This window comes from Podarcis tiliguerta (genome assembly GCF_965153285.1).
Source record: "Podarcis tiliguerta genome assembly, chromosome: 13".
NCBI lineage: Eukaryota > Metazoa > Chordata > Lepidosauria > Squamata > Lacertidae > Podarcis > Podarcis tiliguerta.
Genome location: NC_139546.1, coordinates 10,531,158 through 10,593,287, shown reverse-complemented (window position 1 = coordinate 10,593,287; position 62,130 = coordinate 10,531,158). Strand labels below are relative to the sequence as shown.

General features: G+C 46.6%; 1 protein-coding gene, 2 long non-coding RNA genes and 1 pseudogene across 5 annotated transcripts; all 4 read right to left on the bottom strand.

The window, feature by feature from the left end:
• Positions 1–10,136: 10,136 nt before the first annotated feature.
• LOC310661545 lies at positions 10,137–35,850 on the bottom strand (annotated as a pseudogene). The gene is made up of 4 exons (XR_014515501.1): positions 35,794–35,850; positions 35,525–35,622; positions 11,417–11,887; positions 10,137–11,332 (listed from the first exon to the last, which is right to left on the bottom strand). The product of XR_014515501.1 is annotated as an uncharacterized misc_RNA (transcript).
• Positions 25,109–26,474, bottom strand: LOC310661609 (C-C chemokine receptor type 10-like). Its single transcript, XM_083408008.1, has one exon. It carries the CDS (start codon positions 26,307–26,309, stop codon positions 25,575–25,577), a length of 735 nt encoding a protein of 244 aa, XP_083264134.1. The 5' UTR covers positions 26,310–26,474; the 3' UTR covers positions 25,109–25,574.
• LOC310661667 lies at positions 26,559–34,395 on the bottom strand. Of its 2 annotated transcripts, none has more exons than XR_014504024.1 (5): positions 33,444–34,395; positions 29,154–29,376; positions 28,568–28,623; positions 27,899–28,372; positions 26,559–26,590 (listed from the first exon to the last, which is right to left on the bottom strand). It is a non-coding gene; the product is annotated as an uncharacterized lncRNA (long non-coding RNA). The 2 variants fall into 2 exon arrangements; XR_014504025.1 differs by lacking the exon at positions 26,559–26,590 and adding an exon at positions 27,509–27,543.
• Positions 35,851–58,055: 22,205 nt separating the features above from the next.
• Positions 58,056–60,108, bottom strand: LOC310661736. The gene is made up of 2 exons (XR_014504115.1): positions 59,121–60,108; positions 58,056–58,839 (listed from the first exon to the last, which is right to left on the bottom strand). It is a non-coding gene; the product is annotated as an uncharacterized lncRNA (long non-coding RNA).
• Between the last annotated feature and the right edge of the window lie 2,022 nt (positions 60,109–62,130).

Below are 62,130 nucleotides of genomic sequence, written 5' to 3'. Positions count from 1 at the left end.
TGCCGGGAATTGCCTGAGCGGGGCTGCCTTGACATGACTTTTCCTTTGCCGCAACTTTATCGACGGGATGAGGCTCTGAACAAGTTCCTGTTCCCCGTTCCCCTTTCCCCCTTCACATCCTGCTGGCCTTTAAACGCTGGCAGGCGCCCCACCCCTCACTCTGCAGGCTTAGATCAGGGATTCTGCTAGATTCTCTGCTCCCATAGCTGCCATGCTGGTAGGTAGGCGACAAATCCAAACCCTGCAGGCGAAGGCAGGGCATCTTCAGGCCTGCTCCGTCTTCTCTCGCTTAGGAGCAGCCAAACCGGCTTGGCTGCTTTGCTGTCAACGCGAGGTCGCCTGGAGCGTTCAGATGGGTTGAAAGAGGCAGAAACGCAGCATGGGGACGGCCGTGTACAGTGGTTTACTGGCCCATCGCCCCACCCTGGGGTGGCTGGGGCCCCGTGCTTTTGGGCAGCTGTACAGCAAGCCGAAGTTCAACAGGTGCAGTTTTGCTTGCCTACATAATATACAGTGGTGACCCGCAAGACGAATGCCTCGCAAGACGGAAAACCCGCTAGACGAAAGGGTTTTCCGTTTTGGAGGTGCTTTGCAAAACGAATTTGCTATGGGCTTGCTTCGCAAGATGAAAATGTCTTGCGAGTTCCTGCGATTTTTTTCTGCTCCCCACCCCCTTTTTCTAAGGCGCTAAGCTGCTAATAGCCTTTTAGCAGCTAATCCGCTAATCCCTTAAGCCTTTAATAGCCGCTAATAGCCGCTAAACCGCTAATAGCGCTAATCCGCTAATCCGCTAATAGGGTTGCTTCGCAAGACGGAAAAACCGCTAGACGGAACGGAAACTCACGGAACGGATTCTTTTCGTCTTGCGAGGCACCACTGTAACAACAACAACAACAACAACAACAACAACAACAACAACAATTTATTATTTATACCCTGCCCATCTGGCTGGGCTTCCCCAGCCACTCTGGGCAGCTTCCAAAAAAATATTAAAATACTGTAATACATCAAACATTAAAAGCTTCCCTAAACAGGGCTGCCTTCAGATGTCTTCTAAAAGTCTGGTAGTTGTTGTTCTCTTTGACATCTGGTGGGAGGGCGTTCCACAGGGAGGGCGCCACTACCGAGAAGGCCCTCTGCCTGGTTCCCTGTAACTTGACTTCTCACAGTGAGGGAACTGCCAGAAGGCCCTCGGTGCTGGACCTCAGTGTCCGGGCAGAACGATGGGGGTGGAGACGCTCCTTCAGGTATACTGGATCGAGGCCGTTTAGGGCTTTAAAGGTCAGCACCAACACTTTGAACTGTGCTCAGAAACGTACTGGGAGCCAATGTAGGTCTTTCAAGACCGGTGTTATATGGTCTCGGCGGCCACTCCCAGTCACCAGTCTGGCTGCCGCGTTCTGGATTAGTTGTAGTTTCCGGGTCACCTTCAAAGGTAGCCCCACGTAGAGCGCATTGCAGTAGTCCAAGCGGGAGATAACCAGAGTATGCTCCACTCTGGCAAGGCAGTCTGTAGGCAGGTAGGGTCTCAGCCTGCATACCAGATGGAGTTGGTAGACAGCTGCCCTGGACACAGTATTGACCTGCGCCTCCATGGACAGCTGTGAGTCCAAAATGACTCCCAAGCTGCGCACCTGGTCCTCCAGGGGCACAGTTACCCCATTCAGGACCAGGGAATACTCCACACCTGCCCGCCTCCTGTCCCCCCAAAACAGTACTTCTGTCTTGTCAGGATTCAATCTCAATCTGTTAGCCACTTTGGCTTGCCTCATGCGCCTGCAACATCAGGCAGAAGTGCCGGTTGAAATTTTGCCTGCCATGCAGCTGTTGCAAAAGATAAAAGAGCCCTGCCTGGAACTAATCTCTATCCTGACTTCCATATGAAGAAAACAATGGAAGAGCAGAAACCGACACTTACACACAAATGCAAGCAAACAGAAAATAACATTGCAAGGAATTGGAACAGTATAAAGGCAGCAGGATTCCATGGAAAATACTATACAGTGGTACCTTGGTTCTTAAACTTAATCCGTTCCGGAAGTCCGTTCCAAAACCAAAGTGTTCCAAAACCAAGGCGCGCTTTCCCATAGAAAGTAATGCAAAATGGATTAATCCGTTTCAGACTTTTAAAAGCAACCCCTAAAACAGTAATTTAACATGAATTTTACTCTCTAACGAGACAATTGATCCATCAGATGAAAGCAAGAATAAGACAGTGTTGTAGATGATAAAAATTAAAAATAACGTTTTTTCTTACCTGGACTGATAATAGCCATTGTTTGTTTTTATCCATTTCCGCAGTCACACAGTCATTCATTTAATCAGTAGTTGAACTGGGTTCCACTCAGTCACAAAAACAAATTAACCGAAAAAGCCTCAAAAACAAAAGCGCAAATAGCAAAAACAAAAGCGCCAAACAATCTGTTCCAGAAGTCTGTTTGACTTCTGAAATGTTCGAAAACTGAGGCGCAGCTTCCGATTGGTGCAGGCGTCCCAGAAACAATAGCTGACAGCCGCATCAGACGTTCAGCTTCCAAAAAACATTCGAAAACCAGAACACTTATTTCTGGTTTTTTTGGCGTTTGGGAACCAAGGCGTTTGAGTACCAAGGCGTTTCAGAACCAAGGTACCACTGTATTAACTGAATGCCTTAGAGCAGGCACCCCCAAACTCAGCCCTCCAGATGTTTTGGGACTACAATTCCCATCATCCCTGACCACTGGTCCTGTTAGCTAGGGATGATGGGAGTTGTAGTCCCAAAACATCTGGAGGGCCAAGTTTGGGGATGCCTGCCTTAGAGCAAGGATGGGTGTTTATTGTGGGGGTGGTGCCCCTCATCTATGCATATATATTTTTTGCAGCACCCGCATGATGTGGTTGGCATCAGAGTGCCCATGCCTCCACTGACATTTAATCTGGAGTTACCCTTTCCAGAGGAAATGTGAAACAAACCACCCGGTTACCAATGTCCCGGTTGCAACATCTCGACAATGCGCTTGCAAATTAATCCCTCACTGGGAATTCACCCCTAAGTAACTTTACTCCTCCAGCTCAGTTGCCCTATCAGCGCAATGGGACTAACTGTGACTCGGGTGTTGATGGGGGTATGAGAAGTTGGGTTTTGCAGAGAGGAAGGATGGACTCACCAAGCGGGGAGAAGGAGAAGGGTTCGAGGAGCACTAGAAGGAAGGTACAGACTCTTTCAAGACTTGATAAATGTGGTGAAGGTAAAGGTAAATGGACCCCTGACCATTAGGTCCAGTTGCGGACGACTCTGGGGTTGCGGCGCTCATCTCACTTTATTGGCCAAGTGAGCCGGCGTACATGTGGCCAGCATGACTAAGCCGCTTCTGGCGAGCCAGAGCAGCGCACGGAAATGCTGTTTACCTTCCCGCCAGAGCGGTACCTATTTATCTACTTGCATAAACCTTTCGTCTAGCGGGTTTTTCGTCTTCCGAGGCATTCGTCTTGCCGGGTACCACTGTACCACTGTAGTCCAATCCCCTGCAATGCAGCAATCTTTTCACCTACGTAGGTCTTTGAACCCACAAACCCGATATTAAGAACCTCATGCTCTGTGCTGAAAACAAACCAGTCCAGAGCCCTTCTCAAAGTTGGAAAGGCTGGCAAGGACCTCTCACCAGCGGGCAGTTTTGCATGTCGCAGAAAAGAGCCAATAGTTTGAACCTGTGGCTTTTGCACGGCATGACCCAGGCTTCACCATGCTCCAACGCTTTGCCCCCTTGCTCCCCTACTTTTCTCCGCAGTATAAAAGTTTGGACCTTTTGTAAAACTGCCGGATGTGACTCACTTTTTATATTCTCACAATAACATCTATCTACGGCCAGATGTTCCTACGCTCTCTGCTTCTAATTTAGCCCTTGACTAAATTTTTACAGGCAGCCTTGTGGTTTTCTGCTTGTCATTTTTATTAGGGAAAGGTTTCTGGAATTTTGCTGGGGTGGAGGGTGGGGTGCGGAGGCGGATACCATCTCTTCCCTCTGGCATCACCCTTATTCTCCGGCTCCTTGTTTATTTGAAATGGCCGGCTGCCTTTGGGGGCAAAACCCTCTCATGGCGGCTCACATAAAAACAAGACAGCACTACGTAAATCCTCATGCGTCAATAAAAGCGAACTCCAACACCCAAAACGCGAAAACAGCAGCAGTTAAAAAGATGTAGAGTACCACATTTATCAGGGACATGGGTGGCACTGTGAGTTAAACCACAGAACCTAGGACTTGCTGATCAGAAGGTCGGCGGTTTGAATCCCCGTGACGGGGTGAGCTCCCGTTGCTCGGTCCCTGCTCCTGCCAACCGCCGCAGCACATTTTCTGTTTTCATCCTGAAGCAAAGTTCTTAACCTGAAGCACTATTTCTGGGTTAGCAGAGTCTGGAACCTGAAGCGTATGTAACCTGAAGTGTATGTAACCTGAGGTACCACTGTATTAATGCCACCACCTGCCAATCAGCCAAATTCTGGTTGGTCATCTTTCTACAACTTTGGGCCCATGTTCCCAAGAGGTCCCTTACGCTTAAACCCGGAACCAGCTGCCCCTGTGGCTTCACCAAATTTCGATGACACGGGGGAAAGTTTGCCAGCAGTTTCACTCGCAAGAGGGGGGGAAATACAGGTTGTAAGACATATTCCACTTTTTCATGTTTGCCCTAATCACGGGCTTGGCAACATGGATGTAATCAGCATTTACATGTAGCTCTGCGCCAGTCATGGTGAATTCTTTGCAGGGGTTCAGCCCCAAACATTTTGCTGTATTAGTTGAAGGATCCCCACCCCATTCCACATGCAGAACGCAAGTGGACTGGCATTTGAACTCATGGCTGTGGGCTCACAATACCTCTAAAGCACATTTGAAGAACATTTCCCCCTTCAGATAATTCTGGGCGCTGTAGTTTACCCCATGGAGTTACAATTCCAAGCAAACCTAAGCAAACTGATGGTGCCCAGAATTCTTGGAAGGGGGAGATGTGCTACATAGCTTCTTTCTACAGATGGTATTTGACTCCTGTAAATTTAGCAAAGATATATAATAACTGTGACAATCTATGTTGGAAATGTAAAGAAAAGGAAGGAACTTTTTATCACATGTGGTGGAGCTGTCCCAAGATGAAAGACTTCTGGGAAAGGATTCATAATTAATTGAAAAAAATGTTGACATATACATTTATAAAGAAACCAGAGGCCTTTCTTTTTGGAATAACAGGTTTGGAATTGCCCAAGAAAGATGTTAAATTATTTTTGTATGCCACAACTGCTGCTCGTATTTTGTTAGCTAAAAAGTGGAAAACCCAAGAATTACCAACAATAGAAGAATGGCAGATGAAGATGATGGATTTTTCGGAGCTAGCCGACCTAACCGGAAGAGTCTGCGACCAGAAGGAGGAGGAGTATCCGGAAGAGTGGATCAAATTTAATGATTATTTAGTTAAATATGTTAAGTTAAATTAACTGAAAACAGTTTGCAGATACTTAATTGGTTGAGGATTTTATTTATGTTACGTGATGAATTAATATGTTTAATTCCATAATGTGAAGATTTAAGGATGTTAATGTTTAAGTTAAATTTCATAAGAATTGGGATTTGGAAAACCGTTAAAAGGACATGCAATGAAATTCAACCAAGGGGAAGCGAGGAAGTCACTTAACAAAGTTAATAAGTGTAATTTTCAATAAGGCTATGATTTATGTTTGTTTGTCTTGTGTGTTTGTTTGTTTATAATATTGTGAAAACCAATAAAAAAAAATTGGGGACAAAACAAAAAACAAATGTGCTATATAGTGTGCACGCAGCCTTAATTCAGTGTTGGTGACAGAGCAATGTTCTCCGCTGTGCTGGAAGGTAGTAGGCTGGCTAGCTTAGAGGGCACAGGACAGGCCTCCAATATCTGGCCACTCCCTCCCTTCCAGGGAGGGCAGCTGCCTTACTCTGCCTAATAGCAGGGCCGGCCCTGCTTATTTGTACGATGTTGCCAGTGTCACGATGGGACCTGGTTGTGGGGAACAGAGCGGCCCCTGAGAATGCAGAAGTTGGTCACCCATTCTTTACAAAGCTTCCTCTGCCCAGTCACAAGTTCCTCTCTTGTCCACGCTGTGTTTCACATCCTTTTTATTTTTGCAGGTGCCTTGCATATGATAATTCAGGAACAGGTATTTAAGTCAGTGTGAATCATAACCCGGTCAGCTTAAATTTTCAGACCGAGCCAGGAATGATATTTTGAAATTGGAATAAAATACTACTAAAAAAAGAGAGGAAGAAATAATAAGAAAAACGAAAGACGTGCTCTCTCTCCCCTTCTCTCTCTGTTATCCAAACCTGTCAAAAGTACAGTGGTACCTCGGGTTAAGTACTTAATTCGTTCCGGAGATCCGTTCTTAACCTGAAACTGTTCTTAACCTGAGGTACCACTTTAGCTAATGGGGCCTCCCACTGCCGCTGTGCGATTTCTGTTCTCATCCTGAGGTAAAGTTTTTACCCAAGGTACTATTTCTGGGTTAGCGCAGTCTGTAACCTGAAGCGTCTGTAACCTGAAGCGTATGTAACCCAAGGTACCACTGTAATACTATGGGGCACAAGTATATGAGTTCTTATTAGCACTTTCAAATTAAATTTAATGAGTATGATCCTATACCTCAGATCCATGGGCTGAAAGGCTTTAGAACAGTGTTTCCCAAACTTGGGCGTCCAGCAGTTTTTGGACTACAAGTCCCATCATCCCTAGTGTTGTAAACAAAAACTGCTCCCTTTCCCTTATGGGGTACACAAGAGCCCTTATAGAGTCCTTTCTAGGTTCTCCATCGGTAAGAGAAAATAACAGAGGCCAACCAGAGAATATTGAGAAGCAAAGCAGTTAGTAAGCCTGATCTTTATTAAAGCTGTTGCAACAGGGTGCTCCCCCCACATGCAGGAGAGAGGAGGAGGAGGACCCCGAACCGTACGCACAAGCCCTTATATAGACTTTTGAACTGCCCACACTGGAGCCCAAGACCACCCCTCCATACATCATACATACATCACAGAAGGGGTGTAGCCCAAGACCACCTCCCAGTACATCATATATACATCAGAAAAGGGGCGGACTACAACAGAAATCTGAGTGCCTTGTCTTTATCCTGTCTGCCAGGTTACCTGATTGGATTACCTGGGCATCCTGGCCACTCTTTTGTTATGATAACTACTGTGGGGTTTCAGACATGTGGTTTATACATTTATGTATGTGCTTGCTTGGTACATTTATGAACATTTATTTTATATATATAAGACCTTAAAATTCACTAGCTAGTAGGTCAGGGATGATGGGATTTGTAGTCCCAAAAGTGCTGGACACCCAAGTTTGAGAAACCCTGATTTAGAAGATGGAGTGAGCTCAGCAGAACCAGAGCTATGTTGCCCCATGGACATGGCATGCACACCAGTGGAACACCCATGATGCACTGATATTAAACTCCACTGATGAAGATAATCCAGTAAACCAATCAAAAACAGGGTGGAGGTATGGGCAGGATGTAGGCGGAGCACACTTATGCCAAATCCTATAGCACTTCATTCCCCAGGCACACCCCTGTTGACAAGACTTTGGACAAGGTCCAGGCCTGGCATGAGAAATTTCCCTCTCATTGACCTCGATGGGAGGGAGAAATGAAAAACAGCTTTTCCCACCCGCTGTGGCAGAGAAATGGAGATGCGTGTGGCGCTGTGGTCTAAACCACAGAACCTCTTGGGCTTGCCAATCAGAAGGTTGGCGGTTCAAATCTCCGTGACGGGGTGAGCTCCCGTTGCTCTGTCCCTACTCCTGCCAACCTAGCAGTTCGAAAGCACACCAGTGCAAGTAGATAAATAGGTACGGCTGTGGTGAGAAAGGTATACGGCGTTTCTGTGCGCTCTGGTTTCTGTCACGGTGTTCCGTTGCGCCAGAAGCGGTTTAGTCATGCTGGCCACATGACCCAGAAAGCTGTCTGTGGACAAACGCCGGCTCCCTTCTGTATTATTATTATTTTTATCTTATGTTGTATTGTTGTATTAATTTTATCTTTACTTGTACCAATGTACCTGCATCTTTTCTGCTACTGCAATAAGAATCACGAGTTGAGGGCTATGAATGAGAAATGACATAGTTGTCCGTGGCTACACATCGCCATCTACTGAGTCTACAGTATACACACACCAATTCATAAGTTCAAATGACTTCATTCAAAAGCAAGGCTACACCGACAATCACACTTATATATGCAAAGCAGAGGAAAAACACCCCAAATCCTGTCTTCATTTCCTCTCTTATCGATCTGCCCCCAGGCATCACTCAAAGCCTTTCTGAAAATCAGAAAACAAACACTACATTTTGCTGTTTAGTCGTTTAGTCGTGTCCGACTCTTCGTGACCCCATGGACCAGAGCACGCCAGGCTCTCCTGTCTTCCACTGCCTCCCGCAGTTTGGTCAAACTCATGTTTGTAGCTTTGAGAACACTGTCCAACCATCTCGTCCTCTGTCGTCCCCTTCTCCTTTTGCCCTCCATCTTTCCCAACATCAGGGTCTTTTCCAGGGAGTCTTCTCTTCTCATGAGGTGGCCAAAGTATTGGGGCCTCAGCTTCAGGATCTGTCCTTCCAGTGAGCACTCAGGGCTGATTTCTTTCAGAATGGATAGGTTTGATCTTCTTGCAGTCCATGGGACTCTCAAGAGTCTCCTCCAGCAGCGTAATTCAAAAGCATCATAATTCAAAAGCATCAATTCTTTGGCAGTCAGCCTTCTTTATGGTCCAGCTCTCACTTCCATAGCCATCAGTAAAACAAAGAGAAAACAAAAACAAAAAACAACATACAAAACAAAACAGAAAAACACATAGACCAATTTAAATATATCTATACAGTGTTACCTCGAGTTAAGAACTTAATTCGTTCTGGAGGTCTGTTATTAACCTGAAACTGTTCTTAACCTGAAGCACCATTTTAGCTAATAGGGCCTCCCGCTGCCACTGCACCACTGCTGCACAATTTGTGTTCTCATCCTGAAGCAAAGTTCTTAACCCGAGGTAATATTTCTGGGTTACCGGAGTTTGTAACCTGAAGTGTATGTAACCTGAAGCGTATGTCAGTCTGCGGAGGCAGCACTGAGCATCATATAAATTTGCGGGAATGTAGTTATAACTTCTTTGATTACGCATAAAAAACCAGCCATCTGGTAAGCGCACATGGGCATAATTAAAAGTAATCTGTTGAACACGTGAGCAATTCCAAGTTGGCCTTCCTGTGTCCAGAAAAGCGAGTTGCTTCCTCACTGCAATTCACAATCTGAGCACAAGAGGTGTCGGGCGGTGCTGCAACTGTAGGTGTGTATAATGATATCTCATCCAGAGGTAACTTTTGTTTCACCTGTCCCCAATCATGGAGATTGGTATAACCAATGATACCTTCAGGAATCCATTTTAAAAACCACTTTCCCATGTGTGTGGCATGTGCCATATGGAAAGGCTGTGTACAAACTGGGATCAGACAATTTCCTAAGGTAGTTCATATGTTTCACTCAGACAAAAATGAGAGACATTAGCAACTTCAGCTAAATGCATCTGTCAGGGAACTGGAGGCAGAGAAGGGGGAGAGAATGGGCACCTACCGGGAAAAACCTCCTTTAATAAGCAGCTGCTCTTCCTCGGACGAGGAAGGTGACGAAGGGTTGTCAGGAGGTAATGAATCTGAGAGGGGGGAGGCAATTCCGGGGCCAAGTCACTCTCGTCAGAGAGGAAGGAGGGGGGTTGGGCTTCGGAAGTGGTTATGCTGGGGAAAATCGAAAGGAAATTTAGTCGGGACAACTGACCCGCCATGAGTAAGACGGACTTTTGAACTGCTTGTACATAGCTTCAAAGGGGCAATAAATCTTGTAAATATGGCTGGATTCCCGGACTCTTATCTTCGCTAGCACTCACAACTCATTGCTGACAGCATCCATTGATTTTTTGATTTTTTGATTTTTAATTTTTTAGTAGTGTAACTGAAGAGTAAGAAGAATCCCTGTATTTAAAACACTCAGTAGCTCCTGCTGTACACACATATAGGAAGCCACTCTGCCATGCTTCCCATTTGGCCCAAGACACCCCAGATCCTACAGAAACGAATACACAGTAGCACGGGAAAGTCAAATCACCAAGAAACCCCTGCAGAATAAAAAGGGAGTGTGGAGAATTGAACTGTGTTGAACACTCTTTAGTTGCATTAATTACATTTTAATTTCATCACTGTAATACAAATAAATAAATAAATAAACAAACAGCACAGTTGCTTGCCGGAACTGGTTCGGATTTCTTTTTAAATACCAGAAACTTTAGTCTGCTACATAAGTGTTTGGAAGTTACTTATGTTTATATGGAAATTAAGCCAGTATTAATACTTTTCTACAGCAGTAAACGCACACTAGGAAGGCCAGGACAAAACACAAGTCAAGGAATGGAGTTTTCCCAAAGCTGCAGTGTGAAAGGACTATAAATTGATTTCCATACACATGGATGGCTTCTCTTTGCTATAGGAAATCCAAGTGGAGCTATAAGGAATGAGACGTGTAAAAAGGTTTCTTGAAAAGGGGAATGACACTCCATATGCAGTTTAGTTTTCTGCAGCATCACATTCTTCTCCTGCGCTGTCTGATGTCCATAAGGTGAGGTTGTCTCTAAGCAACTGCATGATGAGAGGGCTGTCTTTGTAAGAGTCTTCATTCAGCGTATCAAGTTCTGCAATGGCTTCATCAAAAGCTGTCTTTGCCAATGTGCAAGCCAGCTCTGGGTTGTTGAGGATCTCATAGTAAAATACGAAAAAGTTAAGAGCTAAGCCTAAACGAATTGGATGTGTGGCTTGCATCTCTTTCTTGCTGATGTCAAATGCCTCCTGATAAGCCGCCTGTGAATTTTCTATTGTTTGTTTTCTGTCATCTCTGCTGGAAACCTCCGCCAGGTATCAAAAGTAGTCTCCCTTCATCTTCAGATAGAACACCTTTCTCTGTGGGTTAGTTGCATTAGCTATTAAGTCCAGCAACTCCAGAACTGTAGTGCAGATGGACTTAAGTTCAGACTCCACTTTCTCTCGGTAGTCCTTGACAAGCTGCATCTTCTTGTCATTTCCGTCAGTTTTCTGCTCAATGCTAGAGATCACTCGCCAAGCAGAGCGTCTTCACCCAACCACATTCTTGTACGCCACAGAGAGAAGATTGCGTTCTTCATTGGATAATTCAGCACCTTGCTCTGTCACTGCCTTCATGCTGGTAGCCAGGAACATCCTATGGCCTTCTAGGAGGAGGCTTGGGCAGCAGCCACAGCGGTGCAGGGGGGAGATTCTGCAAGAAAGAAGGGATCTTTAAAGCAGAGGATCTTTCAAGGGATCTCTAAACGCTAAAGGTTGCTTCCCCTTGTCCCGTTACCTCTGAGGCAGGTATCCTCCACCTGGGCTCCAATCCCTCCCGGGACGCGGCGGCTCCCAGGCTGAGTCGTTCCCTCGCTGCAAAGCAAAGGAGACATCAGCCGGCGCTCCCAGCCACGCTAGCCCCAGTCTGGGGCAGGAGGGTGGGGACCTGGGAAGGGGGCATTTCCTCCTACCTGATCTTACAAGTTCCCGCAACCTGGCCTCCGCCTCCGTACGGGCATCTTGGCTCCGCCCCGGCCGGCCTTGCTCAGAAGCAGCAGCCAAGGTTTCCTCCCTCTCTAAAATAACTCGAGATGTTCTTCGAATTGGAGGAAACCTTGTCTGCTGCTTCTGGGGCAGGCAGGGCCGGGGAGGAGCCATGCCCGCACGGAGACGGGGCAGGGGGGAACCGGCGCGAGGGTCCTCAGCCGGGAACCGCCGGGATGGTATCTTGCTCTTCGCCCCGGGAGCCGGATCTGAAGCCTCATTCCTGGAGAAATTAGGAGAAATATGGGTTAACTACAGGACTATCTAAATCAGGCCTTCCTCCTCCAGCTGGCTGTCCCGTTGCTGGCATGAGGAAATGGCAATCCCCATCCCCAGCAAGGGAAGAGCCACTTCTTCCCCTGGTCCACTTCCACCCACCATGTCCGCTTCTGTCTGAAGGAAGGAAGGATGTATGGGGTGGGGAGAATTCTGGGATGCATCTCCACAGAAGCCTTCCCAAGCAGAGCCAGATTGCCCAATGGGCAGAGCAGGCACCGGCCCTCGGCCCCTGCAACAACGGATTGCCATAGATATATTCTTGGTTTTGCGTAATAAAATTGGATTATTAATATTGCTGGTTGGTAAAATCAAATCACAGCATACCTGCACATTTGGAGTTTCCCCCTTGCACCGCTGGGCTGCTGCTTCTGGTGGTGGTGGTGGACCGGAGCCTTTGGCTTTCCTCCCAAACCACGGCCCTGGGAGAGACAAAGGACATTGTATTTTCCTGGCATAAGCATCCACTCTAGGGCACCGGGGTCCCCTGGGCCCTCCCCAATTATTTGGGGCTGGGGTGAGGCAGGCCTGCTCCCCCCCCCGCCCTATTTGGCACATGTGGGGAATGGATTCCCCATGGAATTAACATACCACAACTTGTAGGGTTTCCCCACGGCGCCACAGCTGCTCCATTGACCTGTTTTTTGAGAAGCTGTGAGACAGGAAGGAAAATAAAAACAGAGGAAGTTACCAACCAGTTATTCATAACAGAAAATCTCATCTGGGGACCACAGCTGAGGACCTGCCAAGCTATAGACAGCTGTGGACAAGGCAAGCCAGGGAGCCAGGCCACACGAATCAGTGATGGGTGAGGCTAATAATAATAATAATAATAATGTTTTTTATTTAATACTTTTATTTTGCTTTAAACCAATACAGATAAATATAAACAACCAAAATTACAAAAGAAAAATCCTTAATAATAATAATAATAATAATGAAAAAAGATGAAAAAAACTACAAAAAATATGAAAGTACATGGCATAGAACATAAGCCATTATGGGAAAGAATAAAGAAAAAGGAAAGGAGGAGGAGGAGGGGGAAAAAGAAAAAAAGGAGGGAGGGGGAAGAGGGAGAAAAAAAAGAGGAAGATGAGCCAAAACACAAGAAGGCTCGTCTATTGTATGCTTCCGTCAAGGTCACAACAGATCATAATTCTTATCAATTCTCTCTATCTGCATTCCCTAGAATCCCTCATCTTGGTATCAGGGAACATATCCCTATGCGGTATCATTCTAAATGAACCCTTGATGAACCCTTATGCCCTAGATAATGATTTAAACATTCCCTTTCTTCTTTCACCATCTTTTTAGGTTTACCTCTTATTGCATCTGGCAGCTTTGCGAGCTCCAAGTACTCGCACAATTTGACTACCCATTCCTCTTTAGTGGGTGTATTTTTATCTTTCCAGTGTTTTGCCACTATAACCCTTTGCTGCCGATATTGCACACATAAATGACCTGGTTTTATTTTTGGGACTATTATCTGAAACTATTCCTAGTAAAAATTCTTCCGGTTTCTTGCTAAATGTAGTTTCTATCAATCTCTTTATCTCTTCATAAATCATATTCCAAAATCTTTGTATCTCTAGACAGGACCACCACATATGGTAGTAATAATAATGTTATTTCTATGGGCCTCGGAGCTCCTCTTACCTTCAGGCATAAGTCTATCACCAACATCTGACAGGCATCCCTCTTGCAGGGCAATATAAGGCTTGCTTGCAAAGGGGCACTTTGTGACATCAGCTGGCAAACAGGGGCCAGGCTGCTGGGTTGTCAGGCAGCTGAATTAAGAAAAATAAAATCAGGGGGGGTCAAAGTGTGCTTGTTTTCTCCTGCTCCAGAAGCATTCAGGACCTGAAGCCGTGGCTTCAAGCTACAAAAAGGAGATTCCAACTCAACTTCAGGAAGAACTTTCTGACAGCAAGAGCTGTTTGACAGGGGGAAGAAATCCCTTAGGAGCCAGTAGACTTTCCTTATCCTGGGTTAACATGCATGGCTATCTAGGCCATGATAAGGTTAAATCTCACAAAAGGTTCTTAAATCACATTGTGAAAAAGGCATTACATGAGATTTGGAAGAGGAGCAAAATGTCAGTAATCACTAAAACACCCTGGTGGCTTTCACAGATGGATTCTCTAGCTGTACATAGGAAAAATATGAACAGGGACTGGTTAACATATAGGGACTTGGTAGAGGAAATAAGTAGTGACCCAAAATTAAAGGACCTAGGAGAATTGAAAAACAAAGAAATAACCTGGTTGGAATATTATCAGTTAAAAGCCACCTTTGAAAAGGATAAAAGGACTAAGGGATTTGATAAAAAATAAATATATCTTATATGGAGCTAGACATATTATATAGTAACCTCTTTCAAAAATGTATAAATTATTATTGAATTGGCAAAGGAAAGAGGAAGATATTTAAAACGTTATAACAAAATGGGAGCGAGATCTGGGGCATATGATTGAATCTGATAAATGGAAGGAATCATGGAGTAAAAATATAAAATTTACAGCTTGCTATCTTATAAGAGAAAATCTTATGAAAACATATTATAGATGGTATTTGACCCCTGTAAAATTGGCGAAAATAAACAAATCATATAAAAATAAGTGCTGGAGGTGCAAGGAGCATGTAGGAACATAGTACACATGTCGTGGTCTTGCCCAGTGATACAAAAATTTTGGAATATAATTTACGAGGAGATAAAAAGATTGATAACAATTACATTCAGCAAGAAACCAGATGAATTTCTACTGGGAATTGTTTCAAATAACATCCCTAAAAACAAATTCAGGTTATTCATGTATGCGATGTCAGCATCAAGGATTATTGTGGCAAAACATTGGAAAGATGTACACGCACCTACTAAAGAAGAATGGTTAGCTAAAGCCCCTTCCGCGATAAACAAGGAGGTGGGGTCGCGGGCGGCACGCCCCTTCCCCACATTCACCGGGGGCTGGCTCCAGCCCCCGCGATACCTAAGGGAATCCCCGCCCGTGTCATACCCCGGGCCAGCCAATCGGCTGGCTCGGGGGGCGGGGCCTCGGCTATTTAAACCTGCTGCAGCCGAGGCTCCTCCTCTTTTCCTCCGCTGCTGCAGCTGACCAGGTTTTGTAGGTGCTTGGTATTTTAGATTCTGTAGCTTGTTTCTTTGGTCTTTGCTTGGCTTTTCCCCCTCTCCTTTTTAGGTTTACTCCTTCTGCAGCGAGTTCGAAGAGCAGACTTTAGATCAGTCTCTTGGTTTTTTAAGCCCTCGATTCAAAGGCTCTGTCTTACTTGCGGATTATACAGTGGCTTCTCTAAGGCTGCAGCCCCCGTGTGAGGTTGGTGACTGGGTTTTTTTTTCAACATTGTGTGTGTTGTTTATTCAAAGTTTTCCTTGCATGAGTGAAAGGGGTGGCAGCTTGTAAAAGGGGACCAGGATTTAAAAGTGTAGGCAGCTCATTTCGCGCTTTAACATTCTCAGGGTTTTAACCTTGTGTCGTTTATTCTAAATTTTCCTTGCACGAGTGAAAGGGGGCAGCTTTAAAACGGGGTCAGTTTTAAAGGAAAGGCGGGAGGCCGTGATCGCAGGGTCGCTCTAGCCGGGCTAAGAAAATTGTCTTCCGGTTGCCTTGGTTACCGCTGCTATCCGGCGCCATTTTAACTCAACCACGTGGTCAAAAAAGGCAGCCGCCATCTTAGGAGAGGCATTCACCCTCCGCAGGGGCAGTTCTCTTTAAATAAAGCTGCCTCCTCCTAGTATTTGCAGCATCTTTGTTTTACCCTTCCTTCTTAGCAGCAGCTCTGACGCTTCTTATAAATTGCCAGCACAGGCTAAGCTGCTCGTGCTTGGGCTGCTACATTGTTGTGATCCCTTGGCTGGCTCCCGGGTCTGCAGGGGAGAATCTATTATTGTAGCAAGTTGCTGAATGACAGGCTTTTAAAGTGCGGTTTATTGGGGGAAATACTTTTTAAAAAACATTATAATAAGAGTCTTTGGAAGTGCTGGGTACTGGTTTCAAAGTGCTGACTGCTTTTGAAATTAATTGGTGTAATTAGCAAAGGCTGTGGCTTATATGTTATTTCAGCTCTGCTTTTAAAAGCTTTTTAAAAGGTCCTTGGAGGTGCTGAATGCTGGTTTTAAAGTGCTGTTTGCTGACTGCTTGTAAAATTGATTGGTGCAATTGATTGATTGGTGCAATTTTATTTTATTTAAAGTTTTTTATTTATACAACAAGAAAAACAAAAAACACAAATACCAAATTATACACAAATTACAAAAATAACCATAGACACATAATATTCATAGCAAACAATAAAACATCTATTGGTCTTAACACTAAAGACCCAACCTCCTGTCTATTCCATACTTCAAATTCATATTACTTACTGCCATTACACTTTTTTATATAATTATACTTATTCTCATTAAATTTAATTTCTTATATCTACCTTACAACTATTACTGAAGTTCCTCGAATGCTGCAACAGAATTTAAACTACTATATTTATTTTTCAGATATTCTTTAAAAACCTCCAATTTAGAAACAAATTCCTGTTTTGATTTATTCTTTATTTTTTCTGATAAACTGACTGCTTGTAAAATTGATTGTTGCAATTGATTGATTGGTGCAATTGGCAATCACTGTGTCTTATATGTTATTTCAGCTCTGCTTTTAAAAGCCTTAACTCATAAAGGCATGTAAAGGACTTGCTTACAGTTTGGTTGGTTCTGGCAATTTAGGACTGCCTCTTTAAGCTTTTATTCACAGTGGCAGTTAAGGGGCTTCTTAATTAAACCTTCTTGGATATTCCCTCAATCTTACACGCAGGCTGATAGTGGCTCACTTCCTTCATTTATATCACATAGAGTGTAGGACTGCAGGTTTACAGGTAGTGTGTTTAGTGCGAAATTTCTGCGTTTTACCATTGTAACCAAACGCCTGGCAAAGGGTATATTCATACACAGCCCATTATATTCATAGTATATACTTATTGCATAGTCATCTTATACAACTCAATTCATTTCATTTAGCATGATTCATTACTCATATTGAGTGCATATAAGATCGTGGGATACCCTTTGTCCAAATTGGGTTTCCTCCTGCTGGCGTAGTTAATACTGAAAAGTGCGGAGCTGGTCTAGCCATACTTTTGGTCAGTCGGCTTAGGAAATACTGAACTAAGCTTAGGGGTCTAGTGATACGTGCATTATATAAATAAATTCTTAAATTACACAATTAGCAAATAAAAAACATTATTATTAATAATAAAATAATTTTAATAATAATAAATAAATAAAAATTAATTGATTTTATTTTTATTTTAAAACAATAAATAAGTAAATAAATAAATAAAATAATTAATTTTTTAAAATAATAATCAAATAAAAAATTGGGATTAGGATTAGCGGGGGCACTGTTGCGTATTAGTTATTGCCAGACCAGGTCACCTAGCCAGGTGCTGGTGGTTCCAGCATGCCTTCTGGTAAAAAACAACAGGCATCTTCCCGCAAGGGGAACAAGGAAGCCACTCAAACTAATTCACTGGTGCCTGTTATGCCGTGTAATCCGCAAGCATTTGCTCAGTTGTTTGCGGCATTTGAAACCTTTTATAGGCAGTGTCACCCAGGGGCCATACCACTCCCAGCGCCACCGCCAGCCTCCCAAGGTTACATTCCTGGCACCCTTCCCAGTAATCAGGAACAACCAAGTACCTCTGCCTCTGGTTCGGGCATAGCCCCACCGGGACCCGGCGCTGGGTCACCACGTACAACTCGCTCTCAATCTGCTCCCTCCCTTGGGTCTAATTCAGGTTCCTCTGGTGGCAGAGCGCCTCCTGAGAGCTTTAGCAATACTAATTCTCATCAGGACATAGGTGTGCCCAGTTTCTTTCAGGAAGCAGTGCAGCAGCTCACGTCGGTGGAAGGAGATTCTGGATCATCGTACAAAGAGGAACAACAGGGACGCCATGACGACCCCCCGGCCGCTGCCCAGACTGTTGCTGACGCTGAGCAGCAGCAGGGTGGGAAAAGGAAGTACAAGAAGAAACACACTTCAAAAAAAGGCAAGAAAAGCAGGAAGTCGGATTCCGAGGATGGGTCAAGTACTTCTTCTTCCGATTCGGATAGCGACACCCCCATGGGGGCTTACTGGGGCTTGGGCGAGGATAATTCTGGGCTTCCTTTGTGGGTGCATGAAAGGAGGGCTAACTCCCACCGTAAGTCCTTTAACGGATCCCTGGAGTGGAAAGGGGGAGCATTGGTGGAAGACGTAAAAACATCCACCAATGTGTCGACCAATTTTATATTGGGATATCATTTATCTGAGAAAAAGAGGACCAAAATACTCAATGGGCACTACATCGACATATTTACGCTCCTCCCCCTGACAGGTAAAGGGGAGAAAAAACGCATTCATGGGAAGTGGAGATACAGAACCCCGCAGGTGGAGCGTACTTTTGAAAATTGGTTAGATGGCTACCAAGTCTTCATGGGGGTAGTTTCCGCAGCTTATCCAAAACGCGCTATGCATCTCATAGCATACATGGCACATGTTAGAAGGGCCTTTACGCTAGCAGGGGAGAATGCCGCCTTATCTTATGACGAGGATTTCCGTAGAAACGCGTCACTTCTGCCATCCACTCGCTGGGAATTGAGGCACGAGAACTATTGGATGGATCATGTAGCTCCATATATTAAGAAGAAATCCCAGGATTCTCCAAAAGTGAGAAAGATGGAGCCAAAACGACGTCGGCAATGTTGGGATTTCAACAGGGGGGTCTGTTCCCGACCCACATGTAAGTATGCACACGAATGCGAAAGGTGCCTTGGTAATCACCCGGGCTCCGTCTGCCCCAAAGGAAAGCCCTTTCGAGGCGGCAGGGGGTACTCCCACCAAGGTCCTAGGGGTACCTTCGGACACCCACAGTGGACCTCTGGGAACTGCCAGTAATGTGGCCCTTAGGCTAGCTCACACACCTATCAAATTGCACCCGTTAAAAGCCCTATTAGATTTATACCCCAATAAAATAGCAGTGAGATACCTTTGGGAAGGGTTTTCCTCAAGCTTTAGAATCCCAATCTCCTTTCCACCAAACCCGGGCGATCCACCCAACAAAAAATCAGTGAGGGAAATGCCAGAGATAGCCAGAAAGAAAATTCAAAAAGAAATTGCAGCTGGGAGGGTGGCCGGTCCCTTTAGCCAACCCACTATCGAAGGCTTGCACATCTCCCCCCTGGGTATTGTTCCCAAAAAAGCCCCTGGGGAGTTCCGTATGATACACAATCATTCATACCCAAGGGGAGGTTCCGTCAACGATGCCATTCCCCAAGAACTCTGCTCTGTGAAATACGCGTCATTTGACCAAGCAGTTAAACTAATTTGGAAAGGGGGCGCTGCTCGCAAAATGCGATATAGAATCAGCCTTCCGCCTTCTCCCAGTGCACCCTGAGGGTTTTCATTGGTTAGGCTTTAGATTTTGAAGGGTCTTACTTTGTCGACACAAGGGACGCGGGTGGCGCTGTGGGTTAAAGCCTCAGCACCTAGGACTTGCCGATCGAAAGGTCGGCGGTTCGAATCCCCGCGGCGGGGTGCGCTCCCGTCGTTCGGTCCCAGCGCCTGCCAACCTAGCAGTTCGAAAGCACTCCCGGGTGCAAGTAGATAAATAGGGACCGCTTACCAGCGGGAAGGTAAACGGCGTTCCGTGTGCTGCGCTGGCTCGCCAGAGCAGCGATGTCACACTGGCCATGTGACCCGGAAGTGTCTGCGGACAGCGCTGGCCCCCGGCCTCTTAAGTGAGATGGGCGCACAACCCTAGAGTCTGGCAAGACTGGCCCGTACGGGCAGGGGTACCTTTACCTTTACCTTACTTTGTCGACACGGGTGGCGCTGTGGGTTAAAGCCTCAGCGCCTAGGGCTGGCCGATCGAAAGGTCAGCGGTTCGAATCCCCGCGGCAGGGTGCGCTCCCGTTGTTCGGTCCCAGCGCCTGCCAACCTAGCAGTTCGAAAGCACTCCTGGGTGCAAGTAGATAAATAGGGACCACTTACTAGCGGGAAGGTAAACGGCGTTTCCATGTGCGGCTCTGGCTCGCCAGAGCAGCGATGTCACGCTGGCCACGTGACCCGGAAGTGTCTTCGGACAGCGCTGGCCCCCGGCCTCTTTGAGTGAGATGGGCGCACAACCCTAGAGTCTGTCAAGACTGGCCCGTACGGGCAGGGGTACCTTTTCCTTTTACTTTGTTGACAAAGCTATGCCTATGGGCTGTTCGGTGGCTTGTGCAGCCTTCGAAACTTTCAGTACATTCCTGTATTGGGTGCTTCAATTTAAAACCGGCTTTATTACCTCGATGACTTTATTCTCATTGCAGCTACAGCTCCCCAGTGCACCTCTTTAATGACATCATTTATCTCTTTAGCTGAGGAGCTCGGAGTCCCGTTGGCGGCGGACAAAACTGAGGGGCCCACCACCAAAATGGTGTACCTAGGCCATGAATTGGAAACAATGGCACAGACTTCCAGGTTGCCAAAGGAAAAATTAGTCGCCCTTAGAGAATTGATTCAACAGCTTCTTCCATTGAGAAAAGTCACCCTCAAACAGATCCAGTCTCTATTAGGTCACCTGAATTTCGCCTGCCGGGTGGTATCTCCTGGGCGCCCCTTTTGCACCCGCCTAGCTAGATTGTCTGTGGGCCTATGCGCTCCTCAGCACAGGCTACGCCTTTCCAAGGCGGTTAAAGCCGACTTAAAAGTATGGCTTCATTTCCTGGACAATTATAATGGTATATCTCTGTGGCAAGACACAATGCTACTTCACGCCGATTTTCAGGTGCAGTCTGATGCCGCAGGTTCGCTAGGATTCGGGGTTTTCTTTAAGGCGGCGAGCCTGGGCTCGAGTGGCAGTTAGGTAGGGGTACTGTCCTATTGTTATGCAAATGAAGGGGGGGAGCGGCATCACCTTCCCCCAAGCAAGGGTAATCTGGTAAAGGATTCCGGGGGACGTGGCCTTGTCCTAAGCCTAAGGAGGTGTGGGCCCACGGCACACCCCCACGCGGTGACGCCCGGGGGAGGTCCTAGTTGACGTGCCTCAGCAGGACTCCTCCCTCTGGTGATTAACCCTTCCGGCCTCTAGCCGGCTAGTAGTTAGGACCAATGTCTAAGCCAATACCACTCAATTCCTGTAATCAATAAAGTTGTGGCCTAATTTGACCCATTAACCTGAATTCTTGTGTCCTGTGTCTTTATTTCATCGGGGGGGGGGGGAGGCGGGAACTCACCACGCAAATTGTGCGAGTACTTAGCCTAGCTCAGAAGCAGCAGCCAAAGTCTCCTCCCTCTCCGAAATAACTCTAGATGTGGTTTTAATGGGAGGAAACTTTGGCTGCTGATTTTGCGACAAACAGTGCTGGGAAAGAGCCATGCCCACACGGAGAAGGGGCAGTGGGGAAGCAGTGTGAGGGTTGACAGCCAGGAACCACCAGGATGTTCTCTTGCCCTTCATGAGCTGGAGCCTCATCCCTGGAGGCGTGGCTCTGTGGAGGAAGCATACGAAGCATAAACTCCATCGGGAGCTCGGTGGAAAAAACTGCAAACGGTATCCTTAAATTTTTCAGAGCACAAGGGGGCTTCTAAGTCCCCACGGCTCTAAAATTATACAAGGCCAAAACTTTGGCAGAGCTCCTTTATGGATCTTTTCTGGGCCTGCCTTCCTCTGCTTTCTCCCCCCTTGAGAGAGTTCAATCCAGACTTCTTAGAGCTCTCCTACAAGTCCCCAGATGTGTGTCAAACGTCTGGGTTAGATGGGCCAAAAACTACAGAAGCCATAGGTGGGGAGAGTGTCCGGTGTTTCACAAGGACCCCTTCGTTCCCTCTGCCCCAGTACTTGAGGGTTGTCACATCTCTCCAGGGATTTGGCCAGAACAAAATACCGGTATATGTTGGGGAAAGGCTCCCTCGCTGCAAAGAAAACAGAGCAATCAGCAAGCGCCTGGCTCCCAGCCATGCTAGCACCAGTCTGGCGCATGAGGGTGAAGGACCTGGAAGGAAGCATCTCGGCTCCGTCCCGGCCGGCCCAGCTCAGAAGCAGCAGCGGAAGTCTCCTGCCAGTCAGAAATAAGCTGAGCAGTTGTTTTAATGGGAGGAAACTTTGGCTGCTGCTTCTGTGCCAAACAGGGCCAGGAAGCAGCCATGCCCCACAGAGAAGGGGGAGTGGGGCAGAGACGTGTTAGTTGGCAGCCAGGAACCGCTGGGATGTTCTCTCGCCCTCCATCCCGGGAGCCGGGAGCTGGGGCTGGAGCCTCGTCCCTGGAGCGTGGAGGAAGCGGGATCCAGTATGGGCTCCCAGTATGGGCTCTCTTGTGAATGGGAGAGTCAGCAAGATTAATGGCAGTCTTGAGGGGACAATCGGATCAAAAATGAATAAAAGAATGAAAGAGTACATGAAAAAACATGGTTCTGGAATAAATATATCTATGTAATGAATGAGTTTTGCAGGGTTAGTGAAATGAAGAAACGGCTATAAAAGGCATAAAACCAGAAGTAACGTATATGTAAATAAAATAACACAACGAATAAGATAAATGGGAAACCTGAAGTCTAAAAAGGGTGGAAGGAAGTCAAAATGAATGTATGGCATTGATATTGTTTTTGTTTATTTTTCTTTTTTCTTTGGTTTTTCTTATTTATGCATTATTTTTGAATCTTACATTGTAATTATGCATTGAAAATAAAATTAAAAAGAAAGAAAGAAACCATAGGATGTGTGCCCACCATACCTTTGGGGCTCATCCCCACTTCCCCTTGGGCGATGTGTCCAGCGAGCTCAGGTGTGTTAACAGTTTTGCTCCCTTCTTAAATCTTTCCGTCCTCTTACCTGTTCTTTTCATAAGAGGGGCTTTGGCAGCAGCAGTTTCCTCAAAATTCTTTTAAATCCTATTCCTCCACTTAAAAAAGAAGAAAAAGAAACTTGCAGTTTTCTCAAATTGTGTTCTAAGCCATAATGTCAAGGGTGTGAGTGTACCTAGGGGAAGCCTCATAACAACTACACACCCACACACCCCTCGCTGTGGGTTAAACCACAGAGCCTAGGACTTGCCAATCAGAAGGTTGGTGGTTTGAATCCCCGCGATGAGGCGAGCTCCCGTTGCTCGGTTCCTGCTCCTGCCAACCTAGCAGTTCGAAAGCACATCAAAGTGCAAGTAGATCAATAGGTACTGCTCCGGCTGGGAAGGTAAAATGGCGTTTCCGTGCGCTGTTCTGGTTCGCCAGAAGCGGCTTAGTCCTGACCCAGAAGCTGTATGCCGGCTCCCTCAGCCAATAAAGCGAGATGAGCGCCATAACCCCAGAGTCGGCCACGACTGGACCTAATGGTCAGGGGTCCCTTTACCTTTACCTACTGTGAAGGCAACGGTTCCTACATTTTGGGGGAACTGAAGCCATAGGGGAGAGGCATGCCTTATGCCGCCACCTCACAGGGAACCTAACTACTATGTTCCTCCTTTAAAAGTGGCTCCATGGTTGAGCGTCTCCCTTGGAGACAGAAGGGCCCAGATTCAATCCTTATTTGCAGTGAGCTAGGTGCAGCCATGGCAGATACCTGCATCTCCACCAGCTGGCATTCTGCACCACCTTTTTAGTTGTTTTCTCTCTGCATCATTCATCCGTCTAGACATCCAAGTAACATCAACAGCAAGAAGCCAAGTCAGGAGAGCAGGGAGGGGAAGAGAGATCAAGGATTCAGAAGGAAGAGGGACCTCAAGCAGTTGCGGAAGTTGTGCTGGGACCCGTTGGGTTGCCTCCTCCCGAGTCTGGATAATGCATTATTGTTGAAGAGAATACCTGGATTATAAGTATGCCAAAAGAACATGCATGACCTGATGTGTTATTATCAAGCTGAGTTCTTGCTGGACACTGAGCTGCTTTCAGAATATCACCAAGGTGAGTAGCATAGCATCTTGGATCAGGGAGTCAAAATCTCAGAAGCGTCAATTCGGAAAGCTGAATTGAAGGGACACAATAGCTGAAACCAGCTCTGGCCACGTGGGGGCAGCAAAATACAGTTTTTGACAGCATCTGCATTACATCCTATGGTGTATTGTCACTTACTAAATGAATACTTGTCATTTGGAAGGCTACAGAAGGGCAAGAAGCAGGTTTGAATTTGTATTGGGGATCTATCAATACCAGCCTTGGATTATATTAAATAAAAATTTTACCTGGACGTGTGCCAAGCTCCATTTTCAGCATTACCAGAACAATCATCCTGGATAGCTCAGTCAGTAGAGCATGAGACTCTTAATCTCACGATTGTGGGTTCAAGCCCCATGTGGGGCAAAATGATTCCTGCATTGCAGGGGGTTGGACTAGATGTCCTCAAGGTCACTTCCAACTCTATGTCCGTATACTCTGAGACTAAAGGTTTAGCTGTACCCCCAGACCCATCCTACAAAGTAGCAAGATCGTGAAACTTTGGGAAATTCTCTTTAAAATGAGCCTAGGGTTTGCCAATCGGAAGGTCAGCGGTTCGAATCCCTGTGATGGGGTGAGCTCCCGTTGCTCTGTTCCTGCTCCTGCCAACCTAGCAGTTTGAAAGCACGTCAAAGTGCAAGTAGATAAATAGGGACCGCTCTGGCGGGAAGGTAAACGGTGTATCCGTGCGCTGCTCTGGTTCGCCAGAAGCGGCTTAGTCATGCTGGCCACATGACCCAGAAAAACAGTCTGCGGATAAACGTCGGCTCCCTCGGCCAGTAAAGCGAGGTGAGCGCTGCAACCCCAGAGTCGTTCCGACTGGACTTAACTGTCGGGGTCCCTTTACCTTTTAGAACATGTTTAGGAACTATGAGTGTCTAGGTTGCCATTATAATGGAATGACGTCGTGACTTGAAGGTGTGATGTATACGCAGCCTTAGAGTTAAGAAAGAGAGGCATGGAAAGGCTGTATGGTTCAACCTTGTACTCAACCAGATATTCACAGCAGAAAATATAATCTGGGGACCACAGCTGAGGACCTGCCAAACTATCAACAGCTGTGGACAAGTCAAGCCAGGGAGCCAGGCCACATGCATCAGTGACGGGTGACGCTTATTATTATTATTATTATTATTATTATTATTATTATTATTATTATTATTATTTTCCACTCATTCCTCTGCTGCCCATAAAATATTTCATTTCCAAATTCAGGTGGGTCACGGCTAGGTCTCTTTACCCAACTCTTGGGGAAAGACACTCTGTAAATGCTCAGAAGTGCTCAATTCTTTATTATTGTTCCAGGGATGAACGCCGGAATTTCAAAAGAGGTTCTGGGACTAAACCCTGCTAGTTTAAGAAATGCTGATGGGCTAATTTTTTCAATGCAGTTCATGTATGAGCAGCCAGGGAGTGCCAGTGCAAGATTTTGCATTGCTGTCTTTTCCCTGAGAGCTGCACCATGTCACCATCAGGGCGATCCAGTCTCCAGAATTAGCAAAATCAATTGTTTTTATCCGGCCAGCTTATCCTCCAGCTGTTAAGTAATTCCAGTCCCTGTATTGATGTAACAGCTCATCTGACCCTTCCAAAGTGGGTGCTAAAATAAGTAACAGGTCACCAAGTGGAAAGAGAGCTTGTGGAGCCAACATATTTTATTTATAATAATAGGATTCTATTCTATGGGTAGCCAGGGAGGGCCAGGGCGAGATTGCACATCACTGCATTTCCCTGAGAGCTGCGCCATGTCATCATCCAGACAAGGCCCATCGCATCTCCGCTGCAGGCTGCCAGATGGATCCCAGAAGCTGCAGAACGTCCACTTGCAGCGTGACCACCTGGTTGTTCGGCTGAAAAACAGGAGAAGGAGGCTAAGGCACTAGTGATGAGGAGGGCTAAGTCCCGGCGGAGGGTGACTTTGCAGCTTGATGCCTGGTGTCCCAGCAAATCAGCCATGTCCAGTGAGGTAAGCAGTGCATAGGGCAACTGCAAAGCCAGGAAGAGCAAGACCAGGGCCAAAATCAAGCGCAGGGCCTTGAGAGACTGGGCATACAGGGAGGCCAGAGGAGCGTAGGCGATCGCTGTGTAGCAGGCTGCCATGACTGCGAACGGGAGCACAAAACCCAAGGCCACTTGCACCAGGCTGATGGCTGCTGTGATGTCTGCCATCCTGCAGAGGTAAACACCCCCGTAGTCCTCAACGCAGATGAACATGAAATGGGGCAGTGCCAGAGCCACAGAGAGCAGCCACAGCAGCCCTGAGCAAAGCTGACCCCAGCAGGTGGTGGAGGAGTGCAGGCGATGGGTGTCTGGTGCCCACACGATGGCCACGTGGCGGTCCACAGTGAGGCACATGAAAGACAGAAAGCCGCTGTAGAAGTTGAGGGCATGGAGGCCCTGCAAGGCCTGGCACATGCCGGAATCTTTTTTTAAAGCTATTCTCTCTTTGCGGCTAAACGTCCGGAGGACTCCCTCGCCTCGCCTCGCAGTTTGGGTTGGGGGTCCCAAAAGACACTGCAGCAATTCTCCTCGAACTGGGGAAACCCTCCTCAGTCCCTAGGGGGTTTGTGCAGCCTTACAGCCCCCTTTTCCCCTCCAGCTGGTGACCTTGAGCTTGAGAGAAGGTAACTGCGGTGAACTGGAAGCAACTTGGGGGGAATCCTTGGCAGCAGCCACAGCGGTGGAGGCAAGAGATCCTGCAAGAAAGAAGGGATCTTTGAAGCAGGGGAGAACTCAACGCTAAGGGCTGCTTCCCCCTGTCGCATTATCTCCTTCCCCCTCCTTCCCCCTGTCCCATTACCTCTGAGGCAGGTATCCTCCACCTGGGCTCCAGTCCCTCCCGGGATGCGGTGGCTCCCAGGCTGAGTCGTTCCCTCGCTGCAAAGCAAAGGAGACAGCCAGCGTTCCCAGCCACGCTAGCCCCAATCTGGGGCAGGAGGGTGGGGGACCTGGGAAGGGTGCATTTCTTCCAACCTGATCTTACAAGTTCCCGCAACTTGGCTTCCGCCTCCGTACGGGCGTCTTGGCTCCGTCCCGGCCGGCCTAGCTCAGAAGCAGCAGCCAAAGTCTTCTCCCTCTCCAAAATAACTCTAGATGCGGTTTTAATGGGAGGAAACTTTGGCTGCTGCTTCTGCACCAAACAGGGCCGGGAAAGAGCCATGCCCACACAGAGAAGGGGCAGTGGGGAAGTGTTGCGAGGGTTAACAGCCGGGAACCGCCCAGGATGTTCTTTTGCTCTTCATCCCTGGAGCCAGAGCTGAAGCCAAAGCTGAAGCTCCCAAAGACTGTGTGCTGCGTCTGTCTCAAGACAACAAGAGCACAAGCTCCGACCTGATGCGCGTGCTGATCCAGAAGTCCGGGAATTTCCACTTTTAACACCACCCACCTGGGTGTTTGGCTGAAAAGCAGGAGAAAAGGGAAAATAGTCAAGGACAATGGGAGTTGTAATCAAGCATCACCTGTAGGAGGGCCCCAGTTCCCAAACCCGCCTTATTAGTGTAAGTCTTTTTCCAGAAATGCCTCCACAGCTTGAACACGTACACTCAACTTGTAGCATGTTCTCCCCACTCCATGCAAATTTCCCCTTCCTCTTACCTGTTCTTTTCATGGGAGGCTTTGGCAGCAGCCACAGCGATGGACAAAGGAGATCCTGCAAGAAAGAAGGGATCTTTGAAGCAGGGGAGAACTCAACACTAAGGGCTGTTTTGGGGTAAGAACCTCCGAACAGCTGAATGGGCTGTCACAGACCGAATGCCAGGGACAGAACATCACCTGGGACACCCATTCAGCTGTCACACCTACCCCAGGGACTTAAAGCAGATCCCACTCCTGAGCTCAGAAGAGCCACCTTTTGGCAGGAACAATCTGATTGACCCCCTGCTTGAAGGTTTCCAACAGGCATCTGAGTGGCCCCTGGGAGAAGAGGATGCTGGATGAGTTGAGCCCTTGGTCTTATCCAGCAGGCCGTTCTTAGGTGTTTCATAAGGCCCCTCCTCCCCCTGTACCTGCGACTCATCTGTCCTTTTCCTGGGCTCCTTTCCCTTCAGGGAGGTGGTTCCCAGGCTGCTGCTTTCTCTCGCTGCAAAGCAAACGAAGACATCAGAAGGTGCCTGGCTCCCCACCAAGATAGCACCAGTCTGAGGCATGAGGGCCAGGGACATGGGAGGGAAGCATTTTCTCCTACCTCATCTTAGAAGCTTTCCCCACTTGGCCTCCGTACGGGCGTCTGGGCTCCATCCTGGCTGGCCTAGCTCAGAAGCAGTAGCCATAGTCTCCTCTCTCACAGAAATTAGCTGAGCAGCTGTCTTAATCGGAGGAAGCTTGGGCTGCTGCTTCTGCGCCAAACAGGGCTGGGAAGGAGCCATGCCCCACAGAGAAGGGGCAGTGGGGAAGAGGTACGAGGGATGGCAACTAGGAACCGCAGGGATGTCCTCTGGTCCTTTATCCCGGGAGCTGGAGCCTCATCCCTGGAGTCATGACTGTGGAGGAAGTAGGATATCGTATGGGTTCTTATGTGAATGGGCTCTCACTGTCAGCGGATTCCCCATTCTTGTCCCACCATGCTGCTGTGCAAATTTGCAGGGCATAAAATCACTGAGGGCTCCTTCACGGTTGTACTCTGATCAAGGACAATGGGAGTGCCTCCACAGCATGAAGACATACTCTCTACTTACCTGTTCTATTTACATGGTGGCTTTGGCAGCAGCCACAGCGGTACAGACAGGAGATCCTGGAAGAAAGAAGGGATCTTTGAAGCAGGGGAGAACTCGCTGCTATGCACTGCTGAGAGGGAAGAATCCCTGAACATGTGAATGGTCTTTCACAGACCAAATGCCAGGGACAGAACGTCCCCTCAGACCCCCATTCAGCTGTCACACCCACCCCAGAGACTGAAAGTAGATCCCACTGCGGAGCTCACAAGAGCTGCCTTTTGTCAGGAACCATCAGATGACCAGGAGATGGAGCAGAAGAGCATCTCTAACTGCATGGCTTTAAAATAGGATTAGGTGACTGAACGGAGGAGGGGGCGGTAAAAGGCTACTAGTCCTGATGGAGGAAACAATGCTTCAGAAAAGCTGTTTCCGGAAGTCCCAGGTGGGAAGAGGGCTCTTGGGCTTGGATCCTGCTTGCGGCATTCCCACTCGCATCTGGGTGGTCCCTGGGAGAAGAGAAGGCTGGACCAGACAGGCCCTTGGTCTGATCCTGCAGGCCTTTCTTGTGTGTTTCCTAAGGCAACCGTCTGTCCCTCTGTCCCATTACCTCTGAGGAAAGAGTCCTTCGTCTGGCCTCCAGTCCCTCCCAAGATGTGGTAGCTCCCAGGCTGAGTCTTTCCCTCGCTGCAAAGCAAGTTCTTGGTGGAAGCCACTGGTGGGGGGAGTGTTCCTACGACTCCCAAATATTTCAGAAGGACCCCTTGGTTGCAAAACGGCACTTTGTGACATCAGCTGGCAAACGGGGGCCAGGCTGCTGGGTTGTCAGGCAGCTGAATAAAGAAAAATAAAATCAGGGGGGTCAAAGTGTGCTGGGATGAGGCCATGGTGGGTCACTGTGGGTCAGGCCAGAGGGTGCTGTTGAGGTGTGTGGTTGTGCCTCCCTTGGTTCTGCATCTTGCTCCCCCGCCCCTTCCTTTAGCTGCTTATATAGAATCAGAGCATGGTATAATAATAATAATAATAATAATAATAATAATAATAATAATAATTTATTTGTATCCAGCCCATCTGGCTGTGTCTCCCCAGTCACTCTGGGCAGCTTCCAACAAAGTTTAAAAATACATTAAAATGTCACACATTAAAAACTTCCCTAAACATGGCTGCCTTCAGATGTCTTCTAAATGTCAGGTAGTTTATCTCTTTGACATCTGATGGGAGGGCATTCCACAGGGAGGGCGCCACCACCAAGAAGGCCCTCTGCCTGGTTCCCTGTAACTTGGCTTCTCACAGTGAGGGAACCGCCAGAAGGCCCTCAGAGCTTGGAGCTCAGTGTCTGGGCTGAACGATGGGGGTGGAGACGCTCCTTCAGGTATACTGGGCCCTTAAGGCTGTTTAGGGCTTTAAAGGTCAACACCAATATTTTGCATTGTGCTCGGAAATGTACTGGGAGCCAATGTGGTCTTTCAAGACCGGTGTTATGTGGTCTTGGAGACTTGGTAGAGTTGGAAGGGATCTCAAGGGTCATCTAGTTCAACTCCTGGCAATGCCAGGATCCTGCCCACAGCCAGCCCTGGCTGGGTTCCAGACTCCAACCATTTTCTTACCAGCCAGATGCACTGACCCCTTGCAATTCTACATGGGGTGGAGAAAGGGGAGAGAGAAACGTTTTGCTCTCTAGGGCCGTCACAGGGAGGAGGGAGGAATTGCATTGCAGGGGGTTGGCCTAGATGACCCTCAGGGTCCCTTCCAACTCTACAATTCTATGATGCTATGTTTTAAAGAGCATCCAATGTGCCTTTAAAGCACATGACTTTCCCCTGAATGATCCTGGGCATTGTGGCTTCCCCTTCACAGACCTACAATCTCCAGAACCCCTAACAAACTACAATTCCTGGGATTGTTTAGGGGAAGATATCTGCTTTTTAGAACAGGGATGATGAACCTGCAGTTTGCTCACCCCCATTTCCTAGGAACCAGGAACTCAAGCGCTTCTAACAGTATGGTTATAAGGAGCAGCGTGTATAAAATATTGAATGTAAGAGGGTTATTAAGGTAATTGTATTAGAATTATTATGGGAATGTCAAGGAGGGAGGGGGAAAGGGAGAGTGTGGAATTCTGGTGGTGAGTGATGATTGGATGAGGATTTGAAAAGGAGTTTGAATGCGAGGCAGTTGAGAGGCAGTTGAGAGCAGTGGGTTCTGGAGGGGGTGGTTGGGCAACTAACTATTCAGTTTAGGATCAGTAGTCAAAAAGTTTTTGATTTGAGTTTCTATGAAATGAGGCTGCATCTTAATGTTGTATTTTAATCTTGTTTTTAAATTGCATTTTAATCCATTGTTTTTATACCTGGTGTTAGCTGCCCTGAGCCCTGTCTTGGCTGGGGAGGGCAGGGTATAAATACAAATATAAATTATTATTGTTATTATTATTATTAGTCTAGTCGCCATTTTTGTAATAAAGCAGCATATGAGATAAAAAGAATTTGAGGCCATAAGCTCAGGTACACACGTCATCCTACAATCCTTTAGTGAATCATCCCTACAGTCTCCTTTAGTGAGGGTGTAGTACCTAGATTCTGGATCAAACATTGATTTTTTTTTGCTCTTTTCTAGTTTCATAGGTTTATGTTCTGGTTCTAATGATGTAATAGGGTGGGGGCTCTTTAAATACTGGAGTCTGCCACACACCTTTTCTTTTTTAAAATAAAATAATTTCCCCTCAAAAACACATGCATTGTCTCTTTAGGTTCTTCACTTACATTTGGTGTTACATGCAGTACAGGGTTGGGAAGAAAAGAGGGGGGCAGTGTCAGATTTTTGTATAGGCTAAGTAGGCTGAAGCCTAGAGCTTCTAAATCTATGGGGCCTTCCCAGCCTGCCCCCCCCCCAGCGGGCAGCCTCCCCTCTCCCAAAATTGCAAATCCAAGACTTCATGCGAGGGCAGGGCACCTCAGGCCCAGCAACTATGAGGCTCAGGGCCAGCCGGTGGGGCCCAATTTGAAACTAGGGCCTAACTTGATTTTTTTTATTTTTTTGGGTGGGCCCTAGTTCACAGCCAAAGTCTACAGAATCATAGCAGAATCATAGCACTGTAGAGTTGGAAGGGACCCTGAGGATCATCTAGTCCAACCCCCTGCAATGCAGGAATATGCAGCTGGTCCGTACAGGGATCGAACCTGCAACCTTGGCGTTATCAGCACCATGGTCTAACCAACTGAGCTATCCAGGCTCATCATCTTAGAGATATAAATCCGTGTGCTAGGTCGTTTTCACAAGGTCAGCAAAGCCCTTCAGAAATCAGACCTGTTATTGAGTTCTTGTGCAAGTTTGTACAGTTCACTTCTGGATTTTTGAAAGGGAATATTTTGACGAGCTTGAGAAACAAGCAAAAGCCACCTTGCCAAATGTTAACTACAAAACAAGGAGACAAAGAGTGAGGGAACGGCAAAGAAATGACAGAAGTGCACCTGATGCCTTAGATGCACTTTCTTCAAGAGATAAGTTTAGGATAAAATCCTTTATTCCTATTGTAGCCTTATGAGGCTTTGCCCTCGGGTGGGAAAAATACTGCGCCCGGGAGAGGAAAAATGGGAGTCAACAGACACTCAAGGAATAGTTTCGGAGAAAAAGCTTTATTTCTACCATCCATGAACTGGTAGAAGGAGCAAGTGTGATAGTTCACAAACAAGCACAAGTTCACAGTCATTTACACAGAGTATATATTCCCCTCCCAGTTCCCTCCCCTTTCTCCTCCTCTTCCAGAGTCCTGCCCCATGAGTTCCTCTGAGCATGAACAGAAAGCTCCTGTCTTGGAACTCTTCCCAGGAAAGGGGGGGTGAGAGCGGTTCAAGCATGTCCAAAGATGTTGCAACTGAATGAGATAAAAGTCAATTCTCAGGCCTGCTCTGACAGAGTTTATTCATTAGCTTTTTGAAGCCTTCTCGTACTGATAAAAGAATAACATTTTGCCTTGCAACAGCAGAGCAAATGAGCAGATGCTTAGCTGCTTAGAAAATGATTTTGAAAAGCTTTGAGAAGCTTTGAGCCTGCTTTTGGGGGGGGGTGACTTCGGGCCTAGGTGGGGTCACCTGTCCTCACCTCCTTCACTATATTAGATGCACTTGAAGCCAATTTAAAAAGAAATACTGCGTGTAGTATTTCTTTCTAGTGTGAGTGGGCATTGTTATCTTGTGATATGTTCAGTAGGGCCAGTTCTGGGGTGACTTCGAGTACCTGTTTAGTTATTTTGCTTATTTCTGGTATGACTGCGCACACTCCTTTTCTGACTGGGTGGGATCTGCTGGTTCAGACACAGCGTATGTCTGAGAAGGTGATCATGGGGAGGAGGTGCGAGGGAGAAACTGTTGTGACATTGATTTCTTGGGTTGGGCAATTTGGAAAGGCTGTGGTGGGATCCAGAAATGGCAACCTGGAGCCCCGCTGACCACTTAACCTGCTCTCTTCTCCATCAGCTTGGGGCCTTTTTCTGAGCTGCTTGCTGGGTATGATAGCATCCTTTGCCGTTGGAGCATCTTTATCAAGATTCTAAGAGATCTGCCAGCCCTTTGATCAGTTGTGCTTCAAGGGAAGCTCACCAGTCCTCTGACTCTTTAATATTTTTCAGCCCAGATAGATGTTAACCAAAGGATCTCACGATAGTCATCTCCTTGCAGGAACATGGGAACATGGGAGAATCAGATGCATCTTGGATGGGATGGCTTTCAAAGAGGGCTAGACAATTGCATGGAGGAGAGGCCTATCAAAGGCAACTAGCTGTGATGGCTATGCTCAGCCTCCCCTGTGTTGAAGGGAGCAATGCTTCTGAAAAGCACTTGCTGGAAGCCACACTCCCCAAACACGTTTCACAAGGACCCCTTCCTTCCCTCTGCCCCAGTACCTGAGGGTCCTCACGTCTCCCCAGGGATTTGGCCAGAATGAAGTAAACGTTGGGGAAAGGCTCCTTCCCTGCAAAGGAAAACAGAGCAATCAGCAAGCGCCTGTCTCCCAGCCATGCTAGCACCAGTCTGGCACATGAGGGTGGGAGACATGGGAAGGAAGCATTCCTATAATATGGGGCACTCAATTGGCATTTCCACTTGCCTGAAGTTGGAGCATTTCCCCCCTTGTTCTGGCCTGCCTCTCTCCTAAGGAAGATACAAACTCTTGCTGGAATCCACTGGTGGGGAGAGTGTTCCTATGATTCCCAAATGTTTCAGAAGCATCTTTTTGTTCCTTTAGCTGCTTGATATAATCATAGCATGGCAGGGCTGGAAGAGATCTCAAGGGTCATCTAGTCCAACCCCCGGCAATGCAAGGATCCTGCCCACAGCCAGCCCTGGCTGGGCTCCAAACTCCAGCCTTCTGGTTACCATTGCATGGTGTGGAGAAAGGGAAGAGAGAACTGTGTTGCTTACACTCTCATAACACTGATATGAGAGCCACACCATGCACCCTTTTCAATAACCAAAGTCTAAAGGGCCATCACAAGGAGGATGGAGCAAGCTTGTTTTCTCCTGCTCCAGAGGCCCTTAGGGCCGTAAACAGTGACTCTCCTTCCTTGGAGGTTTTTAAGCAGCGCTTGGATGCCCATCAGCCATGGATCATTTAAGTTGAGATTCCTGCATTGCAGGGGGTTGGACTAGATGACCCTCGGGGTCCCTTCCAACTCTACAATTCTATGATGCTACGTTTTAAAGAGCATCCAATGTGCCTTTAAAGCACATGACTTTCTCCTGAATAATCCTGGGCATCGTGGCTTCCCCCTCACAGACCTACAATTCCCAGAACCCCTAACAAACTACAATTCCTGGGATTGTTTAGGGGAAGATATCTGCTTTTTAGAACAGCAATGAAGAACCTGCAGTTTGCTCACCCCCATTTCCTAGGAACCAGGAGCTCAAGTGCTTCTAACAGTATGGTTATAGGGAGCAGCGTGTATAAAATATTGAATGTAAGAGGGTTATTAAGGTAATTGTATTAGAATTATTATGGGAATGTCAAGGAGGGAGGGGGAAAGGGAAAGGGAGAGTGTGGAATTCTGGTGGTGAGTGATGATTGGATGAGGATTTGAAAGGGAGTTTGAATGCGAGGCAGTTGAGAGTCAGTTGAGAGCAGTGGGTTCTGGAGGGGGTGGTTGGGCAACTAACTATTCAGTTTAAGGATCAGTAGTCTAGTCGTCATTTTTGTAATAAAGCAGCATATAAGATAAAGAATTTGAGGCCATAAGCTCAGATACACACGTCATCATTTAGTGAATCAACCATACAATCTCCTTTAGTGAGGGTGTAGTGCCTAGGTTCTGGACCAAATATTTTTTTGCTTTTTCCTAGGAAGGATGTGGGTGGGGAGAATTCTGGGATTCATCTCCACAGAAGCATTCCCAACCAGGGTGTACAATGGCCTCTCAAATTTAAAGAGTGCCCTGTGCAATGCTAAAATTCGGCACCCCTCCCTCTTGTTCTTCAGCATTGTTTTGGCACCCTCTGCAGTGTGGTGCCCAGTGTAAGCACGCCAGTCATGCCATCCTAAAACAGCCCAGGCCCAACCTTGGCATGTGGTGTTGGCATGGGAGAGGATCACGCTCCATGTCTTGCCCAGGTGGACCACAGAGAAACACTTCACATAAAACTATAGGGATATCTAAATCAGGCCTAATTCCTCCAGCTGGCAAGATGACTGTGAAACACTTTCCCTGCCACATAAGGTCACAGCATACCTCCACATTTTGGTTGGTTTCGTGGCACCGCTGGGCTGCTGCTGGGCCTCTGGAGGTTTTCCCAAACCACGGCCCTGCGAAGGAAGAAGGACATTGTACTCTCTAGGGGACAGGAGTCCCGTGGGCCGTCCCCAATAATCATCTTCTGGGGCACAGCGCCCTCAAAATTTTCTCTTTCATCCCCTCCTGTATGCCTTCCCAGTTCCCTAACTTCTTCAATGTTTGGGGGGCAACTTCCCCTGCCACAGAAGGACACAGCATACCTGCACATTCGGAGTTTCCCCCTTGCACCGCTGGGCTGCTGCTTCTGGTGGTGGTGGTGGTGGGCCGGATCCTTCATCTTTCTTCCCAAACCATGGCCCTGGGAGAGACGAAGGACATTGTATTTTCCTGGCTTAAGCATCCACACTAGGGCACCGGGGTCCCCTGGGTCCTCCCCAATTATTTGGGGCTGGGGTGAGGCGGGACTGCTTCCTACCCCCAGCCCTCTATGGCACATGTGGGGAATGGATTCCCCATGGAATTAACATACCACGACTTGCAGTGCTTCCCAACGGCGCCACAGCCGCTCCATTGGCCTTCCTGTCTGAGGAGCTGGGAGACAGGAAGGAAAATAAAAACAGCGGAAGTTACCAACCAGTTATTCATAACAGAAAATCTCATCTGGGGACCACAGCTGAGGACCTGCCAAGCTATCGACAGCTGTGGACAAGGCAAGCCAGGGAGCCAGGGAGACATGGATATGGGAGCCACACCATGCAGCCCTCTAAATATCTCAAGGGCCGTCACAGGGAGGAAGCTTGTTTTCTCCTGCTCCAGAAGCCCTTAGGACCTGAAGCCGTGGCTTCAAGCTACAAAGAGGAGATTCCGCCTCAACATCAGGAAGAACTTTCTGTCAGGAAGAGCTGTTTCACAGTGGGAAGAAATCCCTCAGGAGGCAGTAGACTCTCCTTCCTTGGAGGTTTTTCAGCAGAGCTTGGATGGCCATCTGCCATGGATGCTTTAGATGAGATTCCTGCATTGCAGGGGGTTGGACTAGATGACCCTCAGGGTCCCTCCCAATTCTACAATTCCAGAATCCTATGATTTAAAGTGCATCTAATGAGCATTTAAAGCACATGATGTCCCCAAAATGATCCTGTGCATTGTAGCTTCCAGGCTCTCACCTTTGCGAAACTCAGCTATAGCAGAGACTGTTATAGAAAGAGTACAGCAGTACAATAGGGTCCTTTCAGTCTTTGAAAGCGAGTTTGAATGTTGTGGGGGAGGCAGTTGAGAGTTTGTTGAGAGTGGTGTGTTCTAGAAGGGGGGGGGGGCAAGGGGCGGCTTCTGATTGGCTGCAGGAGTTTCCTGTGCTCAGTCGGAAGCCATGTCAGATGTTCGGCTTCCAAAGAACATTCGCAAGCTGTAACACTCACTCACAATTATTTTTTCTGTTGAATTTATATTGCACCCTTTCCCAACCTTGGGATGTGGTGTTGGCATGGGAGAGGATCACGCTCCGTGTTTTGCCCAGGTGGACCACAGAGAAACACTTCACATAAAACTACAGGGATATCTAAATCAGGCCTTCCTCCTCCAGCTGTCAAGATGACTGTGAAACACTTCCCCTGCCACACAAGGTCACAGCATACCTCCCCATTTTGGTTGGTTTCGTGGCACCGCTGGGCTGCTGCTGGGCTTCTGGAGGTTTTCCCAAACCACGGCCCTGCGAAGGAAGAAGGACATTGTACTCTCTAGGGGACAGGGGTCCCGTGGGCCATCCCCAATAATCTTCTTCTCGGGCACAGCGCCCTCAAAAGTTTCTCTTTCACCCCCTCCTGTATGCCTTCCCAGTTCCCTCCCTTCCTCAAAGTTTGGGGGGCAAGTTTCCCTACCACAGAAGGTCACAGCATATCTTCAAATTCTGGGTTTTGCCATGGCACCGCTGGGCTACTGCTTCTTGGCCTTAAGGCGCTCTCCCAAACCATGGCCCTGCAAAGAAAGAAGGACATTGTATTCGTTGACATAGGCATCCAATCTAGGGGACAGGTTCCCGTTGGCCCTTCCCAGTGCTTTTCTTCTGGGGCACAGCCCCCTCGCTTGCGGCTCCTGCCTGGGCAAACAACGGCCCGACCCCTGGCTTGGAAGGAGGGGGCAAGACAGGCCTGCTCCCCCCCCCTTTTGCTCCCTTTCGCTCAGGTTGGCGCTACGACCTCCTGGCACATGTGGGGAATGGATTCCCCATGGAATTAACATACCATGACGTCCAAGTTGCAATTTTTATACATGGCGGCTTCCCCTTTGCTAGTGAAGCCTCTGGGCCTCCTACCTTCAGAATCCATTTCTCTCACCGTCATCTGACAGGCATCCCTCTTGCAGGGCATTATAAGTCTTGCTTGCAAAGCAGCACTTTGGGACATCAGCTGGCAAACAGGGGCCGGGCTGCTGGGTTGCCAGGCAGCTGAATTAAGAAAAATAAAATCGGGGGTCAAAGTGTGGTGGGATGAGGCCACCGTGGGTCAGGCCAGAGGGTGCTGTTGGGGTGTGTGGTTGTGCCTCCCCTTGTTCTGCATCTTGCTCCCCCGCCCCTTCCTTTGGCTGCTTGATGGTAGAGTTGGAAGGGATGCCAAGAGTCATCTAGTCCAACCCCCGGCAATGCCAGGATCCTGCCCACAGCCAGCCTGGCTGGGCTCCAAACTCCAATCATCTCCTTACCAGCCAGATGCACTGACCCCTTGCAATTCTGCCTGGGGGGAGAAAGGGGAGAGAGAAACGTTTTGCTCTCTGTCCCTCAGGACATGGATATGGGAGCCACACCATGAAGCCCTGACCATATCTCAAGGGCCGTCACAGGCAGGAAGCTTCTTTTCTCCTGCTCCAGAAGCCCTTAGGACTTGAAGCCCTGGCTTCAAGCTACAAAAAGGAGGTTCCAAATCAACTTCAGGAAGAACTTTCTGTCAGGAAGAGCTGTTTCACAGTGGGAAGAAATCCCTCGGAAGGCGGTAGACTCCTTCCTTTGAGGTTGGATGGCCATCTGCCATGGATGCTTTAGCTGAGATTCCTGCATTGCAGGGGGTTGGACTAGATGACCCTCAGGGTCCCTCCCAATTCTACAATCCTATGATTTAAAGTGCATCTCATGAGCATTTAAAGCACATGATGTCCCCCAAATGATCCTGTGCATTGTAGCTTCCAGGTTCTCACCTTTGCGAAACTCAGCCATAGTTGTAGAAAGAGTGCAGTGTCCTTTCAGGCTATTAGAGCGAGTCTGAATGTTGGGGGGGAGGCAGTTGAGAGTTTGTTGGGAGTGGTGGGTTCTAGAAGGGGGGGCAAGGGCAGCTTCCGATTGGCTGCAGAAGCTTCCTGCACTCAGAAGGAAGCCATGTCGGACATTCAGCTTTCAAAGAACGTTCGCAAGCTGGAACACTCATAATTATTTTATTTGTTGAATTTATATTGTACCCTTTCTCCCAAAGGAGGCCAGAATGACATGGGATGTGGGTCTATTCTTGGCAGTTTCCCGTAGATATGACACAGCTGAGGTGCAACTGGGAACATTGTGTGAATAAAAACCAGTGACTTAAAAGTGCCAACACTTACCATATTTTTCGCTCTATAGGACGCACTTTCCCCCCTTCAAAAATGAAGGGGAAATGTGTGTGCGTCCTATGGAGCGAAGACGCCATAGCCCCGCGACCCTCTCCCGGCTGGAGAGGTGATGCGCAGCTATGGCAGGAACCTCTATAGCCGCCGGTCACCTCTCCAGCCGGGAGAGCGCGCGCGGGGCTAAAGCAGCCCCCCGCGACCCTCTCCCAGCTGGAGAGGTGACGCGCAGGAACCTCTATAGCCGCGCGTCACCTCTCCAGCAGGGAGAGCGCGCGCGGGACTAAAGCAGCCCCCCCGTGACCCTCTCCCAGCTGGAGAGGTGACGGGCGGCTATAGCAGGAACCTCTATAGCCGCGTGTCACCTCTCCAGCCGGGAGAACGCGCGCGGGGCTAAAACAGCCCCCCGCGACCCTCTCCCAGTTGGAGAAGTGACGTGCGACTATGGCAGCAGCCTCTCCGCTGCGCCTTTCCGCTGCTCTCTGACCTGCTCTTTGGGGCTGGTGGTGGGCCTCCCCCCGCCAGCCCCAAAGAGCAGGTTGAAAGGAACCTGAAGCCTGGAGAGCAAGAGGGGTCGGTGCGCAGTGACCCCTCTTGCTCTCCAGGCTTCCAAGGTAGCCACCTGAACGCACCTTAAACTGCACCTTGTTTTAGAGCGGGAAAACAAGAGGGGGAAAATTCTCCCTCTCTCTGCGGAGCGCCTCCTGCCGCTTCGCTGAAGGGGCGCTGGGCAGAGAGGGGGAGAATTTTTTTTTTCTTGTTTCCCCCCCTCTAAAACAAAGTGCGTCCTATTGTCCGGTGCGTCCTATGGTGCGAAAAATACGGTACCTGCTTCCTTAGATGTGTGTCAGCAATGCAGACCATAGTGGCTAGCTTTCTTGTTCTCTTACTTGTTTGCTAGTTTCTGGCTTCCTCACATGTAAATGTGGCAGACACTCTTAAAGAACAAATACTGTTGTTTCCATCATGCCTACTTGGACCCATCAACCCTTACATCCGTGCCCTATTTTGCACGTTTACATAATTCAATAAATAAACTCAAACAGCAGCAACAACAACAAAAACTGTGGGGCTGTGAAAAATTCACTCTGTGTGTTTTGCTGCCTTTTTGCTAGTTATTCCCCTTGCAGAAGAAGAAGAGGGTGGGGCTCTTTGTCTCCCTGCCCATCCCTTTCCCCACAGAAGCAGCCTTCCGCTTTCCTTTCACTTGACTGAATCAGGCCCCACAGATTTAATCAGATGAGGATCCAAGTGCCAATTCTGATGGTCTGTACTATCTGCACCCAGTTTACCGTACGGCCCTCTAAGTAGGCCTTTCCCATCCACTGTCCTGTTTTCCAAAGAGCGTTGTTGGTAGCGATGGCCTTGGCTATCCATGCCAATGAGCCTTTGATAGTATGTCCACCGCTTAGGAGTCCCAACAAAAGCATAGCAGAAGGGGTGCCGCCGCCACTATGGAGTTCGTGGCAGGGCTTAGGCTCTTAACTCTTCCTTTAGCATCATAGAGGGACCACAAGGATAATCCACCCCCCTGCAATGCAGGAATCTTTCAACCAAAGTGGGGCTCAAACCCACGATCCTGAGATTAAGAGTCAGGCTCTACTGACTGAGCCATGATTGGTGGTCAGCATTTAATCTTGGCTGTGAGGAGCATTGCACCCCTTTGCCACATTTGGGGATGTTTTTGGAAGAAGCCGGAGGCCACCACTGTATACTCTCCCATATTACATATTTAAGGCTACATGTTATCTTTATGATCCCCATTCTATAAATCAGAGCTTCCCAATTTTAAATATATGCAGAAGAAGGTCTTGGGGTTTACTGCCATATGAAAATATTTTAACCCTGAGATATTGGAAGTAATAGCTTGTGTATATATAATAACTACCCTCTAATAATTTAATAATCCACCTTCCCTTTTTTCCCTTTACTATATTAGTATTCTTCTAGAAACTGGAGGGGTTCTGCCTCGGCACATACAGGTTGATTCTGTGACAGACCAGAACCAAGATGGAACTGTCTGTACATCATGTTGCCCTGATAAATTTTATTCTCATGAGAACTTTGGAACACAGATTGGCTTTCATATAAATTAGAGCCTGGGGGTTTATCTTCATATTTATGCAATAATCTGGTAGAAACTGTTGGGGCAAATGGATTATATTTACTGATACTGAGCTCTTTCTGTGGTCAGCTATAGTTCCAAGCTGTCTATATAATATAGTTACTTAGAAAAAGAGTCCTATTTATTTCTATAGGGCTTAATTCCATCTAAGTGTGCTTTATCTTACGCTACTAGTATGGAACACTTGCAAAGCAGCACTTTGGGACATCAGCTGGCAAACAGGGGCCAGGCTGCTGGGTTGCCAGGCAGCTGAATTAAGAAAAATAAAATCAGGGGGGTCAAAGTGTGGTGGGATGAGGCCACCGTGGGTCAGGCCAGAGGGTGCTGTTGGGGTGTGTGGTTGTGCCTCCCCTGGTTCTGCATCTTGCTCCCCCGCCCCTTCCTTTGGCTGCTTGATGGTAGAGTTGGAAGGGATCCCAAGGGTCATCTAGTCCAACCCCCGGCAATGCCAGGATCCTGCCCACAGCCAGCCCTGGCTGGGCTCCAAACTCCGACCATCTTCTTACCAGCCAGATGCACTGACCCCTTGCAATTCTGCATGGAGTGGAGAAAGGGGAGAGAGAAACGTTTTGCTCTCTGTCCCTCAGGACATGGATATGGGAGCCACACCATGAAGCCCTGACCATATCTCAGGGGCCGTCACAGGGAGGAAGCTTGTTTTCTCCTGCTCCAGAAGGCCTTAGGACCTGAAGCCGTGGCTTCAAGCTACAAAAAGGAGGTTCCAACTCAACTTCAGGAAGAACTTTCTGACAGCAAGAGCTGTTTGACAGGGGGAAGAAATTCCTCGGGAGGCAGTAGACTCTCCTTCCTTGGAGGTTTTTCAGCAGAGGTTGGATGGCCATCTGCCATGGATGCTTTACTTGAGATTCCTGCATTGCAGGGGGTTGGTCTAGATGACCCTCAGGGTCCCTCCCAACTCTACATTTCTATGATCCTATGATTTAAAGTGCATCCAATAAGCATTTAATGTACATGACATCCACCAAATGATCCTGGGCATTGGGGCTTCCCTTTCACAGACTTACAATTCCAACCAGTGGCCAACCAGATCATATTGAGAAGCATAGAGCTAGTAAAGTGACATAATAATAATAATAATAATAATAATAATAATACTGTATTTTTTGCTCTATAAGACTCACTTTTTCCCTCCTAAAAAGTAAGGGGAAATGTGTGAGCGTCTTATGGAGCGAATGCAGGCTGCGCAGCTATCCCAGAAGCCAGAACAGCAAGAGGGATTGCTGCTTTCACTGCGCAGCGATCCCTCTTGCTGTTCTGGCTTCTGAGATTCAGAATATTTTTTCCCTTGTTTTCCTCCTCCAAAAACTAGGTGCGTCTTGTGGTCTGGTGCGTCTTATAGAGCGAAAAATACAGTAATTTAGACAAAAAAAATTTCCAATACATGCTTGCCTTCAGATGTCTTCTAAAAGGAGCAAAGGGCAAGATTCTTTTATTCACAACCAGGACAGATGCACATGCCATCTTCTGGCAAAATCCACCCCAGTAGCAACCAAGAAACTATCTGTTTGTTTATTTTTTCCTTTTGCAGAGGAAAACACATTTCACTGTAGATTCCAAACTGACAGGAGGTGTGCCTGTTTTGTGCTTGGGTATAAAATGTGAGAAGGAGCCTTGAGTCATCCCCAAGGAAGCTGAGCTGAATGTCTTTCCGCCCCATTGCAAATTCCATCCTGACTTTGTGCCATTTCATGCTGGCCTGTCATTCTGGGTGTGAGATCACAGCAATGTCTTTGGGGAAAGCCCTGTTATTTAGGAGGTGTGGAGAAGGTAACAGAGCCCTGTCACTTCCTGAGGCAACCACACATTCATTGTTATGGGCTGAATGTCCTTCCTTCCTCTCCTGTTGACTCCCTATGTAGAGGAGGCAATTTCAAGGAACTTTTCCCACTCTGTTTTCTCCGGGTTTCTTCTCTCGAGGCAGAAATTCTTCCTGTCCCCCTTTCCACCAACTCAACCATATTGCAGTCTCATCAGTACATCACAAAATGTCATTACATTACCTGGTTGATGGACTAGATGGAACAGACAGAAAGGACTGACAGAACTCGGGACCAGGATGAAGAGACGGTGGATGAAGTTTGGCAGAATTTTTTTAAAAAAAATTTATTTAGAGAAGTATTGTAAAATTAATGACTGTTAGGAAAATCTTGGAATGAAACTATTAGGCTTTAGTAGAAATGTTATAAGGAGTTATGTACAAATAATTTTTTTAATTCTAAGGTTTTTTCTTTTTATGGTGAGATAAGGCCAAAATAAATTAAGATAATTAAAGGACAGAATATAGTGAAAGATGGAAAGGATTTGCTGAGATAATTAATAATTAGAATACAAAAGAGGGAGGTGTGAGGAGGTCAAGGAAATAAGTTAACGAAGATAAGAATATGGAATTATTGGATTTGTTTTTAAATTTATTCTTTTGTTTTTGTTTTTGATGTTGGTATATTGTATTCTCTTTTTTATTTTTTTTGATTTGTATTGTTAATTCTGCTCTTTCGCTTTTCTTGTTTTTCTTTCTTTCTTTTCTCTTGTAGCTTTAAATTTTCAATAAATATTTTTTTTTTTTTTTAATGCCATTACATTGGCACTGTGGTGTCAGAACTATCAAAAGTACCTTGCATTTTGCTTTGATGGGGGTAGTCAGTGTTTCCTTCTAGCACGGTGCCTTATCTACCAATAATAATAATAATTTTATTATTTATACCCCACCCATCTGGCTGGGTTTCCCCAGCCACTCTGGGCGGCTTACATAAAAAATGGTAAAGCATAGACATTCAAAATTTCCCAATGGCAAAATTTTTACACCCGAAAACCATTCATTCTTATTTTTTTGCTGAGAGCTTAGACGACATTGCATTGAGCAAGCGTTATTCCACATTTTCTAGTGCATCTTCCTGTCATTTTCCTTATCATAAAAAATCTGATCTTTCGGGAAAGTGGGTTTGTCGTGCAAAAGCTTCAAATCAATGTAATTGTGCAATCTGAGTTTGTCAGTATATGATTGAATCTCACCCCAAACAGGGACAGTCTCTTATCTGTTTGGCACCAGCTGCAGAACCATTTATCTGCCTCGGTTTAACGTGACAGACAGCTTTATTTGTCTTGCTAGAGGGTTGCCTTCAGATGTCTTCTAAAAGTCAGATACTGTAGTTGTTTATTTCCTTGACATCTGACGGGAGGGTGTTCCACAGGGCGGGTGCCACTACCAAGAAGGCCCTCTGCCTGGTTCCCTGTAACTTTACTTATCGCAGTGAGGGAAATGCCACAAGGTGTTTGGAGCTGGACCTCAGTGTCCGGGCTGAACGATGGGGGTGGAGATGCTCCTTCAGGTGGTGAATCCCAGGCAGGACAAGATAGGAATATCCATCCCTTGACATCAGCCCCTCAAACCTGGCAATTAGAGATGATCTTGGCTCCAAACAGGGAAGCTGCGCTTCTGGAAATCTAGGGCAGATAGCGCCAATATCCACACCAACAGCACAACAGAACCAGGCTGTGGTGCTTCTGCGTTAGTGGCACATATGCAACATTTAATATGGAGAGATGTCACCCAGAAGTGACCTCCACAGGGCCAACATCTTTGACAATGTTAACTCACACCCCATTCAGCAAAGGTCCTTCACAATATTAATTAAAAGCTTCCTGTGCAGAAATCCTGCCTGTTACATCACTTCCTGTTCATCATGACGGGGAGACAACTGAAAGGAGGGAACTTTAATTACTGGTTTCCTCACACTATTTCCTTTTCCCTTTTCCTTTTTACAGTGATGGCTCAGGTTACATACACTTCAGGTTAGAGACTCCACTAACCCAGAAATAGTGCTTCAGGTTAAGAACTTTGCTTCAGGATGAAAACAGAAATCGTGCTCCGGCGGCGCGGCAGCAGCAGGTGGCCCCATTAGCTAAAGTGGTGCTTCAGGTTAAGAACAGTTTCAGGTTAAGAACAGACCTCCGGAACGAATTAAGTACTTAACCCGAGGTACCACTGTATAGTGAAATGGTTGCTGTTCTGATATTACAAAATGGACCAGCTTACGGCAGTTTGTAAAATCTGAACCTATGTGTGTTTATGTAGAAATCAGTCGCACTGAGTTCAGTGATATTTACTTGCTAGTAACTGCGCACAGGATTGTGTTGCTAGCCTCAGGAGATATATAATGCAGTGACTGCAGGTGTAGAACAGGTTATTTTTACACCAGATTTTCTTCAGTTATGGGAAATCCACATTAAATGCTTTTCAAAAAAACATGTGGGCTGCCTTTTTTTGTCACTGACGAACTGTGGAAGCTTCAAAAACTTGTGTGCATGAGAGGCACCATTTTCACAATATACTCTTGACTAGAAGCAACCTGAGAGAAAAGGGGCAATGCTGTGCCAGCTGTTAAGTCTTGCCCTACAGCAAACACAAAAGCGAATAACTAGTGACATGAATGGGAAAGGCTCTAGTTATTTGTTGTTTAGTCGTGTCCGACTCTTCGTGACCCCATGGACCAGAGCACGCCAGGCACTCCTGTCTTCCACTGCCTCCCGCAGTTTGGTCAAACTCATGCTGGTAGCTTCGAGAACACTGTCCAGCCATCTCGTCCTCTGTTGTCCCCTTCTCCTTGTGCCCTCCATCTTTCCCAACATCAGGGTCTTTCCCAGGGAGTCTTCTCTTCTCATGAGGTGGCCCAAGTATTGGAGCCTCAGCTTCAGGATCTGTCCTTACAGTGAGCACTCAGGGCTGATTTCCTTCAGAATGGATAGGTTTGATCTTCTTGCAGTCCATGGGACTCTCAAGAGTCTCCTCCAGCAGCGTAATTCAAAAGAATCAATTCTTCGGTGATCAGCCTTCTTTATGATCCAGCTCTACTTCCATACATCACAAAATAACATTTTTTTCTTCCAGTAGCACCTTAGAGACCAACTAAGTTTGTTATTGGTATGAGCTTTTGTGTGCATGCTCACTTCTTCAGATATCTGAAGGTATCTGAAGAAGCGTGCATACACATGAAAGCTTATACCAATAACAAACTTAGTTGGTCTCTAAGGTGCTACTGGAAGGAATTTTATTAGTTCCATACATCACTACTGGAAAAACCATAGCATTAACTATACGGACCTTCTTTGGCAAGCTCTAGTTACACAATTTCAGAAATGTGAGGGTGTGGACCACTTTGGCCTAATCCAAATGGCAGGGAAGTCGGTTTACAGCTAAATGATGCTCAAATGCGGACAAGCCTGAAAACTGCCACTTGGAGTGGATTGTGTTTGCATTCCCGCTGGCTTCATTCTATGCTTCTGTGTCAGACCTGTACCTTGCTGCCAGTTTAGAGATGGAAAACGAGGCACCCTAGGCTCTGTACCTTGCTGTAGGCTAGGGCAGAGTCCGGAAATGAATCATGGATGCTGCGGTGAAAGCTGAACTTTCCCACTGTGGTGCGTCACTCATGTTCAGCTTATCTTTGTGGGGAAAAGAGAAAGATGCAGTTGGGGCAAAGGATTCCAAGAAGCGACGTGCCAGGGCTCAGACATACTTCTGCTGCCCACAATCTTCCTGAATATTTCAGATTCTCCTAAACCCAATCCTGACATAGAAAGATGTGACTCAAATTAAGACCGGATCAGATCTATAGCACAACATAATAATAAATGAATCTGTTCAAAATTTGGGGAAATGTCCAAGTGGAAACTTTTGGAATGTCGTGTTTTTGAAATCTGATCTTTTAAACATTACTCTGACCATGCCAGCTGCATGTTAAAGATTCCTAATTCATTTAAAGCCCTTAACGGTTTTGGCCCTGTCTACCTAGTCTCCACCTCTGCCCGGACACGAAGATCTAGCTTCAAGGGCCATTTGACAGTTCCCTCCCTGTGAAAAATGAGGTTGCAGGGAACCTAGTAGAGGACACCCTTCCAAGGTTTTTAGGGGGGCAATTAGAATAATATCTATTATTTGATCATTGATGTAAACCCCCAAAATGTATTTTCTATAGTTAAGTTTTTACCTCTATCTTCAGTACATTTTATTTTATTTTATTTTATTTTATTGCTATGGCTAGTGACTGATGCAAATAAAGATTCTTCTGATTCTGACACCCTCCCTCAGATGTCAAGGAGATAAACAAACTATACAACTTTTAGAAGACATCTGAAAGTTCTTCTTTGTGTTGGAAGCCACCCAGAGTAGTGTTGTTGCTGTTTAGTCGTTTAGTCATATCTGACTCTTCGTGACCCCATGGACCAGAGCACGCCAGGCACTCCTGTCTTCCACTGCCTCCCGCAGTTTGGTCAAACTCATGCTGGTAGCTTCGAGAACACTGTCCAACCATCTCGTCCTCTGTCGTCCCCTTCTCCTTGTGTCCCCAATCTTTCCCAACATCAGGGTCTTTTCCAGGGAGTCTTCTCTTCTCATGAGGTGGCCAAAGTATTGGAGCCTCAGCTTCAGGATCTGTCCTTCCAGTGAGCACCCAGGGCTGATTTCCCCCAGAATGGATAGGTTTGATCGTCTTGCAGTCCATGGGACTCCAGCACCATAATTCAAAAGTATCCGTTCTTCGGCGATCAGCTTTTTTTATGGTCCAGCTCTCACTTCCATACATCACTACTGGGAAAACCATAGCTTTAACTATGGTATTCAGACCTTTGTGGGCAAGGTGATGTCTCTGCTTTTTAAGATGCTGTAGGTCTGTCATCGCTTTTCTCCCAAGAAGCAGGCGTCTTTTAATTTTGTGACTGCTGTCACCATCTGCAGTGATCATGGAGCCCAAGAAAGTAAAATCTCTCACTGCCTTTGTTTCTTCCCCTTCTATTTGCCAGGAGGTGATGGGACCAGTGGCCATGATCTTAGTTTTTTTGATGTTGAGCTTTAGACCATATTTTGTGCTCTCCTCTTTCACCCTCATTAAGAGGTTCTTTAATTCCTCCTCACTTTCTGCCATCAAAGTTGTGTCATCTGCATATCTGAGGTTGTTGATATTTCAGTCCAGCCTTTCCCATGATGAATTCTGCATATAAGTTAAATAAGCAGGGAGACAATATACAGCCTTGTCGTACTTCTTTCCCAATTTTGAACCAAGCAGTTGTTCCATATCCAGTTCTAACTGTAGCTTCTTGTCCCACATAGAGATTTCTCAGGAGACAGATGAGGTGATCAGGGACTCCCATTTCTTTAAGAACTTGCCATAGGGTGGTTGACATAGTCAAAGGCTTTTGTGTAGTCGGTGAAGCAGAAGTAGATGTTTTTCTGGAACTCTCTAGCTTTCTCCATAATCCAGTGCATGTTTGCAATTTGGTCTCTGGTTCCTCTGCCCCTTCGAAATCCAGCTTGCACTTCTGGGAGTTCTCGGTCCACATACTGCTTAAGCCAGCCCTGTAGAATTTTAAGCATAACCTTGCTAGCGTGTGAAATGAACGCAATTGTTCGGTAGTTGGAGCATTCTTTAGCACTGCCCTTCTTTGGGATTGGGATGTAGACTGATCTTCTCCAATCCTCTGGCCACTGCTGAGTTTTCCAAACTTGCTGGCAAGTAATATTAGTAGTAGTAGTAATATTCCTAGGCATTCATTTCATACGTGTGTCTAATTTAGAACTTTAAGCCCTGCTTCCACCTCAACCCCTATATCCGAAATGAGTCCAGAATTAGGGATCCTGGATAGGGGAAGGGACGAGCTTTCTTTTCCTTGCCTGTATTCAGCATGCATTTCCATCCCATCTCCCCCACGGCTCCTGACAAGCCTGCACATGTGCAAAACATTGGTCTCGACCCCCATCTTGGCTGGTAGCTGTGACCTGTAAATGACATTAGCCTGAACAAGTCTGAACAAGTAATCAGAGGTTGCTAAGCAAACAATCAAGCTACACCAAAGCCTAGGGAGAAGACCATCTATCTTACTTGATAACGGGCAGCGCAGCTATATCTCCGTGACAAAAAAGGAACATCAATATTTTCACAATCCCAAGGCTTCCCGAGAGAGTTTAAACCAAAAACATGACAGTAGCACTTTTTAGTCTCTTATGTTGTCGTGGCAGAAAATGGTGGTGGTGTTGGGAGTACTTTTAGGGTGAGGACATTTTCAGAATGGGTGGGGAGAGTGGGGGGCTGGATGGATTTAAGCGCCACCATGGGTCAAAACAGCCTCTACTTTCTTACTGCATTTTAAGAGGAAGTTTCCACATGATGAGGCACATACACAATTTCCACAGATTGGGGGACTCAGTTGAGGGGCGAAAACTGCCATTAGACCAGGGGTCAGCAACCTTTTTGAGCCGTGGGCCGGTCCACCGTCCCTCAGGCCTTGTGGGGGGGCCAGACTATATTTTGAAAAAAAATGTGAACAAATTCCTATGCCCCACAAATAACCCAGAGATGCATTTTAAATAAAAACACACATTCTACTCATGTAAAAACACCAGGCAGGCCCCACAAATAACCCAGAGATGCATTTTAAATAAAAGGGCACATTCTACTCATGTAAAAACACACTGATTCCCGGACCGTCCGTGGGCCAGTTTGAGAAGGTCATTGGGCCACATTCGGCCCACGGGCCATAGGTTGCCTACCCTTGCATTAGATCCACCAGGTCACAATACGTCGCTGCCATCAGACTGGCTACATGGCAGGCACAGAATATTGCCTCTTCAGCTGGGTGATTCTGTTCATTAGCAAGCTATTAACTAAAGCATCAGAGGTGGATCAAAGTTGGGTCCCATTTCTTTTTGGGAAACTGTTTTGTGGCATAGGAGGGACAGTTGGCTCATCAGCCAAAGTTTGTCTGCGGCATCTGGTTGTCAGAAGAGTTATGGGCATCCATTCCCAAAATATTTGGCTATGCTTGAGTGATACAGGTTGGCATAAATACCTACAAAACTGAGCAAGACTGAAAAGCAGAATAGCCTGCTCAAAATATAAATATTCAGAGCATTTGTTTTCATTTTACAAAGAAATTCTCAATGTTTATTGCGCTTTTTCTTCCAAAGAAAGCAGAAATACAATGCACCACCACTCAATGCATAATTAAATTAAACACCCAGGGCGGTGTTCAACTAAATTTCACCGGGAGTAATCACAATGAAATTAATGACTATGACTACGTTAGGGCCATTCATTTCAAAAGTTCTGTTTTGAGTAAAACTTAGTTTAATGCAATCTACAATGAATGCCATTTCTATGACACACAAAGGAAGATAGGAAATTGCTTTACATCATCAGGACGAACCATTTGTCCAACTAGCCTGGGGTGTTGCTAAATGATTTGCGGCATAGGCCTATGCCACAAATTGCATACAATGTGCTGTGCATATGCAAATTTTGTATATGGATACACACACACATAAGGTAAAGGTAAAGGGACCCCTGACCATTAGGTCCAGTCGTGGCTGACTCTGGTGAACCAGAGCAGCGCACGGAAACGCCGTTTACCTTCCCACCGGAGCAGTACCTACTTATCTACTTGCACTTTGATGTGCTTTCAAACTGCTAAGTTGGCAGGAGCAGGCACCGAGCAACGGGAGCTCACCCCGTCACGGGGATTCGAACCGCCGACCTTCTGATCGGCAAGCCCAAGAGCTCAGTGGTTTAACCCACAGCGCCACCCACGTCCCATACACACTCACAAATTAGGCCACCCTGTTAGCTAGGAGCTGGGGACATAACAAATACTCCTGCTTGATACATTTTTCTCTCAAACAAGGTTCAATCCGATTAGAAAACTGTACCAAATGTGAACATCTGAGATTGCCATTGTGCGTGTGCAAATGACAACGTTGTGAATTGGAGCTCCAATGGGGTTTGCAGGGGTGGGGGAAAACAAAAAAAAAGCATGCACGATGGATGAAGACATCCCCACCCTGCCTCTCTGATGTGAGTGCTTGAAGCACAATGACTTCAATACCTCTCAAGCTGCTAATGTGAACATACCCGACAACCTTCTGAGTGCAAGGTCCACATTCTGTACCACTGAACTATGTTTGCTTTTTGTTGTCTCTGGGAGACAAGATTCTTCTTACCGGCTGTTCAAGAAGAATTAGTGTTGAAGTTGCTAAATTGACCTCTTAGAATCATAGAATCATAGAGTTGGAAGAGACCACAAGGGCCATCAAGTCCAACCCCCTGCCAAGCAGGAAACACCATCAGAGCACTCCTGACATATGGTTGTCAAGCCTCTGCTTAAAGACCTCCAAAGAAGGAGACTCCACCACACTCCTTGGCAGCAAATTCCACTGTCGAACAGCTCTTACTGCCAGGAAGTTCTTCCTCATGTTTAGGTGGAATCTTCTTTCTTGTAGTTTGGATCCATCAGTGGCGTAGCATGGGTTGTCAGCACCCGGGGCAAGGCAAGTAATTTGCGCCCCTTAACCCGGGGCAAGGCAAGTCATTTGCGGGCCCCCCCCCGCTGCACTGTCCCTCCCCCAGATAGTCCCTCGCTCTCCGCACCGCACCGCACGCCTGGCACCCTCCCCTCCACAGTGGGCGGCGACCCGGCGGCTCGGATCGGATTCGCACAGCCAGCACTGCAGTGAGAGAGAGTGAGTGAGCCAGGTAGGGGCAGAGAGCTGCGAGTGCGAGCGCCCCCCCCCCAGATGTTGAGCCCGGTGCGGCCGGCCCCCCTGCACCCCCCACGCTACGCCACTGGGATCCATTGCTCCGTGTCCGCTTCTCTGGAGCAGCAGAAAACAACCTTTCTCCCTCCTCTATGTGACATCCTTTTATATATTTGAACATGGCTATCATATCACCCCTTAACCTCCTCTTCTCCAGGCTAAACATGCCCAGCTCCCTTAGCCGTTCCTCATAAGGCATCGTTTCCAGGCCTTTGACCATTTTGGTTGCCCTCCTCCGGACACGTTCCAGTTTGTCAGTGTCCTTCTTGAACTGTGGTTTGTCAGTGTCCTTCTTGATCATGTTTTCCAGCTGCACAGGTTCTCCCCACCCTCATCCCAAAAAAAATTAATTCAGCCTTGACAGCTGGGAGGAAGAGGGGCCGGAGGGGAAGCCGCAACAAAAGTCCTTCGCTGTCCCCATTTGCTAGATCCTCTATCTTAATGAGATCCCAGTTGTGAGCAGCAAAAATCAGTAACTTCTATCTTTCTTTCTAGATATTCCCAGGAAGGCCCAGAGCAGCCCCAGAGGTACTGGCTGATAAGCACATTTGTATGGATGTCAGCAAGAATAGGATATGCTCCAATTTGTCAGTGAGAAGGAAAACTATCACGGCTTGGCACTGGGACAGTAAGGTGATGTAAAGCACTAACACCACTGGGAATAAGAAGAGTTTGGATTTGATATCCCGCCTTTCACTCCCTTTAAGGAGTCTCAAAGCAGCTAACATTCTCCTTTCCCTTCCTCCCCCACAACAAACACTCTGTGAGGTGAGTGGGGCTGAGAGACTTCAGAGAAGTGTGACTGGCCCAAGGTCACACAGCAGCTGCATGTGGAGGAGTGGGGAAGCGAACCCGGTTCACCAGGTTACGAGTCTACCGCTCTTAACCACTTCTAAGCAGGTAGAAAGCAAGTTTTGTTGGGATCTGAATCAGGATGGACCAATGTGTGCTGCAAGGACATGAGGTCTTTTTTGGGGCGACATTTGATGCCCTACTACCAAACCACGGTTTGGATGGTTGGATAGTGTTCTCGAAGCTACCAGCAGGAGTTTGACCAAACTGCGGGAGGCAATGGAAGACAGGAGGACTTGGCGTGTTCTGGTCCAGGGGGTCACGAAGAGTCGGACATGACTAAACGACTAAACAACAACAACCAAACCACCAAGGGTGATCCGACAAGGTCCTAGAACCTTCCCAAAGCTGGGGGGGAAACACTAACCAGGCTTTGAGGAGAAGCCTTATGCCTTGTTCCCAAAGCCTGACACCTTTCTTATCCGGCTTTGGGAAGGCAACATGAGGGCCAGGTTGGGGGCACTGGAGGAGGAAGGGGGTGCGGTGGGGGCGGGCCACCCCGGGTGTCACCACTGAGGGGGGTGACAAAATGCTGGGCGGCACTCACAGCAGGGCCTGCTGTACCCTGAGCCACACATCTCTCCTGGGAGTGACACAGTAGCTTAGGCCTCCACAGGCTCCGTGCTGCCCCAAACAGTCGGCCCTTCAGCTGTAGGATGGCTGAGTGGCAGGAGGCAGGCAGACTCCTCAGAGGCCCCACAGAGCGTCCTGTCCCAGCTCGCGCCATGGGCTGCAGGCCCTGCCCCCATGGGCAGCTGGCCCTGCCCCTGGGCGCAGGGCACGTGCACTGCCCTAGGCACCTGATCGACTTGCTCCGCCGCTGGTTGGGGGTGTCAAATTTTGGCCTCGCTTTACGCGACAAAGCAGTGTGCAGCCATGAGTCCATGTCAAAGTGCTCTTGTGGCCCACTTGGTATGAAAAGTTGGGCTGCCCTGAGCTTTTTTGTTGTTGTTATTGTTGTTGTTTAATCGTTTAGTCGTGTCCAACTCTTCATGACTCCATGCACCAGAGCATGCCAGGCACTCTTGTCTTCCACAGCCTCCAGCAGTTTGGTCAAACTCATGTCCGTAGCTTCGAGAACACTGTCCAACCATCTTGTCCTCTGTCGTCCCCTTCTCCTTGTGCCCTCCATCTTTCCCAACATCAGGGTCTTTTCCAGGGAGCCTTCTCTTCTCATGAGGTGGCCAAAGTATTGGAGCCTCAGTTTCAGGATCTGTCCTTCCAGTGAGCACTCAGGGCTGATTTCCTTCAGAATGGAGAGGTTTGATCTTCTTGCAGTCCATGGGACTCTCCAGAGTCTCCTCCAGCACCATAATTCAAAAGCATCAATTCTTTGGCGATCAGCCTTCTTGATGGTCCAGCTCTCACTTCCATACATCACTACTGGGAAAACCATAGCTTTAACTATAAGGACAGAATCAGTGTGGTTAGAGTGGGAGACCAGGGATCAAATCGCTCACCTAGACATGAAGATCTCTGGTAAAAGTAAAATTTTAAACCCTTTCAATACAGAAAAAAAGGCAACTGGATATTCATAAAAACTTAACACACCACCAAGGAAGGTACACAGTAAAGATAGATCCCTCTGTCAAGACTGACTCCAAGTTAATAGGGGCCCTCAAGCGCAGAGTAAACATGGGTTTCTTGGCTCTTCCCTTTTCAAAGCAGAAACCCATCTTTCTTGTCCCTAGAAATTACCACCAATGCGCTACTGAAAAAGGCACATGTTGTTAAGCTTTCACTATCTTTTGGAATACAAACAACATTCAGCTCTCATAATTTTCTCCTTTATATACCTGTAAACCAAGATTTACAGCATTTGACAGGTGGGCTGGAGTCCATGAAAATTTCTGCCATAGCAAAATGTTTGGTCTTTAATGTGTCATAGGACTTTTTGTTATTTTTAATGGGAATGCAATAATGGTTGGCACAGAAATTTGCTTTTGAGTACCAGAACTAAATCGAGCTCAATCCGTCTGCACAAAAACCCACTGCAAACCTTTTACATTTCAGCGGTATAATTCTGGACCAGAGAGGGAGTCCTTTTTTCCTTTTCTTTTTGACTTGCTATTCAAACAACATGTATTTCTTTCAAAACAATATTAACACAGTTTCTCCACATTTTCTTCCCAGATATTGAGTTCTGTACTTTCAAAACGTACAGAACTTGCAAGAACACATACTGAATTAAGAGAAAGAGAGAGAGAGAGAGAAATCAATGGTACTTTTAAAATACCCAGAATAACAAACTATCTCCAGTCTAGCACTGTAAGAATCCCTCCTGAAAATTAGTTCTTCTTTTGACAACAATGTAGGTACTGAAACTGAAGGAACTAGAAACACTATGAATGAAAATACCACCAGTTTTCTTTTTTTTTAAAAAAAAGTGGTGGTGTTCTTTGGAATCACAGTTATAAAAAAATAAATAAAAATTGGATTCTTTTAGAATCTCAACACCTTTACAAATCAGTTTCTTCATGTAGAATTCAAGTCTGAACATTTTCAGGTCAACAGTCCAAAATACAGTTTCTGACCAGCAAGAAGCTACATTGACCAAGAAATAATAAATAATAAGATGAAAGATTAAAAAAACCTTTTTTTAATAATTCCAGTGGCACCTTAAAGATCAACTAAATATAAACTTTCAAAGTATGAGCTTTCATGTGTAATACACACTTCGTCAGATACTCTGAAGCCAAGAAATATTGGTGTTGTTTTTAAATGTGTGACGGCTGCTGAAATAAAGGCTTTAGAAGACAGATATGCCCCCATTAGAGGAGATTATGAGCCTTATTATGAGCCTTATGTTTCCATTGCAAAATTATGAGCCTTATGTTTCCATTGATGGGCCAGTGGAAGGAAAAGGGAAGAGTGGACAGAGGACAAACTTAAGAGGCAGCCTCTCCAGCCACCTTGGCCAGAGAGAAAACAACAGGTAGCTCAAGTCTCACGGCCAACTTCCAACTATGCATAGGCATAGTTAGGATGATGCTAAACATCCAGGAAGAGAAGCTTAACTGGTTTCTAAATGTGAAAACAACTCAACATTTGGCAAATCCCTTACAAAAATGTTTCCTTAACACCAGCAGTTAATGTAGGAGCTTTTTTAAAATATTTTTTTACTGCACTTATAAGTCATTTTTTGAGAAAAAATAACTCAATGTGACTTAAAAATATCAAGGAGGGAAACTCATCAAGTAGTTAGATGGAATAATAATAATAATAATAATAATAATAATAGAAATAACATTACAGACAATTATTTTTTAATCTGATTTCTTCCATGGGGATGGGGATTGCTAAACAAGGCTTCTCAAATCATTTCTGCAAATCCAAGCATTTAAAAAACCAGTGGCAATTGCAGTATTTCCACCCCCATTGCACACACAAAAACAAGCAGATAGCAAGACACAGTTGTTGTTTTAAACCACCAGTTATTTGCCCTGCTTGAGAAAAGTGAAAAACAGCCGCGGGCTGTTTATCTCTATTCTTTTAGATCTTTCTGGCTCGAGCCCCCACCCCGCCCGCCTGGACAAAGGAGAGGCATTTACAGCCCTGTAATTTACAACCATAGGCAAATTTACAGGCAGGTGATGATGCTGGCACCTTGAGACTTTCAAGCAATTCCAGGTCCATTTTACAGGCAGCTGCATGGGAGCCGGAGGCACAGCGGTGCTTGCTCACAGACCGTGGCCGCCTCACCCATGAGGCAATGGGAGGCGACCGCCTCAGGCTCCAGAATTCACTGGCACAGCAGATCCCAATGTCAATTTTTCTTGCCCCGCCCCCCTTGTTCCTGATGTACATCTTCCCTCACCCCTTCTTCCCTGGGATACCATGTTAGGATTGTTGTAAACAAAAATCGCCCTTTTCCCTTATGGGGTATCCAAGAGCCCATATAGAGTCCTTACATTAGGTTCCCTATTGGTAGGAGAAAATAACAGAGGCCAACCAGAGAATATTGAGAAGCAAAGCAGCTAGTAAGCCTGATTTTTATGGATCTGTTGCAACAGGGTGCTCCCCTCACCCGCAGGAGAGAGGAGGAACCCAGAAAAATGGTGTGCAAGGCGTTATGTAGACTTTTGAAATTGCCACCATGTAGATCAAGACCACCCCCAGAAAACATCATACATACATCACAGAAGGGGTGTAACCTAAGACCACCCCCCAGATACATCACACCTACATCACAGAAAAGGCGGTCTAAAACAGAAATTTGAATGTTGTTTTTCTCCTGTCCTTGTTTATCTCCTGTCTGGCAGGTTACTTGATTGGATACCCTGCTTTCTTGATGGGATTACCTGGAGAGCCTGGCCAGTCTTTTGTAATGATAAATGCGGTACTTAGTTCCTGGGCCATGTCACAGGCTCACACCCTGTTCATATCTTAAATGTGCCCTTAAGATTTGTGAGGAAAGAGACAATGGGGAGGTTTCCCACTTTGACCTTGCAGAGAAATCATTTGCTCAGTTTGGGAATCAAAATGGTTTCAGGTCGGTCTTCCTGTGCTGATCTATGTACATGCTTGGTATAACTGCTCAATTCCTGAATCCAGGTCACAGGCTCACCCTATTCATATCTTCAATGTGCCCTTGAGACAGGATTTGTGAGCAAAGAGACAGTGGCGAGGCTCCCCATTTCCTTCCACTTTGCAGAGACATATTTGAGGTCAATTTGGGGAGAGACGAAACGGTTTCTGGAGTTTTTTTTTCTGTGGGGTTTATACATTTATGTATGTGCTTGCTTGGTACATTTATGAACATTTATTTTTTATATATAGGACCTTAAAATTCTTACAACAAGGCAGTGCGTATATATAAGCAATCAGGTTCCGCCACACCAATACAGGAAACCTGTGGGGTTCAGGTGACGTTTTGCACCTGTACTGCTTGATGCCACCTATGGTCTCTACCTGAAATAGGCGTTTTGAATTCCAAGAAGGGCAGATCCTCATACAGAGCCCAGAACTCCTTCGTGCTGCAACCTCTCTTAGGTTATTCAAAATCCTTTATCAAAACCCACTGACAGAATGGGGTTCAATCCCTTCATGCTCCCCCTCAAGCAAAAACGATTCCAGTGCACACAACTGGCTGTAGTTGCTCCCTTTCATTCAGCCTTGACTTTGAATTCCCCATTCCTTCTTTCTTGGTTACCCTCTGACTTCTCCCACTGCTGAAATTTACATTGCAAATTCCTCATGGGCAGGGACCTGTCGTTTCCCCGTTATATTAGGAAAGTGTTCATGCCGGAGGCCATATATGTCCCCCTTGCAGCACAAATAGGCACACAAATCTTCCAGACTATGCACCTGTATTTTCATAGGGAGTACAGTTCCATCCAGAACAGGCCACCTGGCTTATTCCTGGACTTGGGAACCACCTCCATCTTGTTCGGGTCCAGTTTCAACTTCTTGGCTCTTGTCCAGCCCACCACTGCGTCCAGGAAGTACACACTCATGGGCTGCCTCTTTGCATATGAACCTGCCCTCACCTTTAAAACTAGTAGGGATGCAAGTTAGATAAACTGTTCTCGCAGTTACTCATTTCTTAAATTCACATTTCTACTGCAATTTGAATTTTTTAAAAAAAATCTTCAGCATTTCACTGCAAATTTCTCTAATTAACACATTCTCGTTTTGACCATTGCTGTTTTAATTAGCAGTATGTTGTGCTTTTAAATTTTTTAACAGCCCTGTGATCCTTAGATGGCGATATAGAAATTTAATTATATATATAATTTTTTTGCTGGTTGTATTTTCACTAATATGGGTGTTTTATGCACACTTTCCCTTGATATACAAAATTCAGGTACATGTGAATTTTAAAGGATGTTTGGTTCTCACATTTTTGACGACATTGCGTTGAGCAAGAGTTGTTCCACATTTTCTAGTGCATCTTCCTGTCACTTTCCTTATCACAAAAAGTCTGATCTTTTGGGAAAGTGGGTTTGTCATGCAAAAGCTTCAAATCAATGTAATTGTGCAACCTGAGTTTGTCAGTATATGATTGAATCTCACCCCAAATAGGGACAGTCTCTTATCTGTTTGGCACCAGCTGCAGAATCATTTATCTGCCTAGGTTTAATGTGACAGACAGCTTTATCTGTCTTGCTAGGGGTTCCTTTGTTGCAGTCTTCTGCTGCAGCATTGTGTCAATATATACTGCCAGGTAGAGCACATTGCAATCATCAAATCTGGATGCAATCGAGGTATGTGAGACAGTGGTTAGATATGTCTTCTCTAGGAAAAAAAGCACGGCTGGCACACCAGCCAAAACTGTGTGAAGGCACTCTGGGTCATTTTCACATCTAAATACCCAGAAGCAAGCAATGCCACCGTGCACAGAGAAGCCTTTTCACTTATCCTTGAATTTCCTGATAGACCTAGGTAGCCATGCTGCAGCAAAAAACATCAAAGTTCTGAGGCATCTTAGAAGAAGAAGAAGAAGAAGAAGAAGAATAAGAAGAAGAGTTTGGATTTGATATCCCGCCTTTCACTCCCCTTCAGGAGTCTCAAAGCGGCTAACATTCTCCTTTCCCTTCCTCCCCCACAACAAACACACTGTGAGGTGAGTGGGACTGAGAGACTTCAAAGAAGTGTGACTGGCCCAAGGTCACCCAGCAGCTGCATGTGGAGGAGCGGAGACGCGAACCCGGTTCCCCAGATTACAAGACTACCGTTCTTAACCACTACACCACACTGGCTCTCTCTTAAAGGCTAATGAATTAACACTAACAGGTGAAGTGGGTAAAAGTCCACAAAAGCTTGTGGCAGAAAAAAATTGGCTAGTCTTTAAGTTGCCATGTGGTTTTTTTGTCATTTTGTTCCTGGATTCTCTCTCCTCCTGGATTCAGTCATCTCCCTAAACGGTCTTGGTCCAGTATACCTGAAGGAGCGTCTCCACCCCCATCGTTCAGCCCGGACATTGAGGTCCAGTGCCGAGGGCCTTCTGGCGGTTCCCTCACTGTGAGAAGCCAAGTTACAGGGAACCAGGCAGAGGGCTTTCTCGGTAGTGGCACCAGCCCTGTGGAACACCCTCCCACCAGATGTCAAAGAGAAGAACAACTACCAGATTTTTAGAAGACATCTGAAGGCAGCCCTCTTTAAGGAAGCTTTTAATGTTTAACAGACTACTGTATTTTAATACTTTGTTGGAAGCTGCCCAAAGTGGCTGGGGAAACCCAGCCAGATGGGCGGGGTATAAATAATAAATTCTATTCTATTCTCCACTGGATGACAATGTGTTGACGCAATGCTGGCAGAGAGGTAATTTTTCTAAGGTGCTCAACCCCATGTTCAGCCACATATTTCATGAGTCTTCCTCCAGCCACTTACTCGCCCCTTAAATTGTCAGAAAACCAAACAACATGGGCTCCGGCAAATGGAAACGAAAGAGAGCGTTTAGGAGGGAACATGTCAACGAACTGGATCATTTCCCCCGTTCCAAAGGTGGAGCAGGGCTTTGAAAGGACTGCCATATGGAGCAACCGGAAAACCCATCAGAACGGTCAGGGATTACTCCAGATCCATCAGATTATGTGGGCCCTCCACATAATCTGAACCCGAATGAATCTCAACCCTAGCAGGTAGACGTTGTCCAGGATAAAGGCCATTTCAAACTCACCACAACCAGACGATTGGTTGGCATCCAACTGCCTCAAGAGACAAAAGAGGAGTGCGCCTTTGGGGGTGAAGTCAAGCCATTGGAAAGCGCCTGCCGTGGCTGTATGGGACCAATATGGGGAAGATGAAGGCATCCGGTTACGCTCCTGTAGATACACCATGGTGTTTCTTCCTTCTACACTCCTTCCAACGGTCATTCCTCTTCTGGTCACTGCTGTGGATATATGTCTCTGGGCACTGTCAAGGGATTCCTTGACATGGATCCTGAGAGTATACTCATGCGGGATGGAATCACTTGTCACTTGTCACTTTTTAATTATGTACCGTATTTTTCGCTCTATAAGACGCACCAGACCACAAGACGCACCTAGTTTTTCGAGGAGGAAAACAAGAAAAAAATATATTCTGAATCTCAGAAGCCAGAACAGCAAGAGGGATCGCTGCGCAGTGAAAGCAGCAATTCCTCTTGCTGTTCTGGCTTCTGGGATGGCTGCGCAGCCTGCATTCGCTCCATAAGACGCACACACATTTCCCCTTACTTTTTAGGAGGGGGAAAGTGAGTCTTATAGAGCAAAAAATACGGTACTTATTTACGTTGCTGGTAGGCCACGCTTCATGCAACAGGAAGTTCTCAGGTTCTCTACTGCCCATCGACCTGGAGTTTAGCAGAAACATTCTAATACTTGGAGAGCTGTTGCCAAGACAACCAGGAAACTGTTAGCTGGGAGAAGAACTGGAAAGGAGAAGAGATTCAAAATGACTGTTCTCTGTTCCGTATGCTGGTGGCATACTTCTCCCATCATATGTCCCCCTGCAAGCCACATTAAGAGGGTACCGGCCACAACTCAACAGACATACTCCGGCCCTCACCTCAAACAGCAGCAATGGCAATACCAGATCCTCCAAGGGCCCCTATTTTCCAGTCCCAGAGTTACAGAAGCTGTCACGGTTTGTGATTTATTATAGGAATTCTAAGGTCTCAAATAGAGAATGAATGCCAATAATTGCACAAGGTAAACACACATACATAAGTATAGGTAAAAGGTAAAGGACCTCTGGACGGTTAAGTCCAGTCAATGGCGACTACAGTGGTACCTTGGGCTAAGAACTTATTTCGTTCTGGAGGTCCGTTCTTAACCTGAAACTGTTCTTAACCTGAGGTACCACTTTAGCTAATGGGGCCTCCTGCTGCCGCCACGCCACCGGCGTGCGATTTCTGTTATCCTGAAGCAAAGTTCTTAACCCGAGGTACTATTTCTTTTTTTTTTATAAATAATTTTTATTCAATTTCCAATAAATATTTTATCCAAATTTAACATTTGTTTTAACATAAGCATCTTTTGGACTTCCATCAGCCTATCTGACAATTCTCCATAATCTCACTACATCTCACATTTCTTACATTTATATTGCACTTTATCTCTCTTAGTCTTAACCTTTCTTTTAAACAACATTTCTATCAATCTTTTTCACAAAGCTTCTTGAAAGCCAACAAGCGTTAGTGCTCCTCACATACGTTTTTGATATATTCTGTAAATTTACTCCAGTCCTCGGAAAATCTCTGATCGCGTTGGTTCCTTATTTTTCCAGTCAATTTGTCCATCTCTGCATACTCCATCAATTTAATTCTCCATTCTTCCTTGGTCGGCATTTCTTCCTGCTTCCATTTTTGGGCCATCAAAATTCTTGCTGCTGTCACTGCATATCTAAACAATTTCACGTCATTCCTGCTAATTTCATTCCCTACTATTCCAAGTAGGTACTATTTCTAGGTTAGCGGAGTCTGTAACCTGAAGCGTGTGTAACCTGAAGCGTATGGGGTTGCGGCGCTCATCTTGCTTTTAGGCCAAGGGAGCCGGCATTTGCTCACAGACAGTTTTCCGGGTCATGTGGCCGGCAGGACTAAACCGCTACTGGCACACGGAAGACCGTGACGAGTGCCAGAGCGCACGGAAACACCGTTTACCTTCCTGTTGCAGCGATACCTATTTATCTACCTGCACTGGCGTGCTTTCGAAATGCTAGGTTGGCAGGAGCTGGGACAGAGCAACTGGAGCTCACTCCGTCGCAGGGATTCGAACTGCTGA

Bases quoted from the DNA above. Each gene is read 5' to 3' on its own strand.
- LOC310661609 (XM_083408008.1), bottom strand. From the start codon at position 26,309: ATGTGCCAGGCCTTGCAGGGCCTCCATGCCCTCAACTTCTACAGCGGC.